The sequence below is a fragment of the Tamandua tetradactyla genome, chromosome 1, assembly GCF_023851605.1.
Source record: "Tamandua tetradactyla isolate mTamTet1 chromosome 1, mTamTet1.pri, whole genome shotgun sequence".
NCBI classification, from domain to species: Eukaryota; Metazoa; Chordata; class Mammalia; order Pilosa; family Myrmecophagidae; genus Tamandua; species Tamandua tetradactyla.
Window position 1 is genome coordinate 79,411,539 of NC_135327.1, and position 72,089 is coordinate 79,483,627.

Consider the following 72,089-nt stretch of genomic DNA (forward strand, 5'->3'; position numbering starts at 1 on the left):
TGAACTAAGTGGCCACCTAAAAGCGAAAAGAGGCTAAAAAAAGGTTGGAAAAATCACCTTTCTTCCCTGCAGCAATATGCTGGAATGTGGGAATTGTTGATGTCTGATGGGAATATACAGATACAAGAAAATGACTGAGAGGATCAAAAAACAACATCGGGTTTTCACTGGAACTTTTGCCTCAAGCAATTGGGCAGAACTCTGCAAAGCTGGCTTGAATCATGTCATCCTATGCATGTGACTTTGAGGACAGTCTGAGCGTTGCATCACGTCCAAAGAAACTCAGATTAGAAATTCCTTTAAAAATAACATAAATCTTTAGAAAACATAGCAAAGGGTTGAATGATTACAACATGAACATTCTTTACACATTTATCTCCCTCAAGTCCCTTACACTGGGCTAGTTCCCCAATCTCACTTCTCTCTCCTTTTGCTTCTTTCTTTCTTCCCTCAGAACCATAAAGCCAGCCTCCAAATGTCAAATACCTCATTCTTCTCTTGCATCCCCCCTCACCCATCCAGATGGACTATTTTTTCTTCCAGATGGACTATTTTGTCTTTCCTTATGTAAATCAATTTAGCATCCCCCTGTCAGCACGGGATTGTCTATTGTCAGTCTGGCATCACTAATACTCTTCCATGATTTCTTCACATGGTCTGGCTTAGGGTGTCAGTAACAGGTTCTTGCATCCTCTCTGGAAGACAAGCAAGAATGAGAAGTTATTACTCTGCAGTAGAGACAGTACTTGCTAGCTAATGCATGGCAATTTATTGAGAATCATCCAGTCTGGCAGTCAAGGTCACTGATAGCATCCCCTGCAACTCCAGAGTTTGGCTCCAGATTTTGGGTCAGTTCCTCCCAGCACCTTCCTCGACTTTTGCTTCTCTAGCCCTTGCAATAGTAATGAAGCCTCTGGTTCCACATATGAAAGCCTTTCAAATTTGGAGCTTATAGAGTTAGGATGCTCACATATTTGGTTTGCCTGAGATGGGAAAGTCCCAGTTTAAACCTGTTGCCCCAACATAATTATCAATAATGCTCCCTCTTGCTCTCAAAGTGTTCTGGTTTGGGCAATAAATTCTGTGATCACTTTACTTAGAGAAGCTTCCATTTCTCTAATAGAATCCTGCCTGATACACCACCTCATGATTCTCTCAGGTTGCTGGTCTATTGAGCACCACTAAACCAGGTATTGAGTGAGATACAATAAACAGATGAGTCTTCAAAAGGCAAGTGGGCATGCCTGTGAACACTTAACGTCACCTGTCATCCCTGTCACACTTCAGATGGAGGCATTCCCAAATCAAGACTCGAAGAGGCTGTGAATGGTGTTGACTCATATCTTAGTGGCAATTCTCTGACACTTCCTATGTGGCATCTGAGGTAGGTAGCCGGGGAAGCCTCAGAGAATTGCCACTATACCTTTTTATCTGAAGAAGAAATCCCTCAACATATACGCTTGCAAATGGCTGTGTTAGCCTCATGGTTAGAAAACATGATCCTATGACAACTCTTTGAATTTGACCAAACTTCATCCCCCTTGGGAGTGAAGAGAAATGAGTCAGATGAAAGGAGAGGTCTTGACTTCCCTCAAGAGGCAGAAACCTCCATTGTATTGTGCTGAACTATTCCGCCCTTTGCTGACAAACAAAGAGTGGTGGCATGATACTCATGCTCAGTCAGACTGTGATAATTTCAGTGCTAAATTGTGGATTCTAGATGCTATGTGCTGTGAAGCTCCTGACTTTGTAAGTGAGGCAAGAGCAAATGATAGCACAGTCAGGAAGAGAGCAGAGACCTCACAGCCACTCCACATGAAGCTGGGCATCTTCAAAGTGGATTTCAGCAAGGGAGGAAACCTTGACAAGTATCAGTGAGGGGGTATATAGCCTCAGTTTGGAGCCAGGGGATCAGTCTGGCCCCACTGAGGTCTTCAGGGAGCCTTGGCTTCAGGAATCCCAGCTGCAGCTCTGCACGTATGCAGCAAGCACAGCCAGCTGGTCCTGAGCCCAGAACAGTGAGCAGAGAAAAGCTCTGGATCTTGGCTCTGTTACATAGTGATGTACTCAGACAGACTTTTCTCGGGACCCCTAAATGCCTCATTTGTAATTAACAAGCACTTTCTCTTTCTCCCCAATTTTTCCTGTACAAGCTCTGATCCCAACTCCTCGTTTTTTTTTGGTACATTTTTAAAATTGTGAAATCTGACATATATACAAAAAAAAGCAATAAATTTCAAAGTACATTGTAACAAGCAGGTCTAGACTGATTATAAAGTTCAATATGGTTGCAGTTCCACAATTTCATTTTTTTTTTCCTTTCTAGCTGCTCCAAGACACTGGAGTCTAAAAAGAAATATCAGTATAATGATTCAGCAGTCATACTTATTTGTTAAATCCTAATTCTCTATTATGACTCCTTCTCCTTTGATCATTCTCAAACTTTAGGGGTATTTGGGTTATGCCCACTCCAACTGTTTTAATGTTGAAAAGGGGTGTCAAAAACACGGGATAGGGGAATGAAACTGGTTGATGATATTGGAGAGGCTCTCTCCTCTGCATTTCAAGACTTATCTGGCCTAGGAACCACCTGAAGGCTTTAGTTTTCTGAAAAGTAAACTTAGCGCATGAACTTTTGTAGACTCTCACATAGAGCCCTGGATATTTTTTAGGGTTACCAGGAATGATATCAGTTGGGATTTGGCAAAACATAGCAATGAACAATATCTAGCTGAAGCTTGCATAGAAGTAGCCTCCAGAATAACTTCCTGACTCTATTTGAACTGTCTTAGCCACTGATACCTTATTTTGTTACATTTCTTTTCCTCCTTTTGGTCAGAATGGTGTTGTCAATATCACAGTGCGAGAACAAGGCCCATCCCTGTGATCCCAAGTCTTTAGAAGTGGATACAGGGTGAGTATAAAAGAATATTAGAGGGCAGGCCACGGTGGCTCAGCAGGCAGAATTCTCACCTGCCATGCTGGAGACATGGGTTCGCTTCCTGGTGCCTGCCCATGCAAAAAAAAAAAAAAGAGTATTAGAGGCCACGAATTTTGTTTATTGAAATAATACAATTTCTTTTCTTAAATGACAAGAGAAAAGCATTTCACAGGAACCAAAGAAATGTGAAGGCAAATGATGTAAAAAAAAGTAAACAGAAGGAAAATTCCAGGAGGTGAAGTAAAAAGAGCCTTCCCTTGTTTGGAGCACTGGGGACCTAGCTGAGGAGAGGATTTGTCAAACATGGCTGCATTGTCACTGTGTCCACCCAGGGCTGTATGTTTCTGTCACTGTTAGGGAGTAGCATGTCTGAAAGGTTCACGTTTACCCACCACGGAAGACAAATAAATTTTATACACTGCTGCTTCTGATTATCAATTAATTCTGGTTCTACTCAGTCCAGGTTAAGGGCCAGTGCTGGGAAGTGATTTGAATCAGCATAGCTGCTAAAGTGGGTAAATCAGACTACCAGGTTAGTGACCTCCTTTTTAACTAGCTGGATATTTCACATAAAGTTGTGGGATGCCCCATGGTTTGATATTTCTTTCTCTTCCCTTTCCCAGTTTTGTTTTCCCCTTGGCTCCATTTTGTCCCACTCTCCTTTCCTTATAATTTAGACCACCATTGGCTACCAGATGTTTCACAAGGATATCATTGTTAATATTAGAAAGTATTTATAAAGTGCTTACTATATATTCAGCACATTTGTAGTTGTCTAAGTGTTTAACATATATCATATAATTTAATATTTCTAAGAAATCTGAGTTGCAGTACCATAATTATCCCAATTTCTCAGATGAGGAAATGGAAGCAAAATGGCACTAAGAAAATTGCCAAAAATCACCTAGGGAGTAAGTCTTGGAGTTGAGATTTGAACCTGCATCTGTCTGAACTGAAAATCTGTGCCTTTATCACTCTGTTGTAAGGCCATTTATGAAAATCCTTAGATTTGTATTCAGTAACCGAACATAAGGGGACTTTTTGTTACTAAACAGCGGTACTGTCTGAAAAAAACAGGAGCTGCTGGATTGCTGCGGTCTCACCCAAGATTTGGAGCACATTGCAACAAAATGGTCTTTCTTTTTGGGAAGTTCTTCCTATTTCCTACCTTATTCAGTGAAGAAAAACATTTGAACCAAAACTCCAGGAATGTCAACCCAGCATTTTCGCAGGGAGTGAAAGCACTTAGTTCTCGACCTGGACCCCCTTTAAAATACAGATATAGGTAAAGTTTTCTGAGTTAGCCTCTTTGGGGGGACTGGTAGCTGCCTGATCTTAAAGGCTCCACAGCTTTTGGCATCATAAGCCACCATCTTGTAACTACCAAGAAGCAAAGCAAACTTAGCTATCAATTACATTTCAGTCACATCATGCTTTATCCCCTCTTTTAAATTTTTTCTCGAGAACTTAGACTTGATGCTTTGACAAATCAAGACTCTGGTGGCCCTGATACTTAAATTCCCTACGTTTGAGTTGTGAGGCCTTCATTTGGCAAATATGAATACTCCTCAATAAACTGAAAGTGCCTGGCACCGAGTAAACTTTCAATAAAGGGTAGTCATTGTTACTGTTGTTATCCTGATTTTAATTATGATTGTCTGCTGCTGTCCCAAAGTACATGATCTTAGTTCACACACACACACACATACACACATGCATACAACATGGCCACATCATCAAGGTAAAAGGGGGAGCTAATATTTAAAGGCAGATGGATTATATGAATGTGCCCCTCCAAACATGGCAGTCTTAGGAGTATAGACATTATTAAATCTACTTTAAATTGTTGTAATTGGTTGATTAGTTAATGGTCAGAATAGAAATATTACTTAGCAGAACCTTCCCATGAAGCTCTGCATTACACTGCACTTCTCTGGTTTTACCAGTTCCTTCACAGCTTGAAGATTGATTATCTCATTATAAGATGCTATAAAACAATGAGGAGAGAAATAATTTGAAAGTTACCTAGGTCACAACTGAGCACTTTTCTTTTTTGCTACCTTCTAAGTTGGCTGTGCACAGATTCCTTTACTGTCAATCTTTGAGGAAAGTATTTTTCTCTATCTCGTAGAAGTGAATCCTTCTTCCATATGTAGTAAATCTCGTATTTCGAGTTCTTCAGGTGCCAGATCTGCTTTTTGATGTGCCTGCTGATTCTCTCTCTCATGGCTCTTTTTAATGAATTGTTTGTAGTTTATTCATTTTTATTGTGAGAGATCATCTTTGAGGAAGGGATTCTTGCTATAGTGTGCGTGTTGCATGTATGAAAAAGAACAAGAGTGAACTGATTGAGCAGTGTAGGGCACATGAGCCCTGGGGTGTGTATGTATCTTAGGGGGCAGTTTGCCATTATGTATGCCCTGTCCAAGTGGTTTCGGGGCTTATGAAACTGCTCACATGTAATTTCTAAGCTGAGAATTTCTTATTCCTCTATAAAATTATTTAATCACATACAACTTGCTGTGCAGGCTTAAGGTTTACATTTGGCACAGGAAATGTTTTCCTTCTTTTTGTACCTAGAGGACAAGATAGAAAATTATTACACTTATGTTGATCTGGTCCACTGAGGCAAGGTTTTGTGGTTCCCTTTAATGGACCAAATGGACCAAATCTCCTTTGAAGCCTCCCACCTTTATCATGGATCTCAGTTCCAGTTCCCAGCCTCGTGCCACTTCTCTTGCTCCAGTGAGGTGTGTTAAAGCTATAACCTTCCTCTCCTGCTTCCACCCAGAGTGATTCTTTTAAAATGTATTCTGAGTCTCTCCTGCCTCCTCTACAACTTTCAGTGGTTTTCAGTCTCTCCTGAAATAAAACCCATCATTCTCACCATGGCCTGCTAGCGTTCCTCATTCCCACCACTTATTTTTTTCTCTCTCTGCTCCAGCCTGGCTGACCTCCTGGCTATTCAATGAACATAACAGCCCCATTTCCACCTCAGGGACTTTGCACTTGTTTCTTCTACCCCAAATACTCTTCCAACTAATAATCATGTAACTGATCCCAACTTCATTCAGCTCTCTGCTCAAATGCCACTTCCATAACCATCATCTCTAAAACTGACTTTTTAGAACCTACTGCTCCTGGTTATATTATATATTGACATGACTTTTTGGTTATTGTCCATGTCCCAAACTAAAACATAGGCTCTAAGAACAGGGACTCTATCTGGTTGGGTTCACATCTTCATCCCAAGAACAAGGATGGTCAAGAGTGGGCATTCAAAAAACGTCTGTTAAATGAATGAATGAATAAAGGGGCCAAGGGCATCCCAGACTGAGAAAGCACTTGTACAAGGGTGTGCACCAAGGCAGTTTGGCCAGAAATATAATCCAGGTGAACTATAATATTCTTAGTGGGTCTAATGTGTCTAGAAATAATGAGCTGTAGTTTGAGTTTGGAGGTTTGAGTTGTGAGACATGAACTTGGAAAGGTAAGTTGGGACAATATTAGGAAAGGCCTGTATATACACTGTGCATTAAGTAGATTAGTTTGAAGGTTACATTGAGCCCTTGGAACTTTTGGAAGTGTAATTGTGTGTATGAAAAAAATAACTTCTCAAGATGGCAGCGTGAGATGTTTCAGGGCTCCAATCCCCACGAAGCTATGAGCAACTAGCAAGAACTGGCAGAAACACCTTTCTCAAAGCTCCAGAAAGCAGTTAAAGACTACAGAGACAGGGTAAGCACCAAATTAAGGAAAAGGCTAGTTAAAAGCAATAGGATGGCATGGACCTTGGTGAACCTCTTCATCATACCTCGGCAGTGTGGTGCAGAGCTGCCCCTGCTCTCAGTGTGGATCCCTCAGTCTTGGTTTCAGTGGGAGCAGAATAAACCTCATGTATGTACTGGGAGCATGCATATCTGGCCCAATCTGTCTGGTGGTGGCCTGAGGAACTCACTGTTCCAGAACTTGCTCTGCATGTAGAAGGCAGCTCAGAGAACTCTCCTATGGACCACTGAGAGAGCAGTCAAGTGGCTGCCTGGGGCAAGAGATTGCTGGATGAAGGACGTACAGTATAGTGCTGGGTCTGTGAGGAAACCGTTTCCTAGGGAGAAGGGGACATTTGTATCCATGTATATAGGGGAATTCCTCAGCCACTCAGGCATGCCCAGTGCAAGGTGAATGCACAGAAAGGATCAGGAGGTTCACTGTGTGAACAAACCCTGAAGGTGAGCAGTCATATAGGTCAATCTGCAAAGACTGGGAAAGGTGTTTGCTGTTTTCCTTTTTTTTTTTTTCTGTTGGCTCCTAGAATTCAAGGAAAGCTCTGCCATAACATTAGCTGAACACAAGTTTAAGAAATAGATGCCTCAGAATCTAAATCCCAGCATTAACACATTAAAATATCAAAAGGCCCAAGTTTCAGCAAAAGGTTACAAAACATACTAAGAAACAGGAAGCAGAGGCCCAGGCAAAAAAGATCAAAGCATTAGAAACTGTCAATGAGAAGGACCAGACCTGGCATATACCTGACCAGGATTTTGAAAAACTGTCTTAAATATGCTCAAAGAGGTAAAGGAAAACATGGACAAAGAACTAAAGGAAAACAATAGACAAGCATAATGAGAATATCAATAGAGACATGGCGATTATGAAAAAGAACCAAACAGAGCTAAAGAACACAATAACAATAATTTAAAAACCCTTGGAGGAATATAACAACAAATTGGAGTTGGCAGAAGAAAACATCAAAGAAATTGAAAATAAGCAAGTGAAATCATCCTGTCTGAGCAGTAGAAAGAAGAAAGAATGAAAAAAAGTGAGCAGAACCTGAGGAACCCATGGGACACCATCAAGTGTACCAAATATGCATTGTGGGAGTTCCAGAAGGAAAAGAAAGAAAGAAAGGGGCAGAGAAAATATTCAAAGAAATACTTCCTAAATTTAATGAAAGCTGTGAATATACATATCCAAGAGAGTGAAAGAACTCGAAACAGGATAAATCAAAACACTCATTTTGTACATGATTTATACAACTTTTTCTCAGGTGTATTTTAATCACCCTGTCACGTGCCAAAGAAAAAAGAATTCTGAAAGCTGCAGAGAGAAGGAATGTGCTATGTAGAAGGGAGTCTCAGAAAGATTAAGTTCCAATTTCTCATCAGAAACCATGAAGACAAGAAGGCAGTGCAATGACATGTTTAAAGCGCTAACAGCAAAAATTGCCAACGAAGAATTCTGCAAGCAGTACAACTGTCTTTCAGAAATGAGGGAGAGGGGGCGGGCCACGTTGGCTTAGCAAGCAGAGTTCTTGCCTACCATGCTGGAGACCCAGGTTCATTTCCAGCTGCCTGCCCATGTGAAAAAAAAAAAAATGAGGGAGACGGGTGCGAGGTAGTTTAATGGTAGAATTCTCGCCTGTCATGCCAGAGACCAGGGTTCAATTTCCAGCCCCTGCATTTCCCAAAAAAACAAACAAAATGAAACAAAACAAAATTCAGCAAATGGTGGTGCAATACAGGATATTCACATGGAAAAAGAATGAAATGTGACCCCTGCCATACAGCATACCAAAAAAAAAAAAATGAGGAAGTGATTAAGACATTTCCAGATAAACAAAAGTTGAGGGAGATCATTACCACTAGACCAGCTCTACAAAAGATTTATAGAGAGTTCTTTAGGTTGAAAGGAAAGTTAAATTGATAATAGATTGAAGTTGTGTGAAGAAATAAAGATCACTAGTGAATATAGCAATATGGATAAATATAAATGGCAATACTATTGGTCTTTTTGTTTCTAACTTCAATTTTTACTTTCTATAGGATCTAAATGGAAAATACATAAAATGTCATACTAAATGAATGGTTTTAGATTCGTGTAAACATGTAATTTGTGGAAAGAACTATATAAAGGTGGGGGGAGGAGAGGTGTAGGAACATAGTCTGTGTGTAATATTGATATAACATTAGAATCAAAGCAAATAAAATTGTTATAGATTTAAGATTTTAAAATTTAAGCCCTGTGGTAACTGCAAAGAAAATATTGGAGAATATACCGGCTCATAGAGACAGAGATTAGAGTACAGGTTGTCAAGGACAGAAAACACCGTGATTGAGAAGTTAATGCATAATGGCTGTAAAGTTTCTGTTTGAGGAGATGGTAAAGTAACTGAAATATTGTGAATGTGATTAATCCTACTGAATAGTACACATGGGAGTGGTTGAGATGAGAAAGCTTATGTTGAATATATGTTCCCACAATTAAAAAAAGAAAAATGACAACTAAATAGACAATGACAATTTAAATGTAATACATGATCCTGGATGGGATCTAGCAAGGGAGGAGAAAAGGCTCAAAAGAAATTATTGGGACATATGAAAAATTGGAATATAAACTGTAAGCTTAACATCAGTGCCTAAAATATTTAATTCAGTAACTGCATTTAAGATGGTTGCATAGTGAATAGCTTTGTTCTGAGGAATTGTACATGACTGTATCAAATGTTGAAGGAGCATGATGTATACAACCTACCCTCAAGTGTTCTGAAATGAATAGATAGATGATAGATGGATAGAAATGGTAAATGTGACAAAATGCTAAAAATTGATGAATTTGTATATATTAGAGGTAAGAGCATGTTGGAATTCTTTGTATATGGCTTGTGTTATTTTTGCAACTACCTGTAAGTTTGAAAGGATCTCAAAATGAAAAGTTAAAAAAAAAAATTAGAGACAAACGACTTAAATAGATATTTCTCCAAAGAAGATATACGAATGGCCAATAAGCACATTAAAAATTTTTCAACATCATTAGTCACCAGAAAAATGAAATTGAAAACCATGATGAGATACTGTTTCACATCTACTAGAATAGCTATTACTGAAAAAATGAAAAATAACAAGTGTTGGAGACGATGTGGCAAAACAGAATCCTAATTTTTGTTGGTGGGAATATAAAAGGGCACAGCCGCAGTGGAAAATAGTTTAGTGGTTCCTCATAAAGTAAAGTATGGAATTACAATATGACCCAGTAATCTCACTTCTAGGGAAATCCCATTTCTGAAACCCAGAATCCTGAGTTTCTGGAAATGTGAAGATATATTTATCAGGGCCCAGGAGGGGCTGGGGAATGGAGAGTTAAGGCTTAATTGGTATAGGGTTTCTGTCTGGGGTGTGGAAAAGTTTTGACAATGAACGATAGTGATGAAGGCAAACTATGTGAATGTAGTTAACACTACCGAACTGCATATTTGAAAGTGGATAAAATGGGAAATTTTAGATTGATTGTAAGTTACTATATGTGGTAATGAGATATTAGGCTATTTTTGCTTTTTGGGGGGAATATATTGTTTAAATTCTTTATAATCAGTATGCATATCAAAAAAAGACAAACAGAAACTTCCTTGAATAATTTTGTTGTCTGACCAATTCCCTTTTCACTCTGTACATTCAAGATGGATGAATCTACTTTGTAACATGGATAACGTCCATGTCTTTATCTCCAGACTGACGTGAATCCTGAAAAGATCAGACCTGTTTGGACAATTCCTGTTGGATAAGCACAGGCATTTGGACTGCATCTGTAGAGACCCTGAATTTATCATGTACTCCCCACTCAAACATATTTCTCCTGTATTATACAGCCACCCAAGCCTGAAACTCAGGAGTGATCCCTGAATGTCCTTTCTCTCACTTGAAACATTAAGTCATCATGTCCTTTTAATTCTAAATTATTGTGAGTCCTTTCCATATCCACTGTCCTTTGGTACAAACCTTCATCCCTTACTTTGTAGTAATTACACAAAAGCTTCAATGTTCTTGCTCCATATTTTGCGAGAATGATCTTTCTAAAATGCAGATATGATCAAATCACTCTCCTGCTTAAAAGTTTGCAGGACCCATTGTCGCCAGGATGAACTCCAGAGTCCTGAGTTTCTGGAACCATGAAGATGTTTTTTCTGTTGTCTTCCGGATTCTATTGATGCTAATAATAACATTTGCATTTCGAAACACATCTGTTTGTGAAACTTGCTCAGGTTTTTAAAAGATTTCATCTTAGTTCTTGATATTCTGCTGTTCACCTATACCCGGGCCCCGGCCACTTTTTTTGTTTTTATTGCTGCTATTATTCTACTGAGAAATGAATGTGCGTCATAAATTTGAAGACCCAATGGTTGATTTTTCCAATTATTAAAAACCTTTAGCCAGTTTGTCTACAAATATTATTTCTTATCCATTCTGTTTACTTTCTCTTTGTAGAATGTTTGTTAAATTCATGTTGAACCTATTTACACTAGCCTCCATGTCTCTTAATATTCCTTTTACAGAAGGCATTATTGAAGCATAATTGGTGTATAACATACTGCATTAGAAAAGAGTATACTTTGATAATCCTTGGCATCTTTACTCACCTGTAAAACCCATCACAGCCAAAATAACAAATATATCCACAACCTCTAGAAGTTTCTCATGTGTGATGCTTTCTGCCCATCTCTTCTTGTTCTAAGGAACCATTCATCGACTTTCCATCACTACAGATTCGTTTGCGTTTTCTACAATTTTAAAATAATAGAACCATATACAGACATATCTAACTTTATTGTGCTTCACTTTTGCACTTGGCAGGTATTGCATTTTTTATAGATTGAAGTTTGTGGCACTCCAACCTTGAGCAAAAAATGCCATTTTTCCAACAGCATGTGCTCATTTCATGTCTCTGTGTCACATTTTAATTAAGGTACATACATTGGTTTTTTAGACAGGGCTATTGCACACTTAATAGAGAACAGTATAGAATAAACATAACTTCTGTTTTTACTGGGAAACCAAAAAATTCTTATGCATTGCTTTATTGAGATGGTCTACAACCAAACCCACAGTATCTCTGAAGTATGCCTGTAATATGTACTTTTTTCTTGTCTGAGATCTTTCATGTAGAATAATTATTTGAAGATTCACCCAACTATCAATAGTTTATTCTTGTGTATTGCTGACTAATATCCATTGTATGAATATGTCACAGCTCATTTATCTAATCATTTATTGAATATTTGATTGTTTTCAGTTCTTTGGAGATTATAAAGAAAGCTACTATAAACATGTGTGTAAGTCTTGGGTTAACATATACTTTTATTTCTCTTCAGTAATACTTAGTAGTAGAGTGGCTGGATTGTAAGGTAGATGTACATTTATGTATGTTTAATTATTTAAGAAACTTCCAGACTGTTTTCCTACATTGTTGTACCCTTTTACATTCTTGCCAGCAATATACGAAAGTTTGTTCCTGTACATCCTCTTCTAATTTTAGGTATTCTAATAGGTATGTCATAGCTTCTCAATGTGGTTTTAATTTGCATTTCCCTAGTGACAAATGATGTTGAACATCTTTTATGTGCTTATTTACCATCTGTATATTGGTCTATTCTTTTGCTCATTTTTATATTGGGTCATTTCTATATTGTTGATTGTTAAGAGATCCTTACACATTCTGGATACAAGTCCTTTATCAGCTTGGTAATTTGCAAGTGTATTCTTGGAATATTTGAATTATCTTTTCATTCTGTTAATAGTGTCCTTTGCAATGTGTTTAATTTTGATAATGTACAATTTACTATTTTTTCTTCAATAGATCATGTTTTCAGAGTCATAGCTAAAAAGTCTTTGCCTAACCCAAGGAAGTCACTTAACTTCTCCTATGTATTTATTTATTTATTTATTTATTTATTTGTAGTTTTAAGCTTTATGTTTGGATCTGTGCTCTACTTTGATTTAATTTTTGAATATGGTGTGAGGAAAGGACTGAAGGTTGTTTTTGATGTTGTTTGGTTATTTTTTGGTATTTCTTTTTTCTTTTTGCATTCAGTTATCCAATTGTTTCAGTACCTACATTGCTTTTGTCATGGGTCAGAAGACTCAATATTGTTAATGTACCAGTTATCCCCCAGTTCAGCTATAATACCCAATCAACATCTCACAAGCCTTCTTTATAGAAATTGGGGGGAGAACTGGTATCTTAACAATAATTAGTCTTCTGACACATGAACATTTCCATTTACTTAGGATCTCATTAAGTCTTCTTCAATTTCTCCTAGCCATATTTTGAAGTTTTGTAGTATATATGTCTATATCAACTCTTGCTTTATTCCTAAGTATGTTGTATTTTTATGCTATTGTAAAAGATGCAGTTTTTAAGCTTAATTTTCTAATTGTTGCCTTTTCATTTATAGAAATACAGTTTATTTTTTATATTCATCATATCTTGCAATGTTGCTAAAGTCATTGATATCAAGTAGCTTTTTTTCATAGTTTCTATAGTATTTTCTACAAATATGATTATATAATCTATAAACAAAGACAGTTTACCTTATTCCTTTCCAATCTGGATGCATTTTTTCCCCTAGACTTATTGCACTGGCTAGAACATCTAATGCAATGGTGACTAGAAGTGTTGACAGTAGACATCCTTATCTTGTTCTGAACTTAAAGGGAAGACATTCAATCTTTCAACATTATGTTCTTTAGATGTCTTTCTCAAATCAGGAAATTCCCTTCTGTTACTTGATTGCTGAGAGCTTTTATCAGGAAAGAATGTTGGATATTGTGAAATGCTTTTTTGCATCTATAGAAGTGATCATACTTTTTTTGCTTATTAGTGTACTGACATGATACATAACATTGATTTCTTTTACTGGCTCATTGGCAATAACCCTTTACTTATTTTAATGTTACTTTCTCTGCAATGCATATTGGTTTTTTTTCATTCTATTTTTCTTTGCATTAATTTTGAATAGTTTCTATTGCCATGTCTTTAAGATCAAGTTCACTTGGCAATAGAATGAGCACCTTTTTATTTCCGTGTTTAATTGCCATCAATCCCATCATCTCATGCACTGTTGTTTTCATTTCTAGAAGTTGATTTGGTTCACTTTTATATTTTCCAAGTCTCTACTTAAATTTTGAACATACAAATTACAGCTATTTTCATGTTCTTGTGCTAGTTCTGGGTTGGCTTCAATTGATTGATTGATCTCCTTTCATGTGTTTATTTCCTCTTTCTTTGCATGTCTCTTAAGTTTTTATTGGAGCCTAGATACTGTGGATTTTATTTTGTTGGGCACGGGATATTTTTGTATTCCTATGAATATTTTTGTGTTTTATTCTGGGAAACCATTTACAGGAAAACAGTTTGATTCTTTGGGGTCTTGCTTTTAAGATTTGTTAAGCAGGATCAAAGAAGTCCTTCGTTTAGGGCCCATTTTTTTCCCCACTAATGATACAAGAGCCTTCTGGCACTCTACTCAATGTACCATGAATCATGAGCTTATCTAATCAAGCTGGTGAAAACAAGCATTATTCCTGGCTCTGTATGTTCCTTTTAGATGATTCTTTTTTCAGCCTTGCTTATTTTCTTCATTTGCATGAGTCAGCCAGTACTCAGCTGAGTACTGGAGGGCTGTCCTTTGTAGATCTCTCTGTGCTTATTTCATCTTCCCAGTGTGATTCCTTATACATACTAGCCAACTTGATATTCTCAAGTAAGGGATTTTGCTGAACTATGCTTGAGTTTCCTTTCCATGATCTAGAAATTCTCTCAAGGCAGTAAGCTAAGGCAATGGTAGAGCTCACTTCTTTTGATTTCTGACTTTCAGGGATATCTTCATTGATACTTGCTAAGTGTGTTGGCATTTGTTGTTTCATATATTTATATGTTTTATCCCTTTTTTTAAAATTTTTGTTTATTTCAGATGGGAGTTGAAATTTGATCCTTTCTTGGCTGGTAACAGAAGTCACTTCTGTGTCTCTTTAACTTTCTTTCTTATTTTCCAAATCCTTCTACTCCATTTTGTATTCTGTCTGTAGTTTAAAAATCTATCTTTCAGTGTTCTAACTTTTTCACCTGTATCCAATTTACTAAACTCCTAATTAACTTTTTTATTTCAATTGCTATGCATTTAATTTTTAGGAATCCATTTCTATTGCTTCTTGTAACTTTTTTATTATTCATTTTCACTGACCTGTTTTATGAATATTATAAAGATTTTTCTGTCATCTCTAGTTTTTAGAGCACTGATTCTTCCATTTGTTGCGTCCACAATGTCTTCCTTGTTAATTTGTCCCATCATGTGATTTGAACTTTTTAAGTTGTGACTGTTTATCTTAGGCTGTGTCTTTTTGTTCATTTTATTTAATTCTGTTCTCTGTTAATTGGAGGGGAAGTATTTGGGCCCTAAATTATATATGAGACTTTACAGAGCAATTTTATATTTTCTTCAGGAAGAAACTCAGTTATTTCTTGGTTCTTGGATGAAATTTTATACTAATAGCCCAGTAGGAATTTACCATACCACATATATAGTATGAATTCTGGCCCTACACAATTATGTTTTATTTCTTACAGGATTCTTTCTTCTCCTTTTCACAGCTGGTTTCTCCATTGCATTGTACATATTCAGGTCTGTTCTATCCTAAAACAGCCAAGTTCATTGAATGTTCTGCCCTTTTCTTTCATCCTCAAACTTCTTAAAATTATAGTTTATACTTCTCCTTATTTCTCAACTACTACCACTCTACTAAATTAGCATATTAAAGAAAATCCAGTAAAATGGCTCTGTATAGTCTTCATCCACATATCTCTGTAACATTTGATGGTGTTGACCCTTTCATTCTTCTAATGCTCTGTGGTATAAAGTTAAGGTCCAACATGACATCCTGCTTTGGCATTTGGGGTAAATCGGGAAGGTCTCAAATGGCCAAAACACAAATTCCCCTCTCCATTCTGTGCATGCGGATAAGATCCCCTAGCCAAACAGCCCTCCTTAGCAAATGGAGTAGCTGCACTTCCTGCTTAACCCTAAGTAGAAGGTTTCAGTTCCTTGGCAGCCTGGGCAATTCTTCCTACAAGCCTCTGCAGGAACAAGGGGCACCCCAACTTCAGGATATCACTAAGCCTGCCTCCCACAGCCCCTGGTTGTTCGCTGCTCCTGAGCGCAGCCTCCATGTGGCTGTGTGTGGTGTGCGGCATTCTTCTCCTTGGGCTGTGAATATAGGGGACTAATGAACTTCTGTGGATCTCACTGCTCAGGGCTGGGTGTCTTGTGTTCATCCATCCTTGAAACCCTAGTATAAGAATCTCTCACCAAAGGGTGAAGAAAAGGTGATTAAAATATGCTCTCCTTCCTGATCTTGCTGAAAGCCACATTCTTTTAGTGTACCAGAAAGAAAATGTAATTTAAACAAGAATTCAACACTTAACCTTATAAGAAGTGAGACATAATCTATATCCATAAGGAACTAAATCATGACACTATTTTCCTCAAGTTATAACTACAGGTGGAAAAAAAGAAAGAAGATTTCAAGGCTTTTGCCACATCTTTCATATTGCTCAAGGGTAATTTAGTACATGGTACTTTTTTTAGTAGAATATACTTTTGAGTCTTTGAATATGTAAATCTAGAACTGAAGTCAGGAAAGAGGTGAGGATCAAAATTGTTCTGGATAATAAAGTGGAAGGAATGAAATATCGTGAGGAAATGCAGAGGGAAGGGAAATGCTAAAGTTAAGCGATACAGAGAGGCTAGCAGAAATTTGAAGAAGTGAGAGGGCAAGCTAAAATAACTCAAGACTTCACACTGTGAAAATAGTGGCCCCTGAGAGCTTGGCTCTCACCTAGGCCAGCCATACATCTGGTTTCTGGGATCTGAAGAACACCAAGGTAGAAGCAAAGGTTCCAAGTGACAAATATGCTCAGCCAAATTGTACTGGAAATCCATAAGAAACCACTTATGACTTTTTTCGTGAGACTAACGTTGTCCACATTGCTTTTGTCAAATTCCTTAAATGAAACAAGAACAAAGAAACTTGATTCTGGAAACAACTACACGCAGTGCTACCCTAAACCCCAGCAGAAAGATTTATTTGGACCAGCAAAGACTAATAGAACATTCTACAGTGGTGGAAATGTTCTACATCTGCATTTTCCAATATGGAAACCATCATCCACAGGAGCTATTGATGACTTGAAATGTGGCTAATGCAAGTGAGGAACAAAGGTTTAAATTTTTTTTAATTTTTAATTAATTTAAATTTAAATAACCACATGTGGCTAATGGCTGTGAAAACTTTTTCTGTAAAGGGCTTTTGTGGGCCACATATGGTCTCTGTCACATAATCTTTTCATTTTTGTTTGTTTTGTTTTGTTTTTTGGGGGGGTGTTCATGGTCCAGGAATCAAACCCAGGTCTCCTGCATGAAAGGTGAGCATTATACCACTGAACCACCCATGCACCCTGTTTTGTTTTGTTTTTACATCTCTTTAAAAATGTAAAATCATTCTTGGCTTGAGGACTGTAAAAAAAGCAGGCCTCAGGCCAGATTTGGTTTGTAGGCCACAGTCTGTGACCTCTGACCTAACCTCTCTATGCTTTTGAAAATGTTTATGCTTTTAATATTATTAAAAATAACTGTCATCGTTGCTCCAGTTTTATTTTTTTAATTTTGTTCTAATAGTTTTTTTTGCAAATTAAATCCCATGTACACTTACTCATTTTATGCACCCTCCACAAAGAAATAACTGTGGTTGAAAAGATTGGGAAACATTGAATATCAAGCTCTATTTTTAAAGATTTAGAATACACTTTTGTTTATGAAAGGCTCTGATAAGTTCATGCAGAATAATGGTTTTGATTGATTGAATATTTCTACATTATTTGACCATGACACCATATATATGTCATGCAATGTATCTTTGTGTATATGTGCGTGCAAGGAGGAATGTGTGCGTATGTAGTGTGTATATGTGCATGTTGTGGTGTGTGCATGGTGTGTAAATCTACATGCTGTCTGCATGGGATGTGTGCATGATGCATAATAGGCAGAAGAGTATGTGAGTACCTGATTGTGCATGGGTGCATGTGGTATGTGTGCATGTGGTGTGTGTGCATGGTGTGTGGTGTGTGTGTGGTGTTTCTGTGTGGTTCCTGTCTCCATGGTGTATGTACACATGGTGTGTGTGCATGCGATATGTGTGTGGTATATGCATGGTGTGTGCGTGGTATGTGTGCATATGATGCGTGTGTAGTGTATGTGTGCATAGTGTGTGTATGTGCATGGTGTATATATGTGTGCATGTGCATGTTGAGTGCATATGTGGCATGTAACACCTATTAATATTCTGCAGAAAGTGTACTTCATAGAACTCACTGTGAGAAACACTTGCTAAACAAACCTGAGGCTATGAATCTTTCTCAGCAACTTAGAACAGAGGAAAAGGTGGTAATTAAACAATATTCAGAAGGAGTGGGAGGAGGATTTATTCCTGTTGAGCTAGTTTAGAGAACGTGTCATTAAGACTTTTCAAGAATGGCAGGTGAGATCAGTTCACCCTGGGATGTTCTCAGGCTCAAGCTCAGGGTGGAGTTGTCTTGGCCTGAAGATTCTGCCCCCTGGAAGGAAGCGCCAGGCCCACTGAGCAGCCAAAGCCAGCAGTGGTCCCTGCGACACACCCCAGCAGGCTGCAGGAGCAGGAGAGATGTGCTGGTGGGGTGGCCCAAGGGCCCTTAAGGGACTGTCAAAAGAGCAATTAAAGCTTACATTTCCTCTGTGAGGAAGGGAAAGGTTCTCGTTCCCAATTTAATTGAGGAAACAGAGGCCCAGGGGAGAATGGCCTGCATTTGGTAGAGAACGAGCAGCAGAGTTTGAGGCTCATACTCAGGAACCCCAACTACTAAATAAGCAGGAAATATTGCCCTTCAAAGGACAGGAAAACTGAACTGCCCTATTGCTCTGGTAAGCTGCAGAAAACCAAGCTCTGCAGCAGGCCCTTCAAGAAACTTAGTTTTTCCAAGAGGGAATAACCCTCTTGCATCCTGTATGGATGTTGCTGACTTTTGTTTTCCAAGATGTTGAGGAGACAGAGTGTAAAAACGTGAATTAATAAGAAAATTCTTGGGCTTGTCTTGTGGCTGCACCAAGGGCTGGTCTGTAAAGCATCTCCTTCCTATAGAATATCTGGTAAGCAGAGCTGCTGTTTTCTGAAGATATGACTTCGTATATTTGCCTGCTGTTAAACTCATTTTCATGTCTGCTTCTTACCTAGGGAGACCGGTATTTTCATTCTTTTCTGCAGAAGTTTATAGCAACAGTCTGTCTCCACAGTGGCCCAGTTATGTTTCATTTATTTCTGCTCTTGATTACTTTTAATAACGTTCAAGGCAAAGGCAGGGTGAGTGAACAATTTTCCCTTCCTTGTCAAGTGCAGATGGTATATCGCTGAAGTCTGTGCACGCCTCTTTGCTGAACTGCTGGCTCTACACTTCTGCTGAAGCTGCCTGGCCCTCTGTGATGGCCTGAATTTGTCTGTACCTCAGAGAAACATGTTCTTAATTCTAATCCACTCCTGAGGGTGTGCATGCATTGTAAGTAGGACCTTTTGATGAGCTTACTTCCATTAAGGTGTGACCAACTCAATTAGAATAGGTCTTATTCAGAAAGAGAAAGCCACGGGGAGCCAAGCTGAAATTCAATGAAACATGGAAGACAGACCAGGAGAGGACACCATGTGCACTGCCATGTGACAGAGGAGCCAAGGATTTCTGGCAGCCAGCCTCAGCAGGACGGTCTTCGGGGAAAAAGCATAGCCTGGATGATGCCCTGATTTGAACATTTTCCCGGCCTCAAACCCGTGAGCTAATAAATCTCTATTGTTTAACCTGACCCACTTCATGATATTTGCTTAAGCAGCCCCGGAAACATGCACAGCCTCCCACTCGGACTGTCTTTTATCCGAAGGGCTTGGGCCTGCAAGCTTGGGCTGTGGTGGGTCAGGCTGAGTGGGAATATGTCACCGGCTAGTGAAGGAGGGGCCAGATGATGCTACCACATGTTCATTCTGCTCCAGAGACAGTGTATGGGCCTTTCCTTGAGTATTAAGAGTTTAACATGAGTCTCGGGAACCTAAGAAATGCTTTCAGTACTGAAAAGGATGAAAGTGCTGAAATTTCATGTTTCACCTCAGACACTCTTCAAAAACTCTCATAGAAGCTGCCACCTTAGTTATTGGCCCTAGAGGCCAGAGTTGAGCCAAAGGTGGAGGCAAAATGTCGGGGTCAAATGATGCTTCTTGTTTGGAAGCAGCAATGAAAAATGAGCAGCCCTGCATATTAGTCATAGCCCATAACTGGGTCCAGTCAGCCCAGCATGAGCATTGAGCTCAAACAAAGAACACAGCATGCCGTGGGGCTGGCTGCGGCAGTATTCCCACTTGGACACCAAGACAATCTCCTCGCTGTTGCCGAGTTTTATGACTCTGATGTCACTGAATACTGCCAACAACAGAGCTGTTATATCACAAATGAAGGGGCTTTAAAACTAACTGAGGCAACAGGGATGAACCTTAGGGGCGTTATGTTGAGTGAAATAAGCCAGACACAGAAGGACAAATATTGTATGCTATATGTATGAACTGATTGCAATAAGTGAACTCCTAGCATTAGAAATTGGAAGATAGGCTACCAAGAAATAGAGTGGCAGTACAGAATAGGGAACTGGTGCTTAATTTGTGCAGAATTTCTGATTAGGTTGATGGTAAATGTTTGGAAATGGATAGTGGTGATGGTAGCACATTATGGTGAATGTAAATTAACAGGGCTGAATTACATGTGTGAATGTGGTTGAAAGGGGCAAGTCTGAGGTCACATATGTTACTAGAAGAAAAGTTAGGAGATAAAACATGGGACTATATAACATAGTGAACCCTGTTATTGATGATGACTGTGATTAATGGTACAAATATAAGAATGTTCTTTCATGAATTAGACCAAATGTATGTCACTATTACAAGGCATAAATAATAAGGTGGTATATGGGGAAAACACACCAAATGCAAATTGTAGACTGGTTAACAGTAATATTTTAATATTCTTTCATCAGTTGTTACAAAGGCACCATAACAATGCAAAGTGTCTACAACAGGGGCTATATGGGAGCATATTTTTCACATAACTTTTATATAAAACTACAACTGCTCAAGTTTTGAAAACTAACAATACTTTTTTGAAAAACATTATGCTAAGTGAAAGAAACCACATACAAAGTACTACAAATTGTATGATTCCATTTGTATAAAATGTAAATATAAATAAATCCATAGTCAGAATTAGATTAGTGGTTATGTAGACTGAAAAAGAGAGGGGACTACTAAGAGGTACAGGGTTTTTCTTTCTGGAGTAATGAAAATGTTCTAAAATTGATTGTGGTGATGAATGCACAACACTGTGACTACACTAAAAGCCACGGATTGTATAAAAATTTTTAAAAAACCAAACTGAGGGGTCCCATTATGCCAAGACTGGAACTTGTCATAAAAATCACTGGGCGTTGATGTCTCTGAGCTTCAGAGTTTGGCCTTGAGGGAAAAGAACTGTGAAATTTGGGTTCGATTTAGTTGTTTTGATCTGGATTTCTTTATGAGTAGAAGGAATTAAATGGACCATATGTGACCTTGTATTCCAAGGAAATCAAATCAGTCAGACAGGATAATTTAGCCTCTTACTCAACAGTTCCTCCTTTTCTCTTCAATTCCAGGGTTATTGAGTGAGGCTCCGCCTGAGTACATTTTACTTGAGTTTAGGGAATTGTAATAGTTGCATTGTTTTGCTGGTTACGATGCCAGAATACACTGCAGATTTCTTCCACTGAAATCACTCCCTGCCATTAATATTTTTGTTGCTGAGAATGGATCTCAGCACTCAAACTGTATCACCAGACAGAACAGCAGGGAGTTCAAACTAAGTAGTGACAACGGCACAAGTCCTGCCTGCCTGTCCGCTTCATCTATTCTCGGTTCACTTCGACAAATATCCACTGACTATCAAACATGTATACTTGTGCCAGGTGTTGTAGATATGATGAAACGCTGAAAACAAGCATCATTCCTGCTCTCCTGGAGCACTTTTCTTCTACTTACTTACCTCTAAATTAAATCATATTGTTTCTATATTGCCAGTAATTTGGTGGCAGAAATGATTATCCCGATGGGTAAATAAGAGTAGTTTAAATAAATATACAATAACTAAATGTACCAACATACAAAATGATAAGTCTTAAGTATTATATGCCTAGAGAGATGTATATATGTGTGTGTGTGCGTGTACATTTATCTACTTATACACGCACACATTCACATTAACACAGCCAACATGGCAATGATGAACACACTTCACAGAGAACACTGTGTGTGTGTAGAAGAGGATGAGATCAGAGATCTGGGTCACAGAGGAGACTTCAGTTGAACTTACAATAAATTAGTTTTAGCAGGGTACAAGCTTCACTGGTGTTTGCAATGCATATATTACAACATATGCAATATGATATGTTTAATGTACCTCACGATAAAAAATTATGGCTGAACGGCGGGCCGCGGTGGCTCAGCGGGCAAAGTGCTTGCCTGCTATGCCGGAGGACCTCGGTTCGATTCCCGGCCCCAGCCCATGTAACAAAAACGGAGAAACAGAATACAATAAAACAAGAAAATGTTTAAAAATGTTTCCCTTTCTTCCTTCCTTCCTTCCTTCTATCCTTCCTTCCTTCTCTCTGTCTTTCCTTTAAAAAAAAAAAAAAAAAAAAAAAAAAAAAAAAAAAAATTATGGCTGAACGATCACACCATAGAAAATTAGGTCCGGATACTAAAAACTGGCAAAATGTGCCTGTGTTTATTCTACACCACACTCTCATCCCCAAACACAGTTTTTGGAAGCACACCTTCCTATTTTCTTCAATAGTCCAGTGTTTTCTCTGAGCCACTGCTCACTTTCTTTCCCGGGTCTCCATCTCTGTGTATGCTCCTTATTTTGAAATCACCCTAGCAAACGAGAGAAGCTTTAGGAGAAGCAGGGAAAACAGCAATGGATAAAATTGTGCCATCTTTGGTACTCACATTTAATGGGGACATGTTGTGGAATTTTCATTGCATTCCAAAGAAGTATTCGATTCAAAGTGCCAAAATTTATTTGGTACATTTTGCAAATATGTGATGCAAAAGTTGAGACTCAATGGAGAACCAGTGCTTACTGTATGAAGGCCAGAGTGAACTTACATAAATTCTTTGAGATTTCTCGATTAGAATATTCCCGTGACACTTTATGTTGCATTTCCCTGAGGGGGAACTAAGTTATTTTAATTACTGATGCTATTCTGTATTTTATGCATTTTAATTAATGTTTTAATTTTTGCCCTGAGTCACTTCCACCAAAGGTACAATTTAGAAAATAATAATCATAAAAATGTATCAATTTTTTTCTAATAAATGGCCATTCTGTCCTCATCACAGCAGTAGAGTGATCTGACAGGGCTCACAGTGATATTTTTTCTGTCTTATGAACATATGCATTCAGAAAGTTCTGGGCTGTCCAAGAAAAAATCACATTTTTCTGGACTATAAACCTATCTTGACTTTTAGTGAATTTCACACAGCCATGTATCAGTGAGAAATTTGCTCTAGATGTCACACATCAAAATTGATAGCACAAAGATTTATCAAGATGACAGAATAAGGTGTGCTAAACAGGGAGAAGTTTGGATATTAAGGAATGGAGGGCTGATGGGGCGAATGGAAGTAAAGAACAAGCAAGAATTTCATACATTGATTTCATTTAGAGAGCTGGGGTTTCGCTCAGGTTCTCATAATAGAAACACAACCACCCAAAGATAGGTTTTGCTGAAAGGGCTTCTAGAAGTGCATGCTTTCCCTGAGCACTGCATGAGTCTCTCTTCATAGCCTGTTTGATTTCTTCCCGACAGATTTTGAGACAATATACTATGTCTTGTGCATTGGAGGAAGTAGGAGCATATGGTCCAATAGGGTTTACTTTTGGTAACAATGGGAAAGAATATTTGAAAGCCAGCTTATTTCAGAAATACCGTCACCATAAATACACTTGGAACATATCAATTACCTGAACGTGAAAGAAAATATGACATTAGAGGATCTTTCAGATTCAGGACTTGAAATCTCAATAAGAGGTGTTTGCAAATGCTTATTTGATTTCGACAATGAATGTGACATGTAGGAGTTACCAGGCCCCAGACTGGGGAGATCAGCACAGTAAGAGCAAATGTTCACATAGAGTGTTCATTGTAGCCCAGCACTCACCAGTGACTCTGTGAGGTAGGTACTAGTATTATTTCCTTTTAACAGATGATGTGCAAACACATACATAATTTACCTGAGATCCCACAGTTAATAAGAGATAGAATTAATATTTAAATCAAACAGACTCTAGTGTTCATTTTTCTAACCATTGTACTACAGTTGTGCTTACATTAAGTTTTCTTTTGACTGTTTCTCCCTTCTTCTACCCCTCATTTCCAATTTTTGATCCCTACCCTCTCTGTTTTTTCTCCTCCTCCTTCTACAAGAGCCTCCTTTGGTTCTTTTCCCTAGTTTTGCTTCCTTTCTCTATTTTGTGTTGACATTGCTCCTTTTTGTTCTTCCTTGCTTGGAGTTTTTGTTTCCTAGTATTTACCATGAATTGTGTCAGGTTAAACAAAGGGAATTTATTCACTCAAGATCTGTGGCTGGGAAGAAGTCCAAATCAAGGCACCAACAAGGTGATGCTTTCTTCCCAAAGACTGTGGCATTCTCTGGCTGGGTGCTGGCAATCTTTGGTCCTTAGCTTGTCACATGGCAAGGCAAATGATGGCTTCACCTGGTCTCCTCTGTCTCTTCTGGGTTCTATTCAATTTCAGCTTCTTGCTTCCTATTGATTTCTCTCTTTTTGACTCTCATTCTGCTTATAAAGGACCTCAGTAATAGGATTAAAACCCATCCTGATTGAGGTGGATCACACCTTAACTGAAGTAGCCTCATCAAAAGGTCCTACTTATAATGGGTTCCCACCCACTGGAATGGATTAGATTTGAGAACATGTTTTTCTGGAGTGCATACATCTTCAAACCACACCACTTGGTCTTTGTTTTTCCTCCAGTATCTCTTTGTTTATTTTTCTCTCTCTCTTAATTGGCTTTGCCACTACATGTTCATGGGCACAACACTTTCCTCTATGTCACTAATGTTCCTTTTCTACGAAAGAAGGGGAGGCATGGTACATAAGGTTGCTTATTGACCTAGAACTGTATGTATAAATGTAGTTTCTACAAAAAATAATATACTATATGGATTGAGTATTATTTGAATGATTTAATTGAAAAAGAAAGAAATCAAATTCCTTCTATTTTTAAAAATAATGCAATGAGGATTAGCATATGGTACTTAATTGTTATATCACCCTCATATACTTTTTCCCCATTAAGAAAAGGAAGGGTGAGAAAAAAAATTCTCATCCATGAATGAGAATTGATTTAGAAATACAAGGATTCCTTTCATTTGACAAAAGGGAGTCTTTCCTAGGAAGACGGTGATGGAATATGTACCTGTTAGAATGGTTAAGGACCTCTGCTGCCCAGGAAAGTTATACATATTTTTAGAAGAAGTGCATGACCAGGCAACTCTAAGAGGCCTTTTAAATCTGAGGTTCTATGGATCTAAGCAGAGGTACTTATGTTCGGTGGCATTAGCATTAACTCAGACTTTCCTAGAATTACTCTAAAAATATACTAGTTCTATCTACGTCCTTAAGGAAAACTAGAAAGACCAGCATCCTCATCTACTGCCTTGGATTCAAGTTCATTTCTACAAATATTGACAAATGCCTGCTATAGGAAGCAAGTGGGGTAGGCACCGAAGTTAAGAGGAAAATGAGGCCAGGCTCTTGCCACCAAGGAGGCACTCAAGAACCAGTGGTAGAGACACATTCCCATGGTCTCACAGAGGAAAAGCCAATGAAGCCGTATCACCTGCTCAGCTGTGCACCCAGCAATTAGAGGTGGACTAGGAGGCTGTGCATTGATAACCACAAGAAAGTCATCATGATGCATCACTGGCAAATATAGCCAGCTTTATGTCAGCTCCTTGCTTTAGCAGGCGGATCATTTATATTTTCCCTGGAAGCCATCTGCTGGCCTACAAGCCATCTGGGGCTGATTTGTTTTTCTGTTGCAGGAGAGAAGGTGGCTTTCCCAAAAGTTGTTGGAATTCATTTGAATTTTGACAGAGGTCCAGGAGGAAGGGGAAAGATGAGAGCTTCTGAAGTTCTCCCTCTCTTAGAGTATGCAAACTTTTTCAACCACCTATAAAAGTCTATTCATTTTTTGAACTTTCAAACCCTGGGAGAAGACATGAAGTTCACAGGGTTAAGAAGTGGGGATGTTCGCTGTTTCCTGATCTCTTGGTATTTTGCTACCGGTATAGCTAGGGAAGGTGGATTCACAACTAGTCTCATCTTTTCTGCACATGCCTAATTCCTCTCAAGTCTAGAGTTTAATTGTGAAACATTTCAGTGATTATTGAGAAGGAAAAATAGAAACTATTGATATTTCCTTGCCTGGCTTACACTGGGAAAGAGATATTCTTGTACAGCAAATCAAAGGAAATATGAAAAATCTGAAATAAGAATATAAGAGAGGGGAGACTTAGGGGCAGATGTCCTTTATCTATTGAGCACAAATGTTCCAACATTACCTCGTCCCAGAATTTCCTGTGCATGCATTTATTTTCCCTTGGAATTGGAGTTACATTTTCACAGAAAGTTTGCAGAGCCTGGGCATGGTGAAATAACAATTATTATTGCATTAGGCTTTAAAATAATAAACATAGAGGAAAACTAATTTTTTAGTTAATGATTACAATTATTAGGTTAGCAATGCTACTATATTATTTTCAAAAATTGTAAAAGAAACATATGGAAGTGAAAATGAATCATGTTGACACAGTGATTATCTACCTCACCTTACATCTTAGTACCAGGTTGCAATCCCCAAACTTGGCAAATTCAGATTTTCATGATCTGGCAGCTGTTTTCACTGAGACAAGAGGGCAAAAAAGCTGGTTTTAAATCCAGCCTGGGACAAAAGTCCACATTCTGGAACTGTACAATGTAAGCCCAATTTTTCCCCCTCTGGGATTCTGTGGTATATAGGTAAATAGTTATGTTATCTACCTGAAACTCTTTCTTTTCCAGTAAAACTTATGTGCTCAAGCATCTCAGGGTATGCTGGAACATTCTTTCCTGTCCATCTTGAATTGGTCTCTTGCTTGACATTGTCCATATGCAAGCTGCCAACAGAACCCAAAATTCATGATGTCTTTAGACTGTGCATGCACTGCAATATCTGGTAGAGAAGTAGGAAATGGGGCAAAAAGAGAAGAATACCCCATAAAATAGCAGTGGAAGAGACTTGCAGGCTGCTCCTTTTGTAAACAGGATATTTGCCATTTCTCTGGCCAACAGTAGGAGGAACTGTCATTCCTCTTGATGAGACTGGAATCACAGCTGGGCTTCTGCCTCAATGAAAGCAGAACCCAGGTCATGAACCTCTGGAGCTTGCCTAGTTTTTCAGAGCAAGGCTTACTTTCAAATACGATCTGGCAGCTGTTTTCACTGAGACAAGAAGACAAAAAAGCTGGTTTTAAACCCAGCCTGGAACAAAAATTCACATTCTGGAACCATACAATGTAAGCCCAACTCTTCCTCCCTCTAGGCTTCTGTGATATATAGGTAAATAGTCATGTTATCATGCACAGGTCAACTTTCCATTACTGACTGGTTCTTTCTTTTAGATATTTGTTAAACCACAAATGGCAAGAGTTTTCAGAAAAGTACCATGAAATAAAGGCTCATCCAAAATTTAAAAAAAAATCTCTGATCTGCTTGTATAGGAAGGCAAGAGGCCCTGAGGGCATGTGTGATAGGCTCCCTAGGATTGTGCCCAAGTTCTTTAACCCTTAATTTGGCTGACCATTAAATAAACACATGCTAATAAAATGTCTAACTGGGCCAGATTTTTTATTGTGGCTCTGGATTTGAATACTTCCATTACGTGTCAGATACAGCTGTTGCAATTGAGGAAAATGATTCTCTTTTTCTGGTGCTTGGGAGGTTATAACTAGTGTGCAAGGGTCTCACCTGCCCAATTAACCCAGATTAGGAGACATCCAAGGCAAAAGCCACCCTCACTGATGCCTTCCACTCTCTAGCCGACAATTGAATGAGTGCATTCACATGTGTCAAGCTGGTTTTAAAACTGAGGCTTTTAATGTTGTTTTGTTGTAAAAACAATGAGGTTAAAAAAAATATCGGTTTAGAAGAACTAGCAACACAACAGAAAAAGATATAGAATGTTAATATAGAGAAAAGAAATAAAAGTAATAATAATAGTAAAAAAATATATATCAATATATTAGTTGTGGAGAGAAGTGATGCGGGGAAAATGTGGAAAATTAGAATAAATATGTGAAAGAAATACTCTCTTAAAAATTGCTTAGGTAAATATGCCCTTAGTCATATGTAGGTGGTAAGTCCAAGGACCACTCTAGTACTGATTTAATCCTACCCTTTCTTTTGGAGGAAGTCACAGAAGTTGAAGTTAATTTATACCAGGGAAGTGATTTTAAGAAACTATGGAATTAACTTTGTCATGTGTAGGAAGAAAATGAGGACAAGGAGATCTCACACAGCCAATGTGAGTTTGAGTTAGGGGAGCAGAAAGGGGGCCTGGTCAGGGTCAGCATGCCTGCTTCTACCATGGCCAAAATAAGAGAGTTCTGGTCTTCATCCTAGTTCTGCTCTTACCAACTTGCTTTCCTATAATCACTATGGCCCTCAATTGATAACCACACACATTTATAAGGTGGGCTAGGAAAACCTCAAGGTACTTTCTTAATTTGAGGATTTATTCTCAACAGTCTTTGGCCAAGTCCAATGACATGAGGGAAGAAGATAGTTGTAGGTATGTCTGTTTTTTCAGTCAATATGAACTTTTTCTTCTTCCTTCTTTTCCCTTTCTTTATGTCCCACCAGCTCTTCTTTTAAGTGTTTGAGGAGAGCTATCTCCTGTCTTAAGGTCTCTACTCCATGGGGTTTCATCTTCTACCTGACAAAAACCTACAATGAATGTCATACTTAATGGTGAAATATTGAAAGTTTTACCTCTAAGATCAGGAAGAAGGCAAGGATATCCACTCTCACGTCTTCCATTCAGTATTGTCCTAGACATCTTAACCAGAGGAATAAAGCAAGAAAAAGAAACAAAAGGCATACAAATTGGAAAGGAAAAGATAAAACCATTCCTACTCACAGGTAACATGATTGCCTATGTAAAAAATCCCAAGGAATGTATCAAAAAACTTCCAGAACTAATAAGTGAATTTAGCAATTTCACAGGATACCATTTCAACACAAAAGTCAATACTATTTCTATATTCTAGTAATGTACAAATGGGAATCAAAATTTTAAAAAATCATGTATCCATATATGCTATTTGTAATAATACCAAAAAAATGATATTACTTAGAGATGAATCTAATGAATCACATGTAGGATTTGTAATCCTATTTCTTATTGAACATTGATGGCAAAAATTAAATAAAATAATTAGGGAGAACACACCATGTTAATGAATTGTAAGATTCAATACAATTAAGTTGTCAATTCTCCCAAAATTGATCTATAGATTTAATGCAATCACAATAAAAACCCCAAGAGGATTTTTCTCTTTTATTGGGTAGGTGTTGACAAACTAATGCCAACATGGTTCCAGCTCAAATGTTTCCTCTTCCCTGACTACTTGTCTGTTCCATCCCTACCTCGTCATGCTGGTTATTATTTTTCCCAAAGAACTTATAACAACCAATAGTAACATTGCAGTTTTATTCTGTTTGTTACTGGATGTGTCTTCCATGAAAGCAAGACTGTGTTTTCTTGTTCATCCCTGTGTCTGAGGGTCTAAGCTTAATGCTGGTCACACAGCAAGACACTCAATAAATACCTGTGGAATGAATCTGATCCCAACATACATAATCCCATCTTAACTTTATATTGGGTAAAATGGTACATTCAGAACCATAATGGAGTCCACACAGTCACACGGAAAACAGAGTGCCTGGAACCTCAGTCCCAGATGCTTTTCTTTGTAGGGAGGCTGACATCTGCCCAGAGGAGTGCAAACAGGGCCAGCAACTCAGCCAACATTGGGTGAGTTGGACACCTTACTGAGTATTTTGGACCTACACTGTGTTTCTGAAGGTGAATATTATGAGGTCATGGAAATGACCTCATCCTGGGAAATCCCTTTACTTGATAGCTTCCTGCAATATTAACCCATGAAAGCTGTTGAAGATGATCCAAACACAGAGACAGGACTTATGATCAGTGGTGCAGACCCAGATCCAGGGCAGTGAAGGGCACCGCTATACCCTGGAGTGCCACAAGGCCTGCCAATGAGGGGAGGGTTGGATAACTTAGCCAAAGAGGCCTACCCAGTCTGCTTGTGGTTTCTGACCCCTTGTTAGGTCAAAGGAATTCCACCAGACCTGCACTCACCCTTCCATCCAAAGTCAGATATTCTAGAAGCTAGGCATTATGGCAGTTTGAAAAGGTAGATAGGTAGGAAAATGTGTAAAAGACAACAATAGACAATACAAACTAGATCATAGTTGGTGGTCTGGGTATACCAGCAAGAGTTAGTGGGGTGGAGACCAAGAGTAGACAGCAGAAGTCAAGACACACGGCTAGGGTTCAAAGGACGGGACTCCAGGAATGAGGGACAAAAGGCTCCCATCCTAGAAGATCTCAGAGATGAGGTGATTTGTAAAACCCTGGGACTAGAGAATATGATGGGGACTTGGTTTCAAGATCAGGGCAACAGCAACCAAAAAATGCTTTCTGAATATCATCTCCATGTCCAATACCAGGCTGGGGCAAACCAGACCACCGTAGCCACTGTACTCTGAGATGGACCAAAAACGACACCATGAATGGCCAGGGTGTCAGAGTACAGGTTGGCAGTTGACCACTATATCGTAGCTAGGGTTTCACAGAGAAATAAACTATTGTAATGGCTCCCATAAGTTACACACATACATATATACATATATATGTATATACACACGTATACAAACACACACACACATATGTTTAAGAACTGGCTCACGTGATGATGACGGATGGCAAATACAATCTTTAGGGCAGGCCAGAAGGCAGGAAAACAGGGTAGATTTTATACTGCAGTCTTAAGACAGAATTTCATCTTCTGCAGGAAATCTCAATGTTTGCTTTTCAAACGGTCACCTGATTGGATGAGGCCCGCTCACAGAATCCAGGGTAATCTCCTTTACCTAAAGTCAATTGATTGTAGATATTAACCACATTTACAAAATAACTTCAAGGCAACACCCAGATTAGAGTTTGAGTAAATAACTGGATACTATAGCCTGATCAAATTGACCCATTATACATCTAAACATCACACCCACTCACTGAGATCAGAATTGTCAGGGGGCTTGTGGTAAGACTGTGTAGGGGGAAGCCAGGTAATCTCAACAGTGGGAAGAGAAAGGCAGGGGACTGGGGCGGGTGACACCCTTTCACTTGGAGCTGACCCACCCTATCCCTCTCAGGACTCTGCTCACTCCAGTTTCTCCCCTTTGGTTCTGCAGGGAATGTGGCAGGAGCTGGAATGGAACCTCAGTGGAGTCCCTTGGGCCCAGGAGCAATTGCAGGGTGGTGGTATTGCCCATCCCATGCAACAGAAGGCTGGGTGGTCACCACCACAACGTGCCTTGCTCTCAGGTCTAAGGTGGCCCACTGTAGGCAGTGGGTGCTTTGGCCTTTTCTGAGAATGCCAAGCATTTCCTCAGTGGCAGAAGAAGGAAATAGAAAAAGGGAGCTCTCAATTTTGATCTCATGATGTAGGAAATCTGCTCACTTGGAAAGGAAAAGGCAAGGAATTAACCATTTATGGAAAAGACCAACATAATTTATGTAAAAGCAAAACAAAACAGAACTCTGAAGAAAATGAGTGCTGGACAAAGAATCTCTCGCTGGCTCAGCTTTTGTTCTGACTGGGGAGCCTTTGCAGAGATGTGGTATTGGGGGGGGTTGGTGGCCGAGGGGCTGGACTCCCCCCGTGCTGCTGGGGAAGCACTGGAAGTTCACCGGTGGCTGCTGTGGGATTCCAGAAGGTGGAGGGCAGACCCACGCCCAGCCTCCGAGCTGGGGAAATACGCTCCCTTTTCACCTCACACCAGGGCTGCGATGATTAATGAGTGAGTCCGACTTGCTGAGCCCTTGCTAAGCTTGTCTGCAGCGTTTCCACGGAGACACCTCGGCTAGTGTGTTTTAGCCCTATCTCTTTTCACTTCCCATGTAATCATTTTCCCACCTGCACTAAAATGCCTCCTTGTTGGAATTGTCAGGTTTTCTTTTTCTATTAAGTTTATTAATCTCAATAGATAACCAGCAATACCAGTAAAAGAGATCATGGTCTCTAAAATGTATGGATATGGCTGATTATCTTATCAGTGGTGACAATAAACTGACTTGAAATTTAAGCAGTAAATATCCAAACTGCTGAAACACTTTGCATATAATCAGTCATTTACTCCCCCAAGCACCTAGCAAGAAAGAGAGCATAACACAATTTTTCCCTTCCTTCTCCCTTTCTTTTCTTCCTCTCTCCCAACTCTTTCCTCCAGTAAATATTTATTGATCACTTACTAGGTGCTAACTATTTGGGTATATATGGTACATAATATAGCATAAAAATGAGGCATCTGACTGAAGTCATCTGCTAGCTCAAGTATACTGTATGAAAAAGCTGGTCTTTCGGTTCTGTGATATTGACAATTTGCCAATTCATAATTGAGATAGATGCGAGATCTGACGGATTCAGTGGAATGATGTGGTCCAGACGAGGAGGTGGAGGCAGCTAGGAGCCTACTAAACATCCAGGCATTGGAACTGAATGATGCTGGGGAAACCGACCTGACTGTGGAGACAGGTGCTGTGTCAGCCCAATGGGTCAGCAATCATGTCCAAAGTGCAGATCTGCCTCAAGCAGAGTTCCAGAAATGGTGGAGAGTGGGAGAACTTCAGGTCAAGATTTCCACAGGTGGGCAGAGGATGATTAGGAAAGGAAATCTTAGAATCTGTTCATCAGATGGAGGCCAGCCTCAGCTGCCCTGCTGGGGTCCAGGGACATGGCTCCTGTGTCTAGGAAGGGAACGTAAAAGACCAAGGCAAAGTTTTCAGTTATTAGCACAAAATCCTGCCAGGGACAGATAGACTGCATGAAGAAACATCAGATTTTGGGAGAACTGGGATTCTGGCAGCAGTAGCAGATATCTACCTGTCTAAAGACAAGGCCAATATAAGTGGGAGAAGGAGAACCAAACTGTGGGTTGCATGGGAATTGGCAATATTGACTTGACTGAGACTTGTGTTCCTGGAAAGCAGCTGCAGGTGAGAAACCTCCCAACCTTTAATACTCTGAGAAATAAGGAACATTCTGTTCTTGCATAGTCTAAGATCCACCACCCTTCCTCAGCAACTGAATCCCTGCTTCAATCAAAACCCAGGCATCTTCCTTTCCTTTGGGATGGTCCTCATGATTGAATGATCTCCCATAAAATCATCTCTTTCATTGTCCAGTGAATTTTGTTGAGGACCCAGATCCAAGTTCTCATTGAGCCTAGAAACTCAGAATGGAAAGGACAAATGAGTGGGACTAACATTCACCTCTGGTGCACTCAGATTCTGGAGGTGATGAGGTGAGTATTCTAAGCCCCAACAGAAGGAGACCTGAGCTGTTTGATATACGTCCTGCAGCAGCCAGGATTGGCTTAGGAATTGGAGTGAGGCTGAGAAAAGAGCAGTAGTTCTCAAACTCCAGTGTACATAATGGATTATTGACTCCAACCCAGAGTTATTAATTCAGTAGGTCTGAGGTAGAGCCCCAGAATTTGCATTTCTAACAAGTTTCCAGATGATGCTGATGCTACTTGGGGCTGGCCCTGGTGCACATGTGGATGTTGGCATGGGGAGAGGGAGAGATAACCCTTGGAGACCTCTTGAGTGATGAATCCTAGTAGATCCAAGTATGAAATGCACAGAAGTAAAGTTAGAAAAGACGAAGCAAATACTCTTTAAAATGGGAGTGCCTATGATGGCCATTTCATAGGATTATTATAAGGCTCACAAGGCATAGATAACCCATATGTACATATGTATAAATTATCAAGTGTTATACATCTATCAAGTATTTGCGTTATTTTCTAAGCCTGTGGTTTTCTAGAATACCTCCATATCTCAGTCCTTCATTTTGAAGAATCGGGCAATATTTCTTTATGCAAATCAGAGAGTCCAGGAAATGCCAACTAGGTGAGAAGTAGTTGATATTTAGGGTTAATAAAAGGTGTAATTTCATGATGGAATAGGTGAAGTACCTGATCCTCTCTCAGTTTCTGGGGTATGTTAGTTAAGTCTTAAGGGAAGGAACTTCTGTGATTGACATTTAGAAATATAAAAGACCTTTGAGATTCCCATATTTATGACCCAAGTGTTCAGTCTTGAATATGTTTTATATTTAAACAGAGTTGTAGGATTGCTCACTGCCCTCCTTGGAGTTTTGTTGTTTTGTTTTTGTTTTTACATTCCCAGAGTCCTGTATGGAGCAATATTATATTGTCCTTTTATTTTTTAATGACATTCTAAAAATGTGGCTGCTAATGTATTCCATCTCCAGTGTTAGCATCTCTTCCCAGCTCCTGCGGCCTATTTTAGCATCTTTTGGGCAAAATCCTTACCAGCAGCTTTTCTGTTGTGGCTGCCTTTTTAGATACAATTACTTCAAAATATAGTTCTTCTGTCCTTCTCCCATCTTCACCCTTCCAGTTATAAATAATCAAGAGACACCCATTTATTTTGAAGGGCTCAAACTGCATTAAGCCTGTCAGTACATGGAAAAATCCTAAATACTGAAACTATTCTCCTAAAGAAAAGGTAACCAGTGCCAGTACTTTTTCTTTAAAGTAGTTTTGAGATATATTCACATACCATACAATCCATCTGAGGTATGCAATCAATGGTTTTTAGTATAATCACAGTTGTACATTCATAACTACAATTTTAGAACATTTTCATTACTCCAAAAAGAAACCCCTCATATACCTCTCAGTCCCTCTATCCCTCCTCTGTTCTACATAACCACTAATCTAACTCTATCTCTATATATTGATTTATATTTACAACTTAAACAAATGCAATCATACCATATGCAGTATTTTGTGTCTGATTTCTTTCACTTAGCAAAAAGTGCTGTTTCTTATTTTGTTGTTTATTTTTTTTAATTTCAGAAGTTATAGATTTAAATAAATGTCATGTAAAAAATACAGCATTCTCAGTATACTCACCTATTATTGGCACTTTGCATTTCTGTGCTTCCTTTGTTATAATTGATAAAAGGGTATTAAAATAGTACTCTTAACTGTAGTCCATTGTTTGCATTTGGTATATTTTTCCCATTTACCACTCAGTTTAATGGACTTGGAAGCCTTGTCCAAAATCAGTTGACCATAGATGTGAGGTCTATTTCTCAACCTTCCACTGGTCAATATATCCATCTTTATGCCAGTACTATGCTGTTTTGACTACTGTAACTTTGTAGTATGCTTTAAAGTCAATAAGTGTGAATTCTTCAACTTTTCAGGATGTTTTGACTATTCTGGGCCCCTGACCCTTCCAAATAAATTTGATAATTGCTTTTTCCATTTCTGAACAGAAGGCTGTTGCAATTTTGATTGGGATTGTGTGGAATCTGTCAAACCATTTGGATAGAATTGACAACTTAACCATATTCAGTCTTCCAATCCATGGATTTGGGATTTCCTTCCATTTCTTTAGGTCTTCTTTGATTACTTTTGGCAATGTGTTGTAATGTTTTTTGTATATGTCCTTTATGTCCTAGGTTAAACTTATTCCTAAATATTTAATTATTTTAGTTGATATTGTAAATGGAATTTTTCCCTTGATGTCATTCTCAAGAGTAGTGAGCTACTATTTTTGCTTGTTGATCTTTGCTACACTCCTTTATTAGTTCTAGTTGCTTAGTTGCAGATTTGGGGGGATTTTCTACATATAGTGTAAAATATATGTATTTCACTGCAAATAGTGAAAATTGTACTTCTTGCTTTCCAATTAGGTGCCTTTTGTTTCTTTTTCTTACCTAACTGTTCTAGTTAGCGCTTCTAACACAGTGGTGAATGACCATGGTGACCGTGGGCATCTTGTCTTGTTCCAGATCTTAGAGGGAAAGCTTTCAGTTTTTCACCATTCAGTACATAAGCTGTGGGTTTTTACATATATTCTTTATCATGTTGAGGAAGTTTCCTTCTATTCTTGTCTTCTGAAGTGTTTTTATCAGGGAAGGATGCTGGATTTTGTCACTTGCCTTTTCTGTGTAAATCGAGATGATCTTGTGATTTTACCCCTTTGTTTTGTTAATATGTTGTATTACATTAATTTTCTTATTGGACCACATTCCCATACTGGGATAATATCCATTTGGTCATGGTATACAATTCTCTTAATGTGCTGTTGGATTTGATTTGCAAGTATTTTATTGAAGATTTTTGCATTTATATTCATTAGATAAATTTGTCTTGTTATTTTCTTTTCCTGCAGTATCCTTATCAGCTTTGGTATTAAGGTGATGTTGGCTTCATAGAATGAGTTAGGAAGTGTTCCTTCCTCTTCAATTTTTTTAGAAGAGTTTCATCAGGATGAATATAATTTTCTTAGATTGATTGGTAGAATTCATCTATGAAGCCATCTGGTATCAGACTTTTCTTTGTTGGGAGGTTTTTGATGATTGATTCAGTCTTTTTACTTGTAATTGTTCTGTTGAGGTCTTCAATTTTTTCTAGAGTAAGTGTAGGTTTGTTGTGTGTTTCTAGGAATTTGTCCATGTCATCTAAGTTGTCTAATTTGTTGGCATAGAATTGTTCATAGTAACCTTTTATGATACTTTTTATTTCTGTGGGGTCAGTAGTAATGTTTCCTCTCTCATTTTTTATTTTGTTTATTTACATTTCTCTTTTTTTCTTTGTCAGTATAGCTAAGGGTTTGTCAATTTTATTGATCTTCTCAAAGAACCAACTTTTGGTTTTGTTAATTCTCTCTATTGTTCTAAAGTTCTCAATTTCACTTATTTCTTCTCTAATCTTTGTCACTTCTTCCCTTAACTTATTTTGGGACTAGTTTATTGTTCTTTTTCTTGTTCCTCCAGGTGTGCAGTTACATCTTTGATTTTAGCTCTTTCTTATTTTTTTTTAATGGAAGCATTTAAGGCTATAAATTTCCCTCTCAGTACTGCCTTCACTGCTTCTGTAAGTTTTGATATGTTGTGTTTCCATTTTCATTTGTCTCAAGATATTTATTGATTTCTCTTGCAATTTCTTCTTTGACCCACTGATTGTTTAAGAGTGTGTTGTTTAACTTTCATATATTTGTGAATTTTCCAGTTCTCCACCTGTTGGTGATTTTCAATTTTGTTCTATTATGGATAGAGAAAATGCTTTGTATGATCAATCTTTTAAAATTTATTGAGACTGCTTTTTTTTTTACCCCAAATATGATCAACTCTAGAAGATGATGCATGAGCACTTGAACGTATTTCTTGCCATTTTGAGGTACAGTGCTTTGTGTCTATTAGGGCTAGTTCATTTATTGAAGTCTCCAATTATTATTGTATAGACATCTATTCCTCCATTCATTTTGCCAGTGTTGGCTCATGTATTTTGGAGCACCATGTTTAGGTGCATAAATGTTATGGTTGTCATTTTTCCTTGGTGAATTGCTCCTTTTATTACTATATATTGTCCTTTGTCTCTTTTAACAGGTTTGCATTTAAAATCTATTTTGTCTGATTTTTGTGTAGCTACCCCACCTCATTTTTCATTATTGTTTGCATGGAATATCTTTATCCAACCTTTCACTTTCAACCTATTTGTCTCCTTGCATTTAAGGTAAGTATCTTGTAGATAGCATATAGATGGAACATACTTTTTAATCCATTCTGCCAATCTGTGTCTTTTGATTGTGGAGTTTAATCCATTAGCATTCAATGGTTTTACTGTAAAAGCTGTACTTACTTCAACCGTTTTATCCTTTGGCTTTTATATGTCATATCTTCTTTATATCTTTTTAACCTTTTAGTTACCCTTACTGATAATTTTTATTTCTACACTTCCCTTCAAGCTTCTCTCTCCTGTGTTTTCCTTTCAGCCTGCAGAACTCCCATTAGTATTTCTTATAGGGAAGGTCTCTTGTTGACAAACCCTCTCAATTTCTATTTATCTGTGAATATTTTAAACTCTCCCTCGTTTTTAAAGAACAGTTTTACCAAACAAAGAATTTTTTACTGGCAGTTTTTCTCTTTCAGTACCTTAAATATATCATACCATTGCCTTCTCATCTCCATGTTTTCAGATTAGAAATCGGGGCTTATTTTATTTTGGTTCCCTTCTATGTGAGAAATCCTTTTTTTCTTGCTGCTTTCAAGATTCTTTCTTTACCTTTGGCATTTGACATTCTGATCAGTATGTGGCTCGGAGTATGCCCATCAGGATTTATTCTGTTTGGAGTATGTTGTGCTTCCTGGATATGCATATTTATGTCTTTCATAAGAGTTGGGAAGTTTACCACCATTATATTCTCAGATACTCTTTTTGCTGCTTTTCTCTTCTTTTCTCCTTCTGGGACACCTATGACACTTGTGTTTGTGCATGTGCATGCTGTCATTCAGTTTCTTGAGACACTTCAATTTTTGCCATTCTTTTCCTGATCTGTTCTTCTGTCTTTAAGATTTTAATTGTCCTACCTTCTAGTTTCTGATTCTTTGCAGTCTGTTCAAATATGCTGTTGTATGCCTTTAGTGTATTTTAATCTCTTCTATTGTGCCTTTCATTACCACAAGTTCTGTTATGTTTTTTTCCTAGTTTCATATTCTTCTTAAGCTGTCTTCTTAATATCCTATATTTCTTTAGCCATATTTTTGTTTATCTCCTTGAACTCATCTAGGAGATTTGTTTGAATATCTTTGTTTAGTTGTTCCAAATTCTGTGTCTCCTCTGAAGCTATAATTTGTTGCTTTGCGTGGGCCATACCTTAGTGCTACTTAGTATGGCTTATAATATTTTGCTGATGTCTAGACATCTAATTATCTTGATGAGTTTACTCTGAAAGTCAGTTTCACTCCCTTGCCTAGGGTTTTATTTTTGATTGGCTTTGTGTTAAAGCTCTTCTTTGACACTTGGTTCAACTTATTCTAGATCTTTAGAATTGTCTATGTTTGATCAGAATTTTTCAGCTCTTTTTTGTCTGATCCTTTTCCTGGGTATGTGATACAATTTTAAGATTGCTCTATTTGTGCAGTTGTTTCACCACCACCACCACTCCCTCCCTCACACTCCCACCCTAGGAAAAAGTTCCCTTTCCTGTTTCTTCTCTGGGAATCTTGATCTGTTTGTTTTTGTTTTCCCGCTATAGTTTTTGTTTTATTTTGTTTTACTCCCCTTTCTTTGCCTCTAGCTACTTTTGTCTGAAGGGCAAATTCTAGGAGGAGGGTCACTTCTGAGAAGAATTTCCAAGATCAGTATTTCCCAGCCAAAACAGGGCCAGGGACCAGGAAGGAGAAGCAGATCAGTTCCAAAGAGCCCTGAGGAGATGGTCAGGAAAGAAAGAAAGCCTTTTTGATGGCTCTAAAGCTGTGCTTTCCTGGCTTGCCCTGCAGATGATACTTTTCAGCAAATCATTCCTTACATTCCTCAGGAGGCCCTGCATGGTTAAACCCTCTACTGCCTTTGCCTCTGTCATGGGGTAGGATTGAAAGAATGGTCACAGTGGACCCTGTCCAACCTATGCTAAAATAATGGTTGGGGGGCGGGGCACAGCCTTAATTGAAGATGATTGTATAGCTGCATAGCTTTTACAATGTGACTGTGTGACTGTGAAAACCTTGTGTCTGATGCTTCTTTTGTCCAGGGTATGGACAGATGAATAATAAATAATAGTGATAAAAAATAAATACATAATTGTGGGAGATAAAGGGTAAAAAATGGATAGGTTGAAATACCATGGGTCAATGAGAGGGAGAGGTAAGGCGTATGGGATATATGAGCTTTTTTTTCTTTTTATTTCTTTTTCTGCAGTGATGCAAATGTTCTAAAAATGATCATAGTGAAGAATACACAACTATGTCATGATATTGTGAGCCACTGATCGAATAATATGGTTGGACTATACATATGTGGTTATTTCTCAATAAAATATTTTAAAAAGTTACATCTTCAAAAGGCATTATTTACAAATAAATTCACACCCATTGGAATGCAGATTAAAGATTAAGAACATGTCTTTTGGGCAGGTACATAATTCAATTCATCACACATTCCTTTATGGTTATACTGTTCCTCTGTACATCAGTCCATTCAGCCTCAACTCTGGAGAACATTACCTCATTATCGTTATAAGACTGGGAGAGAGAAGAAGTCTTGACCAAATTCTCATGTCCAGGAAACCTGGTGCTGGTCAATTGGAGGTTCCCCAACTCCAATAGGTCCTTCTTTACACTAGGATTGCTGGCACCTCTTTCCATCCTTATGTTCACCTTCTAACATGCAGAGTCTTTAGATGAGTTATTTACTTTCTCAAATATTTCAGGAGGCCCTCTGGAACACATTTTGTCTGAGGAGAACCACAACAAATTGATGATGAGGCTTTTTCATAATGACATTAGAAGACTGTAGTGTTGTAGGCTCATAAAAATAACCTTTTGGACAATGGTTAGTGCTGAAAGCAAACTCTTGTTTTATTTCATGTCCAGTAAAGACAAATGTGTGATCTTACGCAGGTATCAACCTCTTTAGTTTCACTTCTCAAACACAGAAATTAAGTGTCTGGATCAGAGGACGTGAAAATTTTATTTTGGTTCTACCGAATTTTCCTGTGATAAAAATGTGTGAATTTGGTTTTCATATCACTGCTCCTGGAAGTAGTTTTAGTGTTTTTGTTGTTGTTTGGTTGTTTTTATTTTTTGTCATTGTTGATGGTGATTTCCTTCCTTCCTTCCTTTCCTCTTTTTCTTCCTTGTAACTAACTCTGCAGTTTATTACAGTATATATATACATGTATCAGGTTGAACCATGAAATTGGTGTTTGTATGTCAATAATGGTCGAATATTTGATATGGTTCAACCTATACTATTCTAGTATAAAAATCCACACTTTAAATGGTCTTAATTTTTTTTTACCGATTAGTGTAGCATCAAATTTTAAATTAGGCATTCTGCCTTAGGGTCTAAGATATTTTCTAGCCTCTGATTGAATGTGGATGAAATCTCTTTGTTAGAAGGAAATTGATATATTTATATTTCTTCTTTTCCATCCTTCTTCAATTCTGGGAAGCCAGCTTCCAGGTCCTCCATCTTGAACTGACAGCCTAAAAAGATCTCCTATACTCAAGAAATCCTGACACCGGACCTATAGGTGCGTGGGAGCTTACATGGAATTTTTTTTTTTTTTGGCATGAACGTTCAACCTGTGCAAACATCCATACTTTTCTTTATTTTCAGCAGTCACACTCCTTTAACACCAAAAATCAGAAACTGCACAAAAGTTTCAAGTAGCAACTGGGCTCAGTTTTCTCTCTCATTGACCATTTGTTCTCCTTCTCCTTTACATCCTCAACTGTACCTGCCCTGGGGAACTGAGGTGCATGCATGGCAACTTTTTATCTAGTTGTATCAAATAGGTCTTCTTCATTTGGCCTGTCCCCCTTTTGCTAGAAGGATTTATTTTGAAATTTTTGCTGTGACCTAAAAATGAGGAACATAGGGGCCTCATTTAAGGTATGTGATGATGAATGCCGATCAGAACCATCAGAAGTGTCAAGGCCAACTTGGGTATGCTGCTTTGGATACTACAAAGGATATGATCTTGTTTTATAGGGACTCTTAATGGAGTCATTCCTAAGCTATAGGATCTTGAGGAATGTCTCAGGCTGACTTGTTGGTATCTCGACTTTTACTGACATTTTAAGAGGAACCATGTGACATCCTTGATATGTTTCAGCCAGATCGCAACTATTATGTTACCATGTCTGCCCAAAATGTTTAAAAAGGTGTATTTAAAAGCAATCACCCTAATATTAGTTTCCTCTTGCCCCTTCCACATTCTGTGTATTCCTAAGTTTCTAGTGTTTGTTGAAAGGGTTGACTTTAAATGTTAATTTTCCTCCTACACAATCAAAAAGAGTTAGTTATTTGGGGGGATAAAATTAACTGAAATTTCTGCAGCAAAACAGATTTCAAACTCCCCACACAGTTAGGGGCACACAGAAGGAAGGTGACACCCTTGGCCTCAGGGCCTTAACTACTACCCTAACTCCTTAGGTGGCTAATACTCCAGCATGCAGCCCCGCACAGCCTAGAGCTCCCACCTCATTAATCTTCCCCAAACACCCATGTTTCCTTGTTATTCCACAGCTCAGTGACCTACACTGCTCTCCTTTCCATATCAGAAAAGGCACCAATCCCTCTCTTAGAATTAAACACTCCTGTGGAAGTTTCATATTTAACTGCTTGCATAGGGAGTATCTTTACTTTTAACAGGTTGGGTTCCTCATTGACCACAGGCTCATTTGAGACCCCCAAATTTCTGTCTCATTGCATCTTCCAGAGATGGCTTACCTCACTGAGGCCCCAGCCACAAGTCTCCACTTAAGTTCTGCATATCCTGCCCTTCCCTTGGTGTGGAGAATTATGGCCTTCAGCATGGGCAGGAACACTTTGATTTTTTCCAGGTTGGCATCCAAAAGGCAGCTATTCCACTTGCTGATCAAGAGTCTGAAGCACATGGATCCCTTTGTTTGAAGATTAACACTCAACATTGGCACTTCCAGCATAATTGAGGAACTCAACCTCAACGTGCTCCTGCCAAAAGTATTGTTGGAACCACTATTATGTAGTAGAAATTTTCATTTAAGGTTTATACACCCACAATCCATTTTTGTAGGTTTTGTTTTTTTTTTACCCATCCCCTTAGGGCACCAAGAAGCAATGTATTAGCTCTTTTGAGAAGACTTTATCAAAGGAACATTATTATACCTTTGACTTTAATCAAGAAACACTATGGGATCAATATTCGAAAAATGTGCTTGTAAATCTTGCAAAAGTGCAGACAAAGTTAGAGATTATTATGCTTCCATGTCTGTTCTGGAGTAGTGTATTGGACAACTTTCTGGTGCATACTTTTATATTAGGAAGGTTGCCAACTCCAATTTGACTCTTTCTTTTTGTTTTTCTGCATTTATTTTTCACCTACTCCTCACCTAAGTTACTTTGCTACATTTTAGATATTATTTTAAGCCATCCTCAAACCTTTCTGAAAAAAAGGGTGGTTACCAGCAAGCACTCCAGGCTGACCCTATACTGGGCACTTCAAGGGATAGAAAGGAAAGCCCCCAAAGTAAAAAAATTCCCTGTGATAGCTGTCCAAGCTGATGCCTCCCTACCTGGCCGCATTACTGACCTATTGATGTGCTCGGATTTCTATCCTAATACTCAGTTGCCCATCCAATTGTCTCCTTTGTTCTCTCACAGTTCCCTACTGCCCCAAATTCTTTGCCTGTGTTGGCCCTCCTGATTAACTTCATTTTTAATTCAGGTGTTTCAGTAGTCTTCCTTAAATTGATTTTCAAGTCAGTGTGGTTTGGACTACCTGAGCTACTTTTACTAGGAATGAATTTTTTCATTGCAGTATTCTTCAAATTTCAGACATTGCATACTGTACATCAATACCATTATTTTGCTGAATAGCTCTCTTTAAGTCCCCTCCCTTGTTTTCCCTTGTTTATCTCAAATGTACAGAATTGAATTGATCATAATTTTTGGTTCATGAAACTCTTATCATTGAACCGTTCGAAAGTAGTTTCTACTTTCAAAACTACTTTATCATTGAAAGTAGTTTTTAGCTACTTTATCACTTTGAATGATTTATTAAGCACTTGTAAGCCACCACCCAAAAATAAAAACTAGGGTGTTAACAATACATTACCCAACACCTTACCACACTGCCTCCCACAACCTCAAGATCATCTTAATCTTGTGTTCAGCCTTTCATTGCTTTCTTTTTCATATAGTCTCATTTTTTTAATAGGTATTTCTAAAACTTTGCCTTCTTAATTTTAGTTGTCTTAACCCTAAAAAAATGAATCCAAATGCATTAATCCTTTGGGGTTTGCTTTATATTACTTTGTAGTACTAATTATCTTAATTTATATTATTATGGTTTATCCATATTGTTGTGTATGGTTGTAGTTCATTCACTCTGACTACTATATAGCATTCCATTACGTGAATTTACAACAATTTATTCATCTACTCTCCTATCAGTTGAGTTATTTCCAAGTTTCTGCTATTATAAACAAGGTTACTGTGAACCTCCTTCTACTTGTCTCCTTTTGTTTAAGTACAAAAATTTATCTTGAATATGTACCTGTGGGTGAAATCACTGGCTCAATAGGATAGACAAATGTTCACTTTAAGGAGGTATTCCAGGTTGCTAGCTGCTGGAATGCAACATATGAGAAATAGAACACCTTTTAAAAATGGGAATTTAATAAGTTGCCAGTTTATAGTTCTAAGACCGAGAAAATGTCCCAATTAAAATAAGTCTATGGAAATGTCCAATCTAATGCATTCAGGAAAAGATACCTTGGTTCAAGAAAGCTGATGATGTTCAGTTTTTCTCCCTCAGCTGGAGGGGCACAGCGTCTGCTGGCTTTCTCTCCAGGCCTCTTGCTTCATGAAACTCCCTAGGAGGCATTTTCTTTGTTCATCTCCAAAAGTCTCTGGCTGGTGGACTCTCTGCTTCATGGTTCTGCATCATTCTGAAGCTTACTCCAAAATACTTCTTCTTTTATAGGATTCCAGTAAACTAATTAAGATCCATGTAGAATGGGTGGAGACACATCTCCATCTAATCATGTTTAATACCCACAATTGATCGAGTCACATCTCCATGAAGTAACCTAATCAAGTTTCCAACCTATAATACTGAATAGGGATTAGAAGAAACCATTGCTCCCACAAGATTAATTAGGATTAAAACATGGCTTTTCTAGGGTACATAAATCCTTTCAAACTGACAAAGGAAGTAATGCCAAACTGTTTTCCAAAATTATCACACCATCAGTGATGCAATCCACACCTTCCTCAAACTTGGTTTTGTCAGATTTCTAATTCAAATACATTTACTTATAAAGGAAAATTTATATCCTTTTCATAGGTAGAAAATTAGTGTCATATCATAAATAGAAGCAAACCATGAACATTAATAAAAGAAAAGAAAAATGTCTAAAATTTATCATTAGATGCTCTTGTCTACTGTAAATAACTTATCTGACATTGCTGTTCCTTTTATTAAAAGGAAGGGTCAACCATGATGGCAGTATAAGGTGTTCCAGTGTGCCATCATCCCCCTAGAATATTTGAACAAGTAGCAAAAACTGGCAATGCAATCTTCCTCAAACCTCTATAGAACAGTTAAAGGGCTGTAACTAAGCAAGTGCAGAAACAAGAAAATGCAGATTTAAAAATGGTGGAATAAGTGCATGGAAAGCTTGCTGGCCCCTCTCCCATCACATCCCTGGTGTTGAGTGTATCTGAGCAGTACTCCCTTTGTGTGTCCCTCACCCTGTTCTGGAGGGAGCATAGTTATCCCTATGCATATACTGGTTGCCTGAATGTTGATGCCAATCTATTGGGTGGCATCCTGAAATACTGAACCAGGAAACTCCTTCTCTGGCTTGACCTCCCATAACTTACCTTATAGGCAGATGCAGCCTGTAAAGTGATAAAGCAAGTGTAAGAAATAATTAAATCAAAGCAGCAGAGAAAATCAGGAAGGGAAAGGAGGCATTACTACCATTCTACAGATAAGAAAGATTACCAGAAGATACTATGAGCAGGTCTACACCAACAAATTAGACAACCTAGATCAAATGGACAATTACCTAGTAACACACCAACTACCTACGCTGACTCAAGAAAAAATAGAAGATCTCAATAGACCAGTAATAAGTAAAGAGATTGACTTAGTCATCTAAAACCCCCAACAAGGAAAAGCCCAGGACCAAGTTTTACCAGATATTCCAAGAAGAATTAATATCCCAAAAAGCATTCCAAGAAGAATTAATACCAATACTGCTAAAACTCTTCCAGAAAGTGAAAGGAATATTTCCTAACTCATTAAATGAGCCAAATAACACCCTAATACAAAATCCAGATAAAGATTCTGTAAGAAAAAAATATTACAGACCAAATCCCTTATAATTATAGATGCAAAAATTCTCAACAAAATATTAGCAAATCAAATCAAACAGCACATTCAAAGAATTATAGACCATGATGAAGTGGAATTTATCCCAAGTATACAAAGATGTTCAACATAAGAAAATCAAGTAAGTTCTAAAACACCATTCATTGGACAAAGTGGGAAAAAATACATGACCATCTCAGTTGATGCAGAAAGGGAATTTGACAAAATCCAGTACCCATTCATGATGAAATGGAATAGAAGGAAACATCCTCAACATGGTAAAAGGGCATCTATGAAAAATCCACAATTAACATCATACTCAATGGTGAAAGACTAAAAGTTTCCCTTCTAAGATCAGGAATAACACAAGGATGTCCATCATTACCACTGGTATTAAAAATTATATGTTTAAACATATCTAAATTGAAAAGAAGATGTAAAACTTTTCCTATTTGCAGATGATATGATCTTACATATAGAAAATATGAAAAATCCACAGTAAAGCTAATAGAGCTAATACACAAATTCAGCACAGAGGTGGGGTACAAGATCAACTTGTAAAACTCAGCAGTGTTTCTACATATTAGTAATGAACAATCTGAAAAGGAAATTAAGAAAAAAATCCATTTATAATAGCAATTGAAAGAATCAAATATCTAGGAGTAAAATTAGCTAAGGATGAAAAGGATTTATACATGGAAAAGTATCAAATTTTCTAAAAGAATTTTTAAAAAGACCCAAATAAATAGAAGGACATTTTCTGTTCCTTTATTGGAAGACCTAATATTGTCAAGATGTCTATTACATCCAACATAATGTACAAATTCAATATGAGTCTAATCAAAATTCCAACAGCTCTTCTTTTTAGAAATGGAAAAGCCAATGATGAAATTTGTATGAAAGGGTAGGTGACTCTGAGTAGCCAAAACCATCTTGAAAAAGAAGAATGAGGTTGGAGGACTCACACTTTCTGATTTAAAAACTTATTACAGAGCCACAGTAATCGATTTAAAAACTTATTACAGAGCCACAGTAATCAAAACAGCATGGTACTGGCACAAGGAAAGACATATAGATTAATGGAATCAAACTGAGAGTTCATAAATAAACCCTTACATCTATTTTTGACAAGGATGCCAAGTTCACTTGTCTCTTCAACAAATGGTGTTATGAAAACTGGTTGTTCATATGCAAAAGAAAGAAGGTGGGCTCCTATTTCATATCATATACAAAAATTAACTCAAAATGGATCAAAGGCCTGAATAAAAGAACTAAAACTATGAAAGTCTTATAAGAAAACAGGAAAAAATCTCATGTTAGAAAACGTTTTCTTAGATTTTACACCTAAAGCACAGACAACAAGTGAAAAAAAGATAAATGGGACTTCATTATGAAAATAAAATGATAACCTACAGAATGGGAGAAAATATTTGGAAACCACTTATCTGATAAGGATTTGGTTTTCAGAACATATGAAGAAATCCTACAACTCAACAACAACAACAACAAAAAAAAAAAACAACCCAATTAAAAATGGGCAAAATACTTAAGAAGCTTTACAAATGGCCATAAAGCACATGAGAAGATGTTCAGCATCATTAGTCTTGAGGGAAATGCAAATGAAAACCTCAACGAGATACCATTTCACACCCACTAGAAAATATCTGGTGAGGGTGGTAGAAAAGTTTTGGTGATAGATGGTGTTGATTCTAGCATGATATTGTGAGTATAATTAACACTCTTGAATTATATATTTGGAATGGTTAAAAGGGGAAATTTAGGTTGTATGTATGTTACTAGAATAAGACTTTTTAAATATAGAAGACTGTAGTACACAAACCGTAAACCCTAATTCCTAATTCCCTTCCCCAACGTCTCTGAAGGTGTTATTTCCTATGCAGAATTGAGCCCCAGTTAGAGAACCTGCTCATTCATAATAATTAGCATTAATTTTAGCTCAAGTTAGATTATATACAATGAGTTTTAGTGCTGAGTTTTCATTGCCTTGATATGTGAAATTAGGTGAGCATTGTTTTTGTTTTTTTTAAGTGTTAATTTTTTTAATTAATGTAATTTTTTATTAATTAAAAAATTAACAACAAACAAACAAAACAATAAGTTATCATTCCATTCTACATATATAGTCAGTAATTCTTAATATCATCACATAGTTGCATATTCATCATTTCTTAGAACATTTGCATCGATTTAGAAAAAGAAATAAAAAGACAACAGAAAAAGAAATAAAACAATAATAGAGAAAAAAGTGTTATACATACCATACCCCTTATCCCTCACTTTCATTTACCACTAGCATTTCAAACTAAATTTATTTTAACGTTTGTTCCCCCTATTATTTATTTTTATTCCATATGTTCTACCCTTTTGTTGATATAGTCGATAAAAGGAGCATCAGACACAAGGTTTTCACATTCACAGTCACATTGTGAAAGCTATATCATTGTTCAATCATCATCAAGAAACATGGTTACTGGAACACAGCTCTACATTTTCAGGCAGTTCCCTCCAGCCTCTCCACTACATCTTGAATAACAAGGTAATATCTACTTAATGCATAAGAATAACCTCCAGGATAACCTCTTGACTCTGTTTGGAATCTCTCAGCCATTGACACTTAGTCTCATTTCACTCTTCCCCCTTTTGGTCGAGAAGGTTCTCTCAATCCCTTGGTGTTAATTCTCAGCTCATTCTAGGGTTTTTCTCAGTCCCTTGATGCTGAGTCTCAGCTCATTCCAGGATCTCTGTCCCACATTGCCAGGAAGGTCCACACCCCGGGAGTCATGTCCCACACAGAGAGGGGGAGGGTGTTGAGACTGCTTGTCATGTTGGCTGGAGGGAGAGGCCACATCTGAGCAACAAAAGAGGCTCTCTTGGGGGTGACTCTTAGGCCTAAATTTTAAGTAGACTTGACCTATCCTTTGTGGGGTTAAGTTTCATATGAACAAACCCCAAGACTGGGGAGGTGAGCATTGTTTTATGTCAACTCTCCTGAAATGGGATTTGACTGATCTATCATTCTCCTGAAAGCGGTCTTATGAAACAGAATGAGGGAGCCTCTCTAAAATCATTTTAGCCCTCTCATGCAATAGATTACTATCATACTTTTTTTTACGCCATAAAATCTGTCAATTGGTTTGATGAGTAAATCATTCTATTTCAGCTCAGAGACAGTAAACATTTTTTCACCTCATGCACAATCAAGACAAAAGATATTCATGATTGCGTGGACATTTCCTCTCCCAAAGTATTTTATTGACCCTGAGAAAAAGTACTGGAAATGAGGGAGAACTTTGGTGCTGCTGTGTGGGATATTTGGAGAATGTTATTCACAGGAGGCCAGAATCAGATCCTGGGTGAATTGAAGGGGGTCCTTATGAGATATGAATCATGTCCAAGATCTGGCTCATACTTAAAATTCTGAGTCTGTCAATGAAGTTGGTCAAATTGGCAGAAATGTCTGTTTCAGACTGTGTGAACACCAGAGAGCTATAAAATTGCTCTGAGTGGAAAACTCAACTCTAGCAGAAATTACAAGTCTGCAGCCAACACCACCAAGTGAACTGAAAACCAACCAGAATGTTAAAAAAACAAATGACCACAAACCATACAAAATGCTCAGATCTGAGGTATAAAGAAAAATACACCAAGGACTCCAAAGGTCTGATTTATTTAAGACCTGGGTTCTTGCAAATGCATAAAATTACACAGTTACTCATAGAAAATCAGTCTTCAATGTGTTTTGCACCAGGTATAAGATATGTGAAGAAAAACCCCATTTATATAGGAAGCCAATGGTTACTGTGACTTATTAGGCAATTTCCCCATCGTGCAAACCTATTTGAGCACCAGGCCCAGCATGGAACCCTAACCTGGAGAATAAATCAAGATGCAGTCAGAAGGCCTAGAAAATGTTCAGATTAAAGAACATATTTATGTGCAGTTTGGCATGGAGGTGACCAAGTAGGGAGACTGGGAATCTTACAGAAAGAAAAAAAATACTTTCCCCTTGGGCTCCAACAACAAAAGAAAAGTTTTCCCTGGGGAAAGCCATTCTACAATTCACTCTCCTCTCCTATGAGACATTAAGTCATGAATGGAGTTCCTGCCTCCCTTCCAAGGTAGCAGAGGTAGCTCTTGGACCACAAAGGTGGAACCTCTGATCAGAGGGAGCTGAGAAGCTAGCTCCTTCAGGGGCCTTGCTGTAAGTACCCAGCACTCTATCTGAAAGTCCTATCCTCTCTGTGTCCGCCTCCCTGAGGTGTGATTCCTCAGTGCTTGTCCAGTAGATTGAGTTTTGCATTGAACTGCACATTTTCAGAATACAAGGGCAGGAGCAAGGAGATTAGATGATAATCCTGATGTCATGTTTATTGTTGAAAACAACACATATATATTAGTCTAAACTTCCCTACACCTGCTCCCTCTGTGATGCTGGCTTCTCTATCTAAAAAAAGATGTTATTTGGGATGCATGAAGACTTTTAAGGAAAGTTCATTGAAATAGATGCTGGTAATAAGACTGAATCTCTACCATGTTTCCCTCAGAGCAAAGATGTCTGTGTTTCAATTTATCAAGTGATAGCAACATATCAGCAATTAATGCTAGAACTATTTTAAACTATTAAATCATCATTAACCTGCATTCTCAGAACCCTATTAGGCTCAGTTGTCAAAAAGTGAATTTACAAAGTTCCAAGGTTAAATATATCTGAGCTTGAAAACAAAGCTATACTTGGGCACTGTGGTTTCAAGAATTATATCTTAAAGAGATAAACTGAATAATTACTGAAGTTAATTAAGTGGTCATAGGTTTTAAATGCCTTACTACCACACCTTTGGAGTGAGATTATAAAATACAGAAGGCACTTCTCATTTGAGGGAGGGCACAGACTTTAAATCAAAACGTTTCAGGATTATCCTTAAATGAATTATTTGTATCCCATTTTGTTTTACCAATGAAAGTTTTAGTGACTAATTGTTAAATTGGAAGATAGATGTAAGAACAGTCCAGTGTGTTTTTTTTTTTTCCAGTAAGACTAAATGATGAAAAAGAAATTCTACTTCTTGTAAGTAATTGATGAGTTTATGGCCTAATTTGAGTGGAATCACACAGAAGGGTTTTTTTTCCTCCTTATTTTGGGGCCCATCCAAATTCACTACTAATATGCTTTAAAAAATCAAGAAGGAACATATCCAAACCTCAATTCATAGGAATGGAATTAATATTGCTATAAAAACAAGAGTAAGGGAATAAACTCTGGAACTCTGGCTAACAGGAACCATTGAACTTAGCAGTGATGTGAACCTCGTGATTCATTTCGGGAAATGGCTTCTCTCTGCCACTTTCAGAAGGGGACTCGAACGCTACATCAGCTATTAGCTCAGCTTTTTAAATCAAACGCATTTAAAACCCACGAAAACCACCAAGAAAAAGAAGTATGTGACATATTCATCAATGTATTTGAAGAGATGAGATGCTCTGAAGAAATTTTTTTTTCTTTTTATACTATTTCTTTTAAATAGAAAAAGTTAGAAAAATAAAGCTTTGGGGAAAATTTTCAGTTCTGTTCAAATGAAAAACATTTTAGGCATTTTTATTTTATTTTATTTTACTTTAAACAGTCTTGTTTTCAAATAAATGCGACACATGCCATTTAAAAACTTCAAGATGGGAGAAGAAAAGTAAGTCATATGCTTTCAATTACAATAAGTTCTTTCAGTCTCCCAGAGAGCATTTAAGTAGTCTTTGAGAGCCTGAGGAATAGATGCGGTTTTTATCCTTCTACAGAAAGGAGGTGGTGATGTGTTGCTGCTGTCCCCAAACTCCTGCTTGTGGTCTAGCCTCACCCAAATTTCCCCACATGCTTAGAGGAGGAGGCTACTTACTCCCTCGGTTGAAGCAAATTTTTCTTTCATATATTTGTCAGATTATGCTGCAGTGATAAGCCCTCAAATCTCAGTGGCCGCAAACACAATGATTTACTTTGTGCTATGCCACACAAGTATATATCCATGGTCGGCAAGGGGTCTCCAATCCTTAGAGTCACTCTGGGACCCCGGCTAAGGAAAGGTTGTTGCAGGTTGCATCTAGATGTTGGAGGTTGTCGTGCTGAAGCAGGATAAAATAGGTTAACTCTAAGTCCCTAGTTTCCTATTCAGCTCTGAAGGGGTTGACAGACGAATTGTTTCTTATCCAGCTCCAAAGGAACTAATAAACAGCTACAAATTTTAGATGCAAACTTCCTGGGACAAACATTTCTCTAAAGCCCCCAAACCTCCCCAAACCATAAAAACTTGTAAAATTCTGGGCCCAAAGGAAACTCTTCCTTAATGATAGAAGCATAGGGTCATATAGATGGTTAATCATTTGCCCACAGACAATTTTTAGATATGTGACAACAAACCATGAATTCTGCTAGCTGTCTCCTCCTAGAAAGAAGACACCTAATATTCAAAGGTTACTATTGAAACCTGCTACCCACAAAACTTTCCCGTAAAACAACCAGCCCACTCTACTCAGTGTGTGTCCCTCCCTTGGGCACGCTCATGTTAACCTCTTTAACATGTACTCTCTTGTTTTAATAAACTTCTCATTTTAATATTTAACCACTTATTCTTACTGGCCCTCTCATCTCTAAATTCTTTTAGTTTTGAGATTAATGAACCTGGATCAGGGCTCAACTGGCATCATTGCCAGCCAGACACCTGTTGCAGTGCCAGATGGAAAGAGAGCTCCAGAAGATCTCGCACCAGCAATTAACTGCTTAGCTCTGAAGTGACCCACAACAGACATTGACAAGATGGCAGACATTGACAAGATGATTCTGCTCAACAGTAAGGAAACCAGGAAGGACAGTCATTCCCTGTGCTGGAAATACTAGGTGAGTTGCATTAAAACCCAGTATCACATGGAATTATATACCTACATCAATTACTTAGAGTTTGGACTCCAATCATTCCTTCCTGACACGGAAATGTTAAGGAATTCTAAAATCACACGCAATTCATGAAGTGAATTGTGACCTCATTTTTTGATCACAAAACATCAGCTTCAAATAAATATATGGGCTCTTTTGAGAATGATTATTTTCAAGCTAGAAGTTGGTATTCTAGTTTGCTAGTTGCTGGAATGCAATATACCAGAAATGGAATGGCTTTTAAAAAGGGGAATTTATTAAGTTGCGAGTTTGCAGTTCTAAGGCCATGAAAATGTCCCAATTAAAGCAAGTCTATAAAAATGTCTGAATTAAAGCACCAACAAGAGGTTACCTTCACTCAAGAAAGGCCGATAAAGTTCAGGGTTTCTCTCTCAACTAGAAAGGCACATGGCAAACATGGTGAAGTCTGCTAGCTTTCTCTCCAGGCTTCTTACTTCATGAAGCTCCCGGAGGAGGTTTTCCTTCTTCATCTCCAAAGGTCTATGACTGCATGGGCTCTCATGGTTTTCGTGACTCTTGGGCTTTTTTACAAAAATGCTTCCTCTTTTAAAGGATTCCAGTTAACTAGTCAAGACCCACCTGGAATGGGTGGAGTCACATTTCCGTCTCATCAAAGGTCATTACCCACAATTGGGTGAGTCACATCTCCATGGGAACAATCAACAAGCTCCCAGCCAGCAATATTGAATGAGGATTAAAGGATATGGCTTTTCTGGGGTCGACCACAGATTCAAACTGACACAGTTGGGCATAAATTTACCTTAGGTATTAATAACTCAGATAACTCACCAATTATCAACCCACTGCGACTTTATCTGAGCTCTCCTCTTCATTAATATTACAACACAGAAGAGAAATCACTAATTGGAAACTGCTTTCCCTCCATGAGACCACAAAATATGACTCAGCTTTCTAGTCATAAATAAAGAGAAGTTTTCAGAAAATAATTTTAATAGTCATCAATTCATGATTATTTTGAATATATCTTGGGGATTTTGCAACTGTCTAGGATAAATCCTTCAAAATATAATAGTCCTCATTTTAGAATTAAATGAAGTTAGTGTCTAACTTCATTTTCAGTCTAACATCTTTTCTGTGGAAAATGCTTGCACATTGGATTGTGTTGGATTCCTAATCTTAATATAATCACAAAAACTTGACAAGTTGCTATAATTAAATATTACAGCTAGGAATAATCTACTAAATATGTTAAATTTAAAAATTATGGAAATATTGAGTTTAGAGATCAGATCTTGAAACTTTTATTTTATAAGTGAAATCTTCTTTTCTCTTTCTTCTTCATCACCACCCTCTTAAATACCCCTGTTGACTAGCTAAAGCCTAGGATTTCTTTTACCATGGAAAAATAGTCTTTCTTTCATTCCACAATTCAAAGATAAAAGGATTAAAATGCAAATGAATAGTTGAACATACAAGTTGTGCTTTTGTGAGTGGATTTCAGTTAAAGTGCAATTAATGATCAATCCGTCATTAAGCATAAGCAACGGATAACAGAGTCTTTCCTGTTTTCATAGGTGTAGTAGGAAAGAGAGAAGGGGAGTGAAGACAGTAAGAGGCCTTTGGGCAAATGAAGAGAATGGTATAGAGGTGCCATCTAGAATGCAAAGGGGGTGGAGAAAAAGTGGCCTGGGACTGCCAAAATCTGGATGGTTTTGCTGGAGAAAATAGAAGCATTATCCTGAAGTATCTGTGTAGTGCAGCTGCAAAACGAAGGCAGCTCTACGTGATTTATGAAAGGGCTAACATGATTTATGAAGACTTAAAAAAACATCAGCACACAGCTGACTTTTTATAAAGGAACGTTTTTCCCCGGGGATTCAAGGAGCTTGGAATTTAATGAGGGAAATGGAATCTACAATGAGAGACGATAAGGAAATGAGACTGTTTCTCACACAGACATACCAGAATTTATGTATCCTGATCCTCTGGTCTTCCTTGGCCTCAGCCAAAACCAGCTACTCCTTGTTCCCGAAACACTCGTTGGAACTCTTCCACTCTGCCCTTCATCCTGACACCCTTTCTAATATGCACCAGCCCTGGGGGGCTTTCTCAGAACCTTTGTCTGCCTGGAATCTTGCCCCAGCTCCATTCCTCCCCTCCCCCACTGCTGCCAGTTGAAATTCTATACGTCCTTCAAGTAGGAATCCAAAAGCCACATGGGCTCTCTTTTCCCTCCCAACTTCAAGAGCACTCTGTTTATGTTTCAATCATAGCATGTAATATATTTTACTTTTTTGCTATTGGTAAACATATCCTCTTAGGAGTGTATTAAAATAAAGACAAAAAAGCAATTAAAAATAAACCAAGAATGTGTTAGGTCTAGGTCACCTGCGTGGGTCCAGTGGGATGATGTCTGTGGATAACAGGACAGCAAAGAAATCCCATCTCCTATTTTGTTTCCATTGTCTCTGCATAGAGATTAGGGAGTGCTTTTGTTTGTTTTCCCAGCAAGTCACAAGGGTTGTGTCCTGCCTCAGTACAAATACTTATTGTCATTGTTCATTGAGGGATTATGGGAGAAGAAAGAGGTACCCCAACCATCTTTGTATATTTACAAAGATAGAATTTTGAAAAGAAAAAGGAAATTTGCATGGCAAATATGGTCACCTATCCACCAAAGATTTATGTTCTCCTGACTGGAATAACACTCCCCGCCAAGGTAGAGTCATGTGACTAGTTCTCACCATTCAAAAATAAGAAGAGGTGATAGAATGCTAAGGAGCAAGTATACCTTTTCCAGGTTCTCTTTCTCCCCTGAAGCCTGGGGGGATGACAGACCCATTAACCATTGGGTCCCTAACCATGATGAGGAAGTTATGATGGTTGTGAACTGCTCTGAGAATGAAATAAACTTTTATTGCATTGCCCCACTGAGATTTTGAAATGTATCTCTTACGGCAGTGAGTGTTCCCTTAACAAATACAGATGCGTTCCTCAAGCACAGCACTGACTCCTGGAACAATTCTGTGTCAAGTTTGTATATTGTTAGGAAAGGAAACTAGCACCACCAGCAACTAAGAATATCATACTTACCTCAGAGACCTTTTTGAAAGATTCCCTACAGAAGTAGAACAGTGAACTGCATTAATATTTCTGGTATACTTGATGAAACCAAGAGATCTGACAAGGCTTCCTGATATCCTTAAAGACAGGGCAGATTCGTAAATGACTGAACAGCAGTGGTTGCCCTACATTGATTATTAGACTGATGTTATCTGGAGAATGGCTCTAATGGAATGTGACAGGACACCATGCTATCTTTGACACTGCCCTGCTCTGTAAGTATTTTTAGAGACTTCATACAAGATGCAAAATGATATTCTTATCAGATTAGAACCGTTTTGAAAAAGGGATGGATCATGCTATGTTCAACAACAGAATTAAAAGTTAGGCTAAGATTTGGCACACATTTCCTATTAATGACCACACAGTAGCTATTTTAGGTTTTGTGGGTCAAAAAGTAAATGTAGAATTTTATATAGATACTTTCATATAAAATTGTTATGTCACAAAATATTCTTCTTTCAAATTTTTTTTCAATCACTTACAAATATACAAACTCTTCTGGCTTAGTTTCCTAGGTTGCTCCAGAAAATACCATGAAATGGGTTGGTTTAAAAAATGGGAATTTATTAGCCTACAGTTTTGAGGCCAGGAAAATGTCTGAATCAAGGCACCATCAAGATAATGCTTTCTTCCCAATCCTTGGCTCCTCTGCCACATGGCAAGGCACATGGTGGTGCTTCCTGGTCTCTCCCTTCTCTTCTTGGTTCCGTATGAGCTTCTTACTTCCTGTGGCTCTCTATCTCTCTGTGTGTATTCATTCTGCTTATAAAGGATTCCGGTAAAAGGATTATGACCCATCCTGAATGAGGTGGGTCACACCTTAATTGAAGTAGCCTTATCAGAAGGTCCTACTTACAACAGCCAATGACTTTATACCCACAGGAATGGATTAGATTAAAAAATATTGTTTTCTGGGATATATACAGCTTCAAACCACCACACATTCTTTGCTCCTAGGTCATGCTAAAACTAGTGGTGGGGGAGATTTGTCCCATAGACCACGGTTAGCCAATCCCTGACGTAGAATGAAATATTGGAGTGAATATAAAAAGATGAAGTTATTATAGGTTAAAAACAAGATGCTGACATTAGACCCAAAGAACCTGCCTTATACACTTAGGAAGTGGGAAACAAGGCTTAGAGGGAGAATGATTTTAAGTGATTTTTAACTTTGGCTCTTTTTTTCTTTATTAGCTGAGTTGTGGTTTTACAGACCAATCATGCATAAAATACAGGATCGCCCATATACCTCCCCAGCCCACACCTCGCATTGCTGTGGAACATTTGTTACAACTGATGATAGCATATTATTATAACCATACATGGTTTAATTTAGGGTTCACTGTTTGTGTAGCATAGTTTCATGGATTTCTTTTTTAAAATTTATTCTGTTACCGTATATACAATCTAATATTTCCCCCTTTTAATCATATTCAGATGTATATTTCAGCTTTAAGTGACTTTTACATATTCTTACCTGGACCATGTTACAGAGCAACAGTGGTTGGAGATTCAGGGCACGAGTGCAAGGAGGGAGAGAGGACATTGGATTTGGGATATTTGATGGACTGCTCCACAAGAGAGACCACTGTGCTTTTAGGGTACAGTGAGTCAGCAAAAATATTTCTGCTGGGCTCCAGGCGACTCAAGCTCCCAGTGATGATTGGCCTAGATGACACTTCATCCCTTTGAGACTTGAAGAGTCTGTTTCTCTGCTTTTCTATTTAGGCTTCTTGAAGATTCTACCTCCCACCATAAATGTTTCAAAAGCATTTACTACTGAGAGAACTACAAGAACTTGCAAATTGCTTTGCACATTCCATTAGACAAGGAAGGATAAATTCTCCAGCAGAGGAAGTTGGTTATGGGATTCAACGCAAAGTTTGGCTCCTATTCTTTTCAACCTGGCCTTTAGGAACAGCATCCCTAGGACTTTATTCCCACCCTCAAACTGCATCATTGAAGTGCAGGACAAATGCACCTCACTCACGGGGCTTTCAAACCAAAATAACCTCGGATGCCCTCTCTCCAACACTCACACCCACATATCACATTACTGCCTTTCCAGTGGGAATCTTCCCCTGGAAAGGCAGGCTAACCAACCTGGCTCATAAACAGACAGCATACCAGCCCTCAGCCATTTAATGAGTGTCATCCAGGACTCACATGCTGGCTGGAAAAATAAAGTCCTCAGTGCAAGAAACGGAATGCAGCGGCAGGCACCAGGGATCTTTCAGCGAAAGTAATTTAGAGAGCTCACGTTCAGTGCTCCGGTGCTTTGATAAGCATTTAGAAAGGGTCCTATTACCACGGAGAATTAACAGGCAGCCTGGGCTGGATATTGCCCCAAAGGGGAGGGGTCAGCAACAGGTCACCCCAGCATAGGGCCTGCCCGGAAGCCCTGCACCCCTCAAGTTCTCACACATCCCGGGCAGACATTGTTCTCAGAACAAGTTTCATCAGGAGAGCCGGGCCTGGGTGCCAAAGTAAGCAGTTTATTCTTTCCAAGACAAGAGGGAATTGGTTGCTAGCTGCTTCTCTGTGAGGCTAAGGTGAGGAATGAAACCAGCCTGCAAATCTTGTCTCCTAGGATCTCAAACAAAAAGAGTATAAATGTCTCCTCTTTTCTGTATACTAAATCTCACAGTCTTTACAGATGCTGAAAAGCTTGTTGTTCTAACAAGAAGTTTTCTTAAGTGATGAACCCCACCTGTTCCTTCTGCTCCCAAGGGATCAGTCAATTAAGTCAACAATCACTCCATTTCCCATGTGGATTTAATCAGGAAAACAGAGACTTGGCTGCGATGGGCCCCTTGCAGTGATTCCTGACCCGTCTCTAGTTGACCAGGACCAGAGGGGACTGGCAAACCAGGGGGAGGCAGTAGTAGCAGTGGGCAAGCAGGTCCCAGAGAGGGCTGGGGTGTCTTCTTTGCCCTATGCCCTGAAGCCCAGGTATTTGGCAATGCTTTCAGGTTTCAGGCTTTGTGGGATACGCTAGAAACTCCAAGGAGAGCTGGATTCGGGACGTGCACGGATGAGATTGGGCAAAGCGGAAAGGATACATTTATTTCTTGCTTATTCACTGCAGAGTTTAGCAAGTTCTGCATCTCACCAAACTGCTCCCCTCCTAAGGACAGGTAACAAAACTTAGGGAGGTTCAGTGAAATGGCATTCTGTATACTCAGTGGGGCACATGGGGCAAACATGGAGATGAGAGGCATGATAGCAGATCTTGAAGAAACAAGGCGCTCCTGTGTGCTGTCCTCTGAACTGCCCGGTTTGTGACTGGCCCTGACAGTAGGTACTGACCTTGCTCACTGCCCTCATGCAGCCGCAGAGAAGGAAGTCTCTTCCCCAACCACACTCCCCACGTGGCTCTGCTCCAAGCTGACAAATTGAGCCAGACTTCCACCATCACTGTCCCGGGACTCCCATCTATTTTTATCATGTGCTATTCAAAACCTTCAGAGTCAAGGGTGAAGTTCTAAATGGCATCCAAGGCCCCTTGTTTTCTGGGCCCTTCCTGTCTCTCCAGTTGCCTCTGTTGATGTTTTCTCTCAGTCTCTCCCACTTTTCCTTGTGAACTACTTGCCTCCATGTCTCTGCTCTTCCTCTGTCCCTCCACTGTCTGGGCCTGCAGCCCCCAACACACACACACACACACACACACACATACCCCACCAGGCTAGCACCTACTGACCACGTACAAATCAGCATTGATCTCACTCTCAGAAGCCTTTCCCAAATCTTTCTAAGATATTTCGAAGTCCTCCCTAACATGCTGTACTTTCCCCATAGTTCAATTATCACACTGTCTTTATCTGTATCACCCACTACACAGGAAGTCAGATGTTAGAGGCCATATCTGTCCTTTTCATCCTTTTTCAGCACCTAGCACTCAGCCTGGAATTTAGTACTAGCATGGGTGAAAACTGGCTTGTTAAATGAATGAATAAATGGGCTCTCCCATTGCTTTGTTCCCACTGACTTGCTGAATCTACATCACAACCCTTCATTCTGTGTCCATGCCCATGGATGCTCTACCTAATGGACGCCACATACCAGCAGCTGCACTGGACTTCCTCCCACACTCCCTACATGTACCAACACCAAAGCTCCCCGCATTTCAGTAGGGAGCTCTGTTTCCAGGTCCTAGCCTCTTCTAATCTCCTCCCTTGGACTTCAGTTAACTTGGCCTTTCTGTGTGGTGCCAGTAGACATAACAAACAGAGTTTGAGAAAAATGCAACTTAGCAATAACATCCTCAGAATTTTAGTCCAACAGCATGTTCTGGGTGAATCTACACATGTAGCTGCCCAGGAAGCCAGTGTGCTGGGAGACATTTCCTGCAATACTGTGTTGGTAAAGGGGGTGCAGCAACCTCTCCTACCGTGCATTCATCATAGCAAACCAGTAGAGCCAAACCCAGTTTAGGACATCACATGGGGAAGAAATGAACAAAGCAGGTTCTGTTTAGGGGAGAAACATGAGATGCCAGCATATCATAAATCAAGTTGGAAGTAAAGAGGAGAGAGGACTTAATACATGAGAGATCTCTACAATGTCTGAAGGTTGTCAATTGAAAAGTATATTAAATCAGAGGAGAACTATGGATGTGCTATGTTGGAAAGGGGCCAGTCCATGAGCCCTCTTATCTGAAACCAAAATTTAATTGTGTGCCTTTATTTCCAGCAGAAAGAGAAAGAGAATCCATAGCTTTAATTTATTTCTAAAAGAGGTCCTCAAAATATTAAAGACCAAAGAAGAATTGAAAGTGAAAAAAAAAAAAAAATTAAAACCACTGATGTTGAGCATCAAGCAAATGTGAGGTAGGCCAGTGGCAGGATCTAGTAAGAAATTAGTATGTCCACTTGAGGAAGGGGCAAATGAAAAAACAGAAGCAAAGGGGAAATTCCAGATTGGTTATGGCACATATTTATAAGGAAGCCCCTGAGACAAGGTTTTCAGAAGAGGTATCTAATGTACATTTTGCTGAAGCCTGAGAGCTCCTCTAGCTAGGCTCTGTAATTTGCCTCAGCTGGCCTTAAATGTCTGGTTTTTCAGTATGTCACACCTTTGGTATGATATATACCTTTTGCATGATTATATATTTTCTCCTAGAAAGTCTTTAGCTGTACACAGTTGCCAGGTAGTATTGAAAAGAAAGCAGATGGCCTTAAAACCAGCGTTGATTCAGGGTGCTTTGTGTGCACCAGAATCTCAGATGTCCCTCCACGCACCACAAGAAGCAGCCAGCACAGGTGTGTGATTACCCAGTAGTAGATGTGAAACGCTTTGGCTCTCCCTGGTGGGGCGAGGGGGTGGGTATAGATGGGGGTGAAGCTGTCACTCTCTCTCCCCAAGTCTCCAAGGCCGGACCTGCTTCCAGGAGCCTGACAGAGCTGAGTATTAATTACTTGCTGAATTTCATGCCGAATAAAACCACATGTGTCTTTCAGCTGTGGTTGGAAACATTTCCACCCTGGAGATTATCTGTGAAAATTGGATGGGATTACATCACCTTGCTGCCGGTTTATGCATGTTCAGATTTCATGTCAGCGGGGAAGAGAAGGCACTTCTGGGTGGTTCTTCTGGACTTCTGCTCAGAGAGGCAACAGACAGACCGAGGCAGTGAGGCTTAGCGCAACCTGCACGTCCTGAGAACTGCGTCTGCTATCTTAGCCTGGAGTGGACCCTGCAGGCAAAAGGGAATCCAGGCAAGGTTGGTTCTTAAAAAAAGATATGTTCTCATTAGCCTGGTGGCAGCAGGAAGTGGAGAGAAAATGAGAAAAGAGTCAGGGAGAAAAGTTAGAGAGAGGGTCTTGGAATAGTGGTTTAAAGGATGGGAAGAGTTTTGAAAATATTTAGGATAAAAAATAGGTAATTGTTATTGAACTGTTACCCCGTAGCCCTGAACTTTGATAATGATTGTATAACTATCTTGCAAAAAAGGAAAGAAAAGTCAGTTGCCCATGTTTGTATGGATCTGCTTTTGGATGTTTTTTTCTGTTCCACTAAGATATATCTATATATAGATATAGATATATATATAGATATATCTCTCTATATATCTATATAGATATATCTGATAATACTATATTATCTTAGTTAATCTACCTCTAATGTAAGTCTTAATTGGATAGAGCGCAATACTTGTGGTCAATAAGAGGGAGGAGTAAGGGGTATGGGATTTATGAGTTTTTTTTTTGTTCCTTTTTCTGGAGTGATGCAAATGTTCTAAAAACGGTCAGGGTGATGAATGCACAACTATGTGATGATACTGTGGACCACTTATTGTATACTTTGGATGGATTGTACAGTATGTGAATATATTTCAACAAAATTACTTTTTTTTTTTTAAGGTAGGCAACTGTGATGATTTTTAGACGTTGGGTTGAGGGGGGAGTGAAGGAGAGGGGCTTAGATGCCTCCCCGATTTCTGGCCTCAGTGGCTGATGCTGGATGGAATCCCCTATAAACAGAGAAGGAGATTACAGGGGAGTGAGCCTTTGGGGAAAACAATGAGGCACATTTGGGCCCCTTTGGCAGTGAGGAATCTATGGGACAAATAAGGGTATAAAATCCATGGTGTGGTTAAAGATATGTGCCCTGCAAGCAAACCCACTGCCCTCCCCCTCTCTACATGGGACATGACTCCCAGGGGTGTAAACCTCCCTGGCAACATGGGACAGAAATCCTAGAATGAGCTGGGACTCAGCATCAAGAGATTGAGAAAACCTTCTGACTAAAAGATGGAAGAGGGAAATGACACAATTTAAAATGTCAGTGACTAAGAGATTTCAAACAGAGCTGAGAGGTTATCCTGGAGGTTATTCTTATGCATTATATAGATATCCCCTTTTTAGTTTATGGTGTATTAGAGTGGCTACAGGGAAGTGCCTGAAACTGTAGAGCTGTATTCCAGTAACCATGTTTCTTGAAGATGATTGTATAATGATATAGCTTTTGCAGTGTGATTGTGAAAACCTTGTGTCTGGCTGCTCCTTTTATCTACGGTATGGACAGATGAGTAAAAAATATGGGTAAGAAATAAACAAATAATGGGGGGAACAAAAGTTAAAATAAATTCAGTGGATTGAAATACTAGTGGTCAATGAAAAGGAGTGGTAAGGGATATGACATGCATGAGATTTTTCTTTTTTCTTTCTTTTGCTGGAGAGATGCAAGTTTTTAAAAAAATGATCACAGTGATGAATACACAACTGCGTGAAAATATTGTGAGCCACTGATTGTAACTGTGTCAAGAATGTTTGTATGTCAAGAATGTTTGCATATCAAGAATGTTTGTATGTTTGTTCATTGTTTATAATAAAAATATTAAAAGAAAAAAGATATGTGCCCTGGATATGTGGGTGAAAACTTCAGGTGGGGAAGACAGTTTGAGGCATCACCATCTCATACTTGGTAAAAGAAATGTGAGTGTGGGTAGGATTTCCCTGGAGTAGTGATCAAGTGAAGAGTTCATGAAAGAGACTGAGAAGAAATGTTCCTATTTGGTGAGGGTGTGTCAGATGGGGGCAGAGAGGGAGGAGGCTTGGAAGGAGTGATGACATCAGAAGGTAGCGGTGACAAAAAGCCAGGCATGTACACAGTTTCAAGATGTGAGTAGTAAAATGTATCAAATTATGCAGCAGTTCAAGGACATTTATGGGCTAAAATATTTTTTTTCACTGAGTTGTCAATAGGGAGAATGTTGCTGTTTCTCCTGGAGCCATTTCAGGTGTGTGGTGAGTGTGGGAGTGAGATTATGAAGGTTTGAATGAGAATGGGCGGTGAGAAAATTCAGAAAGGAAACTTATTCTTTTTCAGGATGCTCGATTTATGGAGAGGAGGAGGGATAGATTAAGAGCTGAAAATAGACTGTGGAGGGAATGATTCAGGGTTTTGGGTATCCTTTTTTGTTATTGTTTGTTTTGATAAGGGAGACTTAATCAAGTTGCTAAACCAAAGGAAATGAGCCTAGAGAGCAGGGTAGGTTGAATGTGAGAAGAATGCAGTAGTCACTGCGGCTCCAGGTCCTGGAAGGGGCAGAAGTGAAGAGGTAGCAGCACAGGTGACTACCTTGGCCTTTTACAGAGACAGCAACATGGGAGAGAATATGGTGTGTGGAGGCTGAGAAATTCATAACTGCGCTCCTCAATATCCTCCATGGAAGAAATTTAGGATGCAAAGGCACATTTTGTGAGGATAGGTTTAGGAAGAGCTTGAGAAAAGTTGTGGATGTTTTAAATAATTGCCTAGGCAAATAGAGATTGATCTAATCAAAGGCCAGCAGAGGAGTTGTCCATCAACGTTCTGGTGGGGAAGACCTGAGGAAACCAGAAAATGGTAATTGCAGTAATGCCCAGGGTTGTAGAATTTTCCCACTAGCTTTCACTCACTCAAGTCCAATAGTCAGCAAGGAGCCATGAACTCTAAAGGATGGTGCAAGTGTCCACATGGATATGGAATTCAACAAAGAAAAAAGCAGGACAGGAAGGGAGAGGAAGGTTGTGTCTTTTGCTAAAATCTTTAGTGGAAGTGAGGGAGGGGTAGGTGTGGAAGAGTATGGGATTTTCAAGTCAAATAAAACTGAGCTTGAGCCACAGTTCAACCACTCACTAGATGTGAGCTCTGACTAGTGGCTTGATGGCTTCTTTATTTTTGTTTTTTGTTTTTTTTTCCAGCTTTTAAAAAGGGGAATTTATTAAGTGGTAAGCTTATAGTTCTAAGGCCATGAAAATGTCCAAATTAAGGCAAGGCTATGAAAATGTCCAAATTAACGCACCAATAAGAGGTTACCTTCACTCAAGAAAGGCTGATGAGGCTCAGGGTTTCTCTCTTAGCTAGGACACATGGTGAAGTCTGCCATCTTTCTCTTCTAGCTCCTTGTTTCATGAAGCTCCCCCAGGGGGCGTTTTCCTTCTTCATTTCCAAAGGTCTCTGGTGTGTGGGCTCTTATGGCTCTAAAGCTTTTTCCAAAATGATTCCCTCTTCAAGTGCTCCAGGAAGCAACCCCACCTTGAATAAGTGGAGACACATCTCCATGGAAACCATCCATCAATGGCTTCTTGTATCTTGCCATCTGAAGGGCTGGCCAAGGCACCTTCAGCTGGGAAACCAGATGGCCAGAATGCTTCTCTCACCATCACTGGATATTGGAAGGAGTCGGCCATCTCTAGCCCCTGGTGTCTGATCAGGTTTCAGTTTCTCAGCCAGCATCCTGCATGCTATCTTGTAAAGGATGCATTGGTTGTATTTCATCTTGGAAAGCTTGAGGCAAATTAGCATGTGATTGCTGGTTGTTTTTCTGTTTCACCCAGGCAAGAAATTGAGAACTCTGCTCACTGAACATGTACCTACCTTCCTGACTTCTAGATGAGACCCTGGCAGTAACTGGGGGTACAAAGTAGAGGTGTATCCAATCCTTCCCAACTTACTTTAATGCAAACTATTAATAATACCTGCATTTGTTAGATATAATCATATCCTAACTTATAATAACAAGTAATTCATTTGTTAGAAAATGAAATATCCAGGACAAATGCAGAACTAAAAGGGATTCCAGGACAGCAGGCATGAAACAGGACTCTTTCGGGCAAATTAGAAAGTGTGGTCTCCCTAGAAGGAAGGATGATCACGTCTTGCCTGAGAGGGGAGGGATGCAATGGATGCAGTATCTTCAGGGTTGGAGAAATTATTTTTTTTCAATGGTCTCCGTGGAAATATTTGAATACCTGAAATATTTGGATAGTTAGGATTTATAACATTAAGGGAACTACAAAGGGTAATAGGAACTACCTAGTTTCTAAATCTTGTCTTTCAAATTTTATTTTCATTTGTTTTATTGTAATATAGTATGCTCACAGGAAAACATATAAAGCATATCGTTACCATTTACAAATAATAAGCAGGGAAAGAACAAACTATTTCTGCCCACAACAACAGGGGTCAACTTTGCAAGTATAATATTGAGGAAAAGTAGCCAGACAAAGGGTATATACTTGTGCTGGTTTGAGAGGATGTATGCCCCCTAGAAAAGCCATGCTTTAATCTAAATCCCATTTTGTAAAGGCAGAATAATTCCTATTCAATTCTGTATGTCTGAATCCGTAATTAGATCATCTCCCTGAAGATGTAACCCAATCAAGAGTGATTGTTAAGCTGGATTGGGAGAAATGTGTCTCCACCCATTTGGGTGGGTCTTGATAAGTTTCTGGAGTCCTATAAAAGAGGAAACATTTTGGAGAATGAAGGAAATTCAGAGAGAGCAGAGAATGCTGCAGAACCATGAAGCAGAGAGTCCACTAGCCAGCACTTTGGAAATGAAGAAGGAAAACACCTCCCAGGGAGCTTCATGAAACCAGAAGCCAAGAGAGAAAGCTAGCAGATGACTCTGTGTTCGCCATGTGCTCTTCCAGCCAAGAGAGAAACTCTGAATGTGTTCACCGTGTGCCTTCTCACTTGAGAGAGAGACCCTGAACTTCATCAGCCTTTTTTCCTGGATACCTGTGATTGGACATTTCTATAGACTTGTTTAATTGGGACATTTTCTCAGCCATAGAACTGCACACTAGCAACTTATTAAATTCCCCTTCTTAGAAGCCATTCATTTCTGGTATATTGCATTCTGGCAGCTAGCAAACTAGAACAGTACTATAAAATTTTATTTATGTAAAGCTCAAAAATAGGCAAAGATCCATAGTATTGAAAGTTTGATTAGTAGTTATCTCTAAGAAGGGGGAAGAAAAAAGGAAGGAATCTCAAGACAGAGTTCAGGTATGCTGGAAATGTATTATTTCTTCATCTGGATATTGGTTTCCTTTGTGAAAATTCACTGAGCTGTGTGCTTTTGCGTCTAGTATATATACAGCAAACATCTTAGCACCCGGCACCCAGGGAAAGACATAGATGGTGCAATTATCTTAGATACCCCCTCTGTGTTTTTCCCCAAGCGCCCCACCAAAGGTAACCATATCTTTACTTTTGTGATAATCATTGCTGCGCTTTTTCTTTAGAACTTTATGACTTTTGAATGTATCCAAATAACATATTATTTAGTTTGGTTTGCTCTTGAGCATCATATAAATGGAATCACATCACATGCATTTTATTTGACCTGATTATTTTGCTTATCATTTTTTTAATGATTCTTCCACATTGACATATAAAGTTATAGTTCATACATGCTCTCTGCTATATAGTATTCCATTGCGTGACTAGACAACAATTTATTTGGCCATTCTAATTTGATGTATGTGTGGAGTTTTTTTTTGTCACCTGCTATAGAACCTAAATGTTTTGCTAAAAGTCTCCCTGAATACATCTCTTCAGGCACATGACCCAGAATTTCTCTAGGGTATGTACCTGGGAGTAGAATTGCATGGCTATAATTATGTATTGCTAATATAAAGAGGAAGTATCTTTTCTTTTTATTGTATTTTATAATCAAAATGAGATTGAATATTTCAAATGTTGCTTTTATATGTCTTTGGAGATAACCATATTTTTTTCTTCTTAGAGGTAATAATATTCTGAATTATATGAACAGATTTCCCAATATTGACCCATCCTTGTATTGTCAGAACAATCTTTAACTCGTGGAATACTGAATTCTTTATTTAACGGACTGCTGGATTCTGTTTATTACCATTCTGTTTTGGATTGTGTTGCTTATTATGATATTCATACTATAGATATGTTTGTATTTGTGTGTACTGTGTGTGCAAGCTTTGTCAGATGCAGTCCTTACATAAAAATAACAAGTTTTCCTTTTTCGCCTATATTTTTAAGCAATGAAAGGGTCATCCCTGAGTGGAATCTGCTATAAGAAACTTCAGTTTTACAAGAATGTGATAACTGGAGAAGGCTGTGGTACAAAGTATTTAATATGCTCAAGGAATCTAGAAGTGACAAATCTGAGAAAGTGGCAACTTTTGGAAAGAAGGGTTCTTTCAATGTATTTTGAATACATTCAGAAGTCATAATGTTCATTGGATTATCTGGCCTTTAGAGGTTTGGTGGAATTTAACCATCTGAGCTTTGTCTTTTATTAAGATTGTTCTTTTATTCCTTTGACCAGGATTAAACCTCCTCCATACTCTGTTCTTCCTGGCAACACCACTGTAAACTATAAAAGCAGTAACACTGTAGGGCTGTGTTATTTGGCACGTGTGCATTATAATTTTTATATCTTACTAGCAAATTGAATCTTATACAATTTTAAACTAATCTATCTCTAGGAAATATTTTTACCTTAAAATTTGTATATTATTGGCAGAACCACAGTGGCTTTTATGGTCATTAATATGTCCTAATAAATGTTATCCGTCCTTTTGCTTTTAGTTTTTATGTCCTTAGGATTGGGATGTGCCTTGTATAAACAAACACATCCTGTAGAGTTGGATTTTTTTTTTAAATCTAGCCTGAAAACCTTGGTAATTTAACTAGACTATTTAGTCTATTTATATTTACTGTAATGTTTAATGTACCATATTTTGGATTATGGCTACTGCCTTGTTTCTTATTTTTGTTCTACCTGTAATATGCTTCTGATTTTTATTCCTTTTTTGCATATTTTGGAACTGTTTTTTAAAACTGTATGTTTTATCCAATATTAAATGTATGTTTTTGGATATTATACATTTAGTTTCTATATTTTTAGTATTTACCCTAGAAATTGTAGCAGGCACACTTAAGTTATCAACATTAAGTTTCATTAATGTATCTGTCTAACATCTTCCTGGAAAAATTAGGGTCTTAGAACACTTTAACTCAATTTACCTCCTTTGCAACTTGGATGCTGTTGTGGTCATGCATATATTAGTCCTCTCTTTCTCTCAAGACATAATTTTTATGGTTATATTCAGTCAATGATTATTAAATGTTACTCAAATATTTATTACATTCTTTGCTGTTTGTTTTTCCTGGCCTTCCAAAATTTTCACCTGGAAATTACTTTCGTTTGGTCTAAAGAACATCCTTTAGCATTTCCTTTAGTGACTATATATGTTGGTAGCAAAAACTTTTTCAGTCCTTGTTTCCCTAAAAATATGTAATCTCATTCTTGAAAGATGCCTTCCCTGGTGTAGAATTCTAAGTTAAATTGTTTTGCTTTTTTTTTTTCTTTCAGTGAAGTGAAAATTCTTCCTCACTATCTTTTTGTTTCCATTGTTCCTTTTGGGAATTTTGATGTTGTTCTAACACACTTTTGAAGATAAATTGTCTCTTATTTTGGCATAGTGTAGGCACTCCAGTAATATTTTGTTAGGTGATTGATTTAGTATTGTGAGTTAGCAATAAAGTAATAAATATTCAGGCCAAAACATATTTTAGTACGGGATTATAAAGAGACAGAAAAGCATTTCACCCAATATTTTTACCTTAAGAATGTTGCATAACTTGACAATTTAAGCTGATTCTATGGGGCTTAGGGATCGGAAAATAAAGCCCATGTCCCTGCCAAGTAAGGGTGTTTAATAGGAGACTTCCCCTAAAATATTGGGACATCAAAAGCTATAACCGAAGTATGAGTGTGAACAAGAAATAAACTCTCCCCATCCTATAACCGGGAAATGACATAAAAAAGAGAAAATTGGCACTGAGTGATAGAGGAGAAAAGACCCTGCAAAGTTGTATTTACAGGCTAGTTCTCAAGTGTATTTGATGCCCCATTTTCACATTACTTAGATGGTCCAAAAAACCCTAAATGAGAATTTGGTTTAAATAGTCATAGACTGGGTATTTCTTGGAACAAGAAAATAATAATCATCTTCAGAGGTACTTACCTTCATCCAAGCCATTACACACACATGAAAAATTATAGAGGAGGATGGTGCAATGGTGGCTCAGTGGAAGAATTCTCACCTGGCATGCCAGGGTTCAATTCCTGGAGCCTATCCATGCAAAAAAAATAATAAAAGAAAGAAAGAAAGAGAAAAAAATGTAATATAGGAAAAGTAGCAGCTCACATTTAAAAAATCACCTCACAGATGAGGAAACAAGATACTTCTATTAAGAACTAGCAGAAACATATACAGATTTGTGAAGACTTTAGGCACAGAAACAAAATAAATATTTCTGACATGTTTAATTAAAAAATATATAAGTTGAATGAGACTAAGTGTCAATGGCTGAGGGATTCCAAACAGCGTCGAGAGGTTATCCTGGAGGTTATTCCTACGCATTAAGTAGATATCACCTTGTTGTTCAAGATGTAGTGGAGAGGCTGGAGGGAACTGCCTGAAAATGTAGAGCTGTGTTCAGTAGCCTTGTTTCTTGATGATGATTGAACAATGATATAGCTTTCACTATGTGAATCTGTGAATGTGAAAACCTTGTGTCTGATGCTCCTTTTAATTTTTTATTAATTAAAAAATTAACAACAAACAAAACATTAAGATATCATTCCATTCTACATATACAATCAGTAATTCTTAATATCATCACATAGTTGCATATTCATCAATTTCTTAGAACATTTACATCGATTTAGAAAAAGACAACAGAAAAAGAAATGAAACGATAACAGAGAGAAAAAAAGATTATACATACCATACCCCTTACCCCTCGCTTTCATTTACCACTAGCATTTTTTGCATGGATAGGCTCCAGGAATTGAACCCTGGCATGCCAGGTGAGAATTCTTCCACTGAGCCACCATTGCACCATCCTCCTCTATAATTTTTCATGTGTGTGTAATGGCTTGGATGAAGGTAAGTACCTCTGAAGATGATTATTATTTTCTTGTTCCAGGAAATACCCAGTCTATGACTATTTAAACCAAATTCTCATTTAGGGTTTTTTGGACCATCTAAGTAATGTGAAAATGGGGCATCAAATACACTTGAGAACTAGCCTGTAAATACAACTTTGCAGGGTCTTTTCTCCTCTATCACTCAGTGCCAATTTTCTCTTTTTTATGTCATTTCCCGGTTATAGGATGGGGAGAGTTTATTTCTTGTTCACACTCATACTTCGGTTATAGCTTTTGATGTCCCAATATTTTAGGGGAAGTCTCCTATTAAACACCCTTACTTGGCAGGGACATGGGCTTTATTTTCCGATCCCTAAGCCCCATAGAATCAGCTTAAATTGTCAAGTTATGCAACATTCTTAAGGTAAAAATATTGGGTGAAATGCTTTTCTGTCTCTTTATAATCCCGTACTAAAATATGTTTTGGCCTGAATATTTATTACTTTATTGCTAACTCACAATACTAAATCAATCACCTAACAAAATATTACTGGAGTGCCTACACTATGCCAATACATACTGGGGATATAGTAGTGTTAAAAAATGGACTTGTATCTCAGCAATTCATCACTGTTTTGGTAATATATTTATTTATTATTATAAATATTAAATATATTTTACCCAGCTTTCTTTTTTTGTTTTCAGTGGATTGATTTGGGTGCTATGCCTGAAATATTGCCAGAGACAGAATATCTTTCTTTCAATTAACCATTACAAGAAGTGCGGTAGTAATATGTTCAGTTTTGTTTTATTCTACTAGGTGATAAATTTAGTGCCTTGAAATAAGCAGAGAACCGAGAATTGGGAAGGCTAAATGTGGGTCCCATTACACATTTCATCAAGCCCAGCCATCAGACCTTGGCTTTCCTTCTGGCTTAAATGGGTTGACAGCCTCCTCATGACAGGGTTGTCTGGGAGTGTCAACTATACACTGTATAATCTGAAAAGATGACTTTTTTCATGTCAATTTTCTTATTGCTCTTGAATTAGACAGTCACCAAGGAGTTTCACACTGTGAAAATTTATTGTTCGAGTCAAATGGTCTCTCTGAGTGGAGGGAAAGTTAAGTGTGAGAGGGAATTGT

At 38.3% G+C, this 72,089-nt stretch overlaps 2 long non-coding RNA genes across 4 annotated transcripts; one reads left to right on the forward strand and one right to left on the reverse strand.

Moving 5' to 3' along the window:
- Positions 1 to 5,463: 5,463 nt before the first annotated feature.
- On the reverse strand, positions 5,464 to 30,437 carry LOC143684977 (uncharacterized). 2 transcript variants are annotated; one of them, XR_013176297.1, is made up of 3 exons: positions 30,372 to 30,437; positions 28,979 to 29,045; positions 5,464 to 5,517 (listed from the first exon to the last, which is right to left on the reverse strand). It is a non-coding gene; the product is annotated as an uncharacterized LOC143684977 (long non-coding RNA). The 2 variants fall into 2 exon arrangements; XR_013176299.1 differs by lacking the exon at positions 5,464 to 5,517 and adding an exon at positions 27,022 to 27,105.
- An 89-nt stretch (positions 30,438 to 30,526) lies between these two features.
- Positions 30,527 to 42,851, forward strand: LOC143684980 (uncharacterized). Of its 2 annotated transcripts, none has more exons than XR_013176300.1 (3): positions 30,527 to 30,631; positions 41,296 to 41,372; positions 42,688 to 42,851. It is a non-coding gene; the product is annotated as an uncharacterized LOC143684980 (long non-coding RNA). The 2 variants fall into 2 exon arrangements; XR_013176301.1 differs by having other exon boundaries at positions 30,533 to 30,631; positions 41,292 to 41,372.
- The last annotated feature ends 29,238 nt before the right edge of the window (positions 42,852 to 72,089 follow it).